This window comes from Podarcis tiliguerta, assembly GCF_965153285.1.
Source record: "Podarcis tiliguerta genome assembly, chromosome: 4".
Taxonomy (NCBI): Eukaryota; Metazoa; Chordata; class Lepidosauria; order Squamata; family Lacertidae; genus Podarcis; species Podarcis tiliguerta.
The window spans coordinates 67,669,151-67,741,239 of record NC_139537.1 but is presented as its reverse complement, the minus strand read 5'-3'; positions in this window follow the sequence as shown (position 1 = coordinate 67,741,239).

The window sequence follows — 72,089 nt, the reverse complement described above, 5'->3', positions numbered from 1 at the left end:
ACTGCTTCTGGTAAAACACCATGAAGCCCTTTTAGAATAAGGACACCAGTGATTAGAAATAATTAAGATCAATTCCATATATACAAACAATTTCAAATACAGCATAGAAAAACACTGGGATACAGATCTGCACTTAAAAAGCTGGTAGAAAAAGGGAGATCTTCAATAGGTGCCCAAAAGACAAGAGAGACAATGCCTCTCTGATGTTCTGCAGCTTCAGTTCTAGACAGGTAGTTTGTATTCTTTGTGTGTTTGAAAATAATAAAGGAAAAAAGCTACCCAATTTTGAAACTGACCCTCTTATAGATTTATTTTTAAAAAATTATCATATTTGTAGTGTTTAGCCTATCTACTGGGCTTGGTAATGTCATCTCAAAGTGAAGCGGCATTACTCTGATTTTTATATATTACAAATGACATCAGCCTGAAAACTGGAAGAGAAACTTCGCCAAATATCTGAAGGCACTCTCAGGGATGGGGAAAAATCTGTCAATTTCAGTTTCTTGTTGACATGCCCTGCTTGCCCTTTCAAGTGAATGTGGAAATAGTGAGGCTTTCAAGTGAGTTTGTGAAACATCATCATAGAAGAATGAGTTTAAAAAGCAGAGGCTGGATACTTCTCTCCTTTTTTTTTATGTGGTTCCTACTTTAAACGGTAACACTGCTTTGTAAGTTGATCTGCACTTCTAATTAAAAGCACTTCTGCTGACTGAAGATCATTGGTTGAATCTGAATGTGTTTTATAAGTTAAACCTATCCAGTCAGAAGCACTAAGTTTAATAGAGCTCACACACACGAAGCTAGGCATAGTGTGGCCTGTTCCAATCAACTGGGAATTGTGCTATGTACTGTTTATCAGGGCCGGATTTAGGTTTGATGAGGCCCTAAGCTACTGAAGGTAATGGAGCCCTTTATATGTCCAGCTCTCCTTTGTCAACAACAAATTGTCACTGTTTTTTGTGTTGAATATATGCAATATGGTAATTTATGGACCTAATAGGTATCTAAAGCCATTTGCCATGCAACTAGTCCATTCAGAATGTAGGTGTCCTATATATATAGAAATGAGCAAACCAGTGATATTTTAGGGAGCAGGCTAGCAGGCAGGGCCCATTATTTACAGCATACGAACCTACACAACACAAAACACTGCTGCTGTATGTAGGTTTTATTTTATTTGGTTTTAATCTTATATTTTGGAAATGTACATCCAGTTTTTTTTCCTTTAATTTTTTGGGTGCCCCCAAGAGAGTGGGGCCCTAAGCTATAGCTCATTTAGCTTATAGTTAAATCCAGCACTGGTGTCTATGTCTGTGTTTAAGTACAGATCAATGTAGCTTCATGCATTTTTGGATACTCTTTGGCGGTGTAGCCTGTGATGATAACTTCAAAGTTTGCCACATCACTGCAGGCAGGTACACACAGAGCAGAGCACTGCTCTGAATCCCTGGGAAACATTCTAAATGCCCAGACATTAAGATGAGGGGATATCGCTCCTCCTCACAATAAAAGTGAGAATGTTTTGGTGGTATTCATCATGTCAGAGTAAGGAGTAATACAATGAAGCATTGCCTTTTGGGAGACTGGCGACTCCATGGAAAGGAGGCAAGAGTGATAGATCTGCATAAAGTGAACAATAGCTTGTCTATGGAAATTTGCATTCTCTTCCATCATTTCAAGGATAAAATCTGTCATGTGCCAAACACCCCCCACCCGTGAGGAATGATGTGCTGTTTCTTTTGGAAACATGCATGCATGCCTGTACTTATCGAGCTGAATTAGATGCTTGATAAAGGAGACAAAGTGATAGAATTATATGGTTCCCTCCCTGATTTTGACCTACATATGTGTCTTAGCAACTTACCCTTAAAGAAGAACTTTGATTTTGTTAGTTTCAAATATATGGGAAATCGGTAGAACGTTCTCTGGGAAAGTTTCATTGTGCCTGGCGCATACATCAGGGCTTCTGAGAGTCTTCCTTCCTCTTCAGGGTATAACCCTCCAGCTGTGGGGAAAAGAAGTTCTGAATCTCAGGAGCACTTGCAGTACTCATTTCTGACACTGTGGTGAGGAACCCAGGCTTAGTTTGTTTATTTAAAAGTATTTATAAGCTACCAGATTTTATTCTTTGTAGAAAATCTCTAAGCACTGTATAACATAAAAACAACAAATCAATCAAATATATAATGGAAAATGAGTAAAACTTTATACCTATGTCCCTTATCCCCTCATGAGTGAATTTCTTCTTGGTTACTAAGCTTAGCCAGAAATGTTTGGTGTGGGACTTTGCCAAAACCATTCAGAAGTTCAGAAACATGAAAGTTGCCCAGATTGTACCTGTCTCCTTGTTCCTTGACACTCAGAGAATTTTAAAACGCTGGTGAAATAATATTTCTCTTAAACTGGTGAGTCAGTGGACAGGACCAGAAAGCATAATCATGCTGTGTTTAGAGAAGCTGATTCCCACCAATACTACTCCTCAACACAGCAAAGAACTCAGATGCAAGTAATAATATAATTTATTGGTACCCTGCCCATCTGGCTGGGTTTCTGCCGCCACTCTGGGTGGCTCTCAACAGAATATTAAAAACACAATAAAATATCAAACATTTAAAACTTCAGATGTCTTTGAACAGTCAGGTAGTTGTTTATTTCCTTGACATCTGATGGGAAGGTGTGTGCCACAGGGCGGGTGCCACCACGAGAAGGCCCTCTGCCTGGTTCCCTGTAACTTTGCTTCTTGCAGTGAGGGAACCAGCAGTAGACTCTCAGAGCTAGACCTCAATGTCCAGGCTGAACGATGGGGATGGAGCCCCTCCTTCAGGTATGCTGAACGAGTGTCTCTGTGCTAGGGAGATGCTGAATCAAACTATGTTTAGTCTTGATGAGGACACTGGAATGAGATAGCTATTAATTAGATTTGTTGTTGTTAGAGTTGTTATGAGAACTACATTTCTGTAGCTCCCAATAGCTGAAGCCTTTTGGTTATAAACTTGTATTGATTTCATTTCAATTCTCTGTTTATTTACTGGGAAGTAAATCTCACTAAGTTCATGGAGGCTAACGCCCTAGTACAAGTGCATATGATTTCCACTTTTGTCATTACTAACTTTGGCTGGAGATATTTTTCACATCCTAGAGCTGAATAAAGAAGGAAAATTAATGGAAAGAGCAGTAAGCTAAGGCATCGCATGATTGATCAGCTGATATGCTCTGGGGTCATGAAAATTTGTTTGTCTCTTTTTCTACCATATTTTGCTGGGTGAGATTTATGTCGCACATGCCTCTTCTTCAGCCTGAACCTTTGGAAATGAGCTATAAATGGCTGAACTGTATTAAGTTTTCATTGATAAAAGCTATTTTATGTTCAGGAGAATTGCCTTGTAGTATAAAATGCAACTAAATGGAGCATTATACCAAACTTATAATTTATATCCTTGCCATTTATAATCATTAAGGTACAAGGTTTTAAAGAATTATCACTCTGGCTGGAGGTTGCCAAAAGCAAAGAGTCCTGATTATAGGAGTTGATTTGCCCTTTGCCAGCATTGCAGCCTAGTGACATCATAGAAAACAAAATGGCGCTGCGTGTCAATGGCAATGTCATGTGGAAGGACCATATCACAATGAAGAGCACCTACTTTGGATGCAGAAAGTTCCAAGTTCAATCTTTAGACTCTACTCATTAGATCAGATGGAATGTGATATGAAAGGCCCATGGAGAGCAGCTCAAAGAGCAGAGCAGACAATACTAGTCTAAATAGAAAAATAGTCTGATATGGTATAATGATGCACAAGGATGGGCAATATTTAATAAATATTATGGTGTTTTGGAGGGGACATATGCCCCTGAAAATGGAGTAAATGTAGCAGACATTGGAATTGCAACTGTCTCACACAGAGAGACCTGGCATTCTTGTTTATTTTAAACACAATTTCAACGTGTGTTACATTCAATCAATTCAAAACCTTTCTAAACCACCTAATATTTAAAAAAAATCTCTGAGGCTACATGCACACCATACACTTAAAGCACATTCTTTAGAAATTCTGGGCACTGTTGTTTGCAAAGAGTTGCATAGAAACTACAATGCCCATAATCATTTGGGAGTATTTTAAATATATATATGTATGCAGTCTAAGACTTCCTCAACAGCTTCCACATATTTGACTAAATGCTGACATAGACCCAAAGGCCTACTGACCATTGACTGGAAAAGACAGCTTCAGGACATTACTGGGAGCAGAAAGTCATAAATATGTTCTTCAGCCACTGGAGCTATTGGAACATATGCTGCTTAGATTTTAGTTGTTCTTTATGTTTGGAAGAAATTGGATTTTAAAGTGTTTCAGATTGGATATATCATGCTAATATGTGATTGTGGTATACTTTAGAAGGGGTGAATATAAATCACACAGATAAACATATTAACACAATGTAGCTCAGAAAGATGGCTGTCTGGTGTGAAGTTTTATGACCCCAAAGCTTGCTGCCAGGAATTTATTCCTTACAGATTGTGAAGAAGTGCATTTTTGGGTTAGAGTGTTACATACTTGCCATTTCCAGAATCCCATTCATTGGAATGGCATTGAAATTATTATAACACTCTGTGTAGTAATAATAATAATAATAATAATAATAATATCACGTAAACATAGAAGTTCACTTTTTGTTTTCTTCAACCCAATTTCAATTTATTCTAGAAATAGAATTTGTTTGTGTAACTGATTAACCAGGATCAAATTAGGTCAGCCTGTGTTGACACAGTATGGAACTGTAATTGGTTTCTTTAATTGGTAACTGTAAACTTGAATGTAATCAGCTCAGAGGAAGTACAGTCTGTACCAGAAAAGTTGCATATCTCCCGGGGAAAACTTTGTTAATTGTAAACTGCACAAGTGATTAAAACTCTATATCAGTTATTGTATGGCCAAGAAGTGCCTTCTGTAGAGTCAGCTATACAGAAGAGATCCCACCCACCCCAATCCTTATAGTAGTTTCTCAGCATGAAAACAAACAAGACATTTCAGAAATAAATAAACTTTGCTTCTGCTTGGGGGTTGTTAGCGATTTATATGACCCAAAAAATCTCATGGTTGGCATGTTCCCACTAAATATGAATTCATTTGGCAACATTAATGATTATTTGGTGTATTTGGTAAAAATATGAATATATTTTATGCCACCCATTCTTTTTTATGATTATTTTATTGTATTGTAATTTTATTATTACTGCTTTTATGAAAAGGTAAGTGGACTTTCAGAGAGATATTTGAAGTCTATAGCCTACCAACATATCTTGGAAAAAGATACTAGTGGTGAGAGATTCAGGAGAGACAAAAGGAATTAGTATTTCATGCAGCTTATTGTTAAACTGTAGAAGATAAGGCTATTGATTCTCGGAAGATAAGGCTCTCTATGACACAAGTCATGTTGGCTTGTATACTACCTGCAGGATAAGAGGCAACAGACCTTTGTATACAAGTTACTCAGGAAAATGGGTAGGGTGCTGGAGTACGGCATGTTCTTTTAGGGAGTGAAAATTAATTTCTGCAAATTTCTTCATTGAGGGCTTTTAAAAATATGTTTTTGGGTGTGAAGAATTCAAATCTGCTATTTTGTGTTTGTGGTTGGTTGGTTTGCAAAACTGGGCAACATTCGGTAGGTATGTTTAGTAAAGAAGCGCATAAATGGCTTTCGGAAAACCAAAGAATTTTAATTTTACCTTCTGAAAATGTCTAGTAATCCTAAATAATAATAACAACAACATAACTGCAAGTACTTAGCAATAATTTTTATTGATACCTCTGCAGTTTTACAAACATTTTACTTACCAAGGGAAACTAAATTAAATTATATTAATTCAACAAAAATACCTTTTGAATTCCAAAGTCATGTTACAACTTTTTAGCACTCCTCATTTTTGGAACATTGACATTTGAACTGATCCAGCAGGTGTCTTCTTATGTTCGAGACTGTGAATTCAGGCCCCATGATGTGCCCAATGAAAGAGTTTCATTCCCTTTCCCCAAATAAATTTTGAAGCCAGTGCATATACATATAACACAAGAAATGAGTTAAAAATGACCATGCTTGAAGAAGATTGAACTCCGGTAGAAAATGCCCAGATTTCCTAAGAAATATTATTCTTTCTAGTATGATAAACTCACAAAATGACCATGAGATCCATCTCAACATCCTGTTTCATAGCTTTTACATCAGAGATAGGTACTAGGCAATCCACCAGCTGAAGAAATACATTGGCTTCAGATGAAGGACAAATCTTAATGGAAGCAACCTGCTTCAGAAATTCTCAGTCTGCTTCCGAATATGACGTGGCATGGATCTGAAGCAGTCCAACATGAAATGACCAGGCCCCAAACCTTCGGAACAACTGAAGGGTGTTATAACATTTTACTCGTGAATTGAATGCATTCTTGAAACTGCAAATAATGAATGGAATATGCCTGGAGGGTGGGAGGGTGGTACAGGATGAGGATGCAGTTCTGTGGTAGACAGTTCTACCTTCTAGTTCTTTCAAGTGTTTTTGATTTGTTTGTTTAATCTTGCGTGCTAGTTGTATTCTTGATACTACACAGGAAAACGTTTGAGAGGAACGATGAAATAAAGCATTATAAATGTGAAAATAATCTTGAATAATATCAGTGTAAGTGGTTTGCAATTTGCCATAAGCCCATGCTTATGTACCTTTTTATCTTCAGTATAGACAGAAAAGGAATGCACTTATATTTCTCCTTGTCTTTCATAGAGAAACTCTTGACAAATATTCAAGAGCACTACAGCAAAGACCTTAAGCCCTGCAAAAGATACATTTATGTGGAACAACAAAACATCATTATGCAATGATGTTTAGAAAGCACATTACCAATTTTAAGAGTTTAGTTTTCTCCTCCTTCTTCTCAGCAGCACTTATTTCAGTTGACTGTGTTATTCCTTTACAAATGCAGCAGCCTAAATTAAGTCTTTACTTTTTAACTGGAGAGACCAAAAAGTAAGGTCTGCAATCCTATACACACTTCCTTAGTAATAAGTCCCATTGAACTTAATGCTGCTTACTTTTGAATGCACATGTAGAAGATTGCAGTGCAGTCACTTTGTCAGATATATAGTGCATCAAAAGTGATAGGGCCTGATCCACCCTGTGGTTCAGATCTGTGAGCCCAAGATCAGGGAAATTTGCCCTGTACCACTCTGGGAGCTGCCCACCCTGGATCTGTCATTGAAACAATTCAAAGACAAGGCTAAGGTTGGTTTTTTTAAAATGCTTTCTAAACCCTTAAAATGGTTAGGGTGCATGGCAGTGTACAGGATCAGATCCTGAGGGGTGTGGGTGCTGCTTTCTTTCCTGAAAGCAACACCCTAACATGATTGGATTGTTCTGTGACAGAGAGCAATCTCATCCTGTGCAGTGCTGGTTGCTGCTCACGCTGTTGAGTGGAGGGATTGATCCTTTTCTCACAGGAAAACGCAGCTGTTGGCTAGGGAGGTTTATGACTTTTACACATGGTGCCTGCCTCTTCTTCTTGCCTGATGCTTCACGCCCCTGACTGCCACAAGTGACTCTAGGCCAGGCATCCCCAACCTTCGGCCCACCAGATGTTTTGGACTACAATTCCCATCATCCCTGACCACTGGTCCTGTTAGCTAGGGATCATGGGAGTTGTAGGCCAACAAATCTGGAGGGCCGCAGGTTGGGGATGCCTGCTCTATGCCAACCAACCTGATTGGTTGTGATCTGTGGCTGTGCGCACCCAACTCTTTTGAGACCTGTGGCGATCACACAGGGTCCCCGGATGTTTCACCGTCTATTGATCCCTGTGCCACCACTTCATTTCTCCCTGCCACCATCCAGGCCCTACCTGGTACAATACTGAGTCCAGTCAAGGTGAAATTGGAACATAAACTTCTGTTTATTTATTGCAGTTTAACAAGCATGTGGTTTCATAAACGGTATCAGTCAATTACAATCATGGGGTGCCTATCCAGACCTATAACTTCCGCTACCTGCTCTCACTCACTAAACCACCTCTCAGATATTTACTTATCTTCCTAGCTCCTAACTGTTCCTGACTCAGCTTATTTCTCTACCCACAGACTCTATCCCAATTCGCTCCCACTCCAACCACCCACCCAACAAACTCCTCCTTTGCCCCTCCCAGAGCTGGTTTTATAGTCCCTTGACTCCACCCCCTGGGTTCTGATTGGGTAACCTGTTTAACTATTTCACCTCCAGCACTCTCATACGTTAATGTCCCAAGACCCAAGCCAACACCCTCCAAATATGCTTGATTTGGACCTCAGCCGAATCTGGTGTACAGTCCTAGAAAGAGCCAGACACTGTAGAGCCCTGTCAGGAGTAAGCATATACCAATGGTATCAAATAGTATGGGAAACAGCCTTATTAGAAAAACTGACCAACAAACTGAAACTGACATGGCGACAAATAGAAGAAGACATCTTCATCCCGGTATGGTTACGCTTTATCACATATACAGCCTAACAAAGCAACAAGAAGAACCCACCAACAGCATACAAATCAATCTGGCTAACCTGATCCAAACACACACACACACACACACACACACACACACCACTCACACATGAAAACAAATTTCACTACAGCCAACCAAAGACAACCAACCACATCCTAGACCTTCCCCAACCTCTCTCACCACCAAAGAAATATAAGCAAATAGTAAAGAGAACCCACACAAGTGATGCTGACACAAAACCCCACACATACACTAAGTAGAATAGAAGCATTGCCACCCGACCCCACTCACCGCTCCCCCTCCCCCTCTTTCCCCTTTTCTTCCTAATGTAACGCTAATGTCTCACAACAAATGAAACTGATCTGTAGAAAACGTAACGTGGGGTAGCACAATAAGCGTAAGAGTTTCCACTGGACTATTCATGCCTGACAGCATCTTAAAAAGCAGAGACATCACCTTGCCAACAAAGGTCTGTATAGTTAAAGCTATGGTTTTCCCAGTAGTGATGTATGGAAGGGAGAGCTGGACCATAAAGAAGGCTGATTGCTGAAGAATTGATGCCTTTGGATTATGGTGCTGGAGGAGACTCTTGAGAGTCCCGTGGACTGCAAGAAGATCAAACCTATCCATTCTTAAGGAAATCAGCCCTGAGTGCTCACCTGAAGGACAGATCCTGAAGCTAAGACTCCAATACTTTGGCCACCTCATGAGAAGAGAAGACTTCCTGGAAAAGACCCTGATGTTGGGAAAGATGGAGGGCACAAGGAGAAGGGGACGACAGAGGATGAGATGGTTGGACAGTGTTCTTGAATTTACCAGCATGAGTTTGACCGAACTGCAGGAGGCAGTGGAAGACAGGAGTGCCTGGCATGCGCTGGTCCATGGGGTCATGAAGAGTCGGACACAACTAAACAACTAAACAACAACAACATTCATGCCTGTCTCTTGCAGAAAGAGTATTGTGGCACTTAATGACTAAGAAATTTACTGTGGCATCTGTGTTCATGAATTGCGGTCCACTTCATAAGATACATGAATGGATATCCTGTGTTGCAGGTATGTATAAAAGTTGTATTCGGGTAAGATGTGGCTAAGGGCTTTTTAAAGTCTTTTGCTACATCTCACCCATTGTGCAGCTGCAACATTTCCTGGCCCATGGGAAGACATTCTCCATGAGCAAGCAGATTCAGATTATATTATTGGTACCTAACCATGATGGGATCATTACAAAACAAAGGTTTATCAGAATGAAAGAAAGTTTAACTCAGACTGAGACAAACTCCAGCATAAACAAATTTAAAATCTTGAATTTCCCTGGCAGATCACTGCATGCCTCTTTAAAAGGAAGAATTTTAAAAGGAAGAAAAGTTCCTCTTTTAACAAATATTGAAACAAAATAAAATGGGATGGAATAAAATGAATGTATGCAATTCTTAATGAAATTATGCAAAGCCTAATTGAATAAAAGCTTAAAACAAAATTTAAAATTCTGAATCGCCCTGGCACGACACAGCATTCTCTCTTATTGATTGTCTGCAGACAGAAAATATTCAGTTTTCACAGTTGCATCTTGTCCTCCCAGTAGATAAAATACAAATTCATGGCCAGACCTATCTCCATCTCTCACAAAAATTTGCCCCAAGTATTGTTCTCTCAATGCATTATAAATACATATGTTTTTAATATATATATTTGAATTATAAAAGACAATATAAAATCTGTACAATATCTCCAATGCTGTTTAAACCACAATTACAGTTATGTTTGTCCCATAAAAGACAAGAGGCTGCAGAATTACTTGTGATGTGGCAGGCGGCATGAACCAGGTTTTTTTTAAAAGGGTGAAAGGATTACGAATTTACTTTTTAAAAAATCCATGGCCACCTCTTACTATATAGGGAAAGCACCAAACTCCATACCCTCAACTTCTTAGAAATTTCTCTCACCTCCTACACCAGTTTCAAGACAATTTAGTTTCATACAAATACCAAGATTTATATACTGCTTAATCAAAAAATGGTTTTTTTGAATGTTTTATATGCAGAAGTGAAATGAATGGTTTATATGCAGAAATCATTGTGACATATAAGTGATAAACCAATCAACCAATAATTAAAAAGAAACAGTAAAAACAGGCTTATAAAAACAGCAGGCAATAATGTTATCAAAATATAGATAAAATCAACTGCTTTAAAAGCAATAATACATAATACATAATAAAATTGCATGTCTGGGTAGGTTTTCCTAACAAAAAGGTGTTTAAGCAAAGATGATATAATGAAGGTTTCTGCCTAATATTAAGAGACAGAGAATAGGCGCTGCTGTCCCACCCAAAGATTGATTTCTTGATTTGTCAGCGATTGAGTGCACACACACACAGAGAGAGAGAGAGAGAGAGAGAGAGAGAGAGACAGAGAGAGAGAGAGAGAGAGAGAGAGAGAGCGCCAGGCTGCTCTCCTGGCTTCCCAACACCATGTCACTGCCAGTTCCTGGGCAGAGGATGGGGAGAAGCAACACAACATGCAGCTTCGTAGGTCTGACACTCCTGCTGCTTCACCCACCCTGTGCAAAGCTGCCCTTAGCTTACTACTCTCCGGCTCCTGGTAAGCAGCAGCAGTGTGTGGTGTTGGGAAGCCAGGAGAGCAAGGCAGGCTGCTACTGCCTCTATAGGTAGGTAGGCTTCCAAGAGCTATCGTCTTGTGATAATGCCTATGCTGACTGCATCTTCTAGGACAAGCTCTCCATTTCAGTGCGTCGGTGGATTTGTTTTATTTGGCCACCCGGTACCTCAAAATCCCTACCCCTCCACCCCTTGCTTTCTGCAGGTTACAAATGCATACATGTGAGCCATTTACTTCTTGCTCAGTGAGAAAACCAAACATTAACCTTCTTTTTATCTTCCTCCTCTGACACTAAACTGTTTGATATTAACAATGAATCAAGAAGAAAGGACTGTGAAATATTAATCATGCCTTTAAGGATTCACCATCTCACACTCAAGCGTACATGAGCAGAGTTTAAAGTGCTGAATATTCATCTTGAATATTCATCCCTGCTGTTGCTGCTGCTGTGTTTGCCACCTTGCTGATTTCTCCTGGTTCAATACGTACACATACCACTCTTATTATTTTATTTGTTTGCTTTGATTGTCCTTCCATAGGACCCTTTGTGAACTGATGGAGTTAACAGCAAACTGGAGTCAAAGCTCAGGCAAATTAGACAGTCCATTGTGAACAGAAGCACAGACTAAGGATGGCTCAAAGGATTACTCTGTCCAGCAGCAAAGCCACTAAATTTGTAATGCTGTTCACATTTAGTTCCTAAGGGCAAAGACCAGGCCTTTGTATGGTTGGGGCTCCGGCAGGAACTGTTGCTGACGGCAACAGCAGGATCCCCTGTGAGAGCAACTGCTACTTCGGTACCAACTACCACCGCAGCTCAGGGTTGCCTCTATTGTTTTGCTGCATTTTTAAAAGCATAATATTTTCAGTCCTTCCCAAAATTCCCTAAGGCACATATGCAGGTGGACAGCCTCACCCCTGCCTAGTAAAATCCTCTTTACTGTTAAGGGTGACCTTTGTGCACTTCTGGCTTGTAGCGGACTTCGAGAAATAGAAGGATTTCAAAGATTATCTGAAGCAACATGTTTCAGACTGTTAATGGTATGCTCTCCTGTTTGCGGTTGTTCTAATTAAAAATCTGTCTGATGTTGCAAATAAAATGATCACACCTCTTGCGCACAAGAGCAATGTGTGTAGGGGCTTGGAGCATGTGAGTCGAGTGTGCTTACACCACCATTTTCACAACTGAGCCTTAACAGTGAAATCCTATGATTACTCAGGTGAACGTCCTACTGAGTTACTCCTAGATAAATATGCCTAGGATTACAGCCTAAGACAAATTATTGGAGTGTCCCCCATCCCGCTTTACCTTACTGAAGACTCTTTTCTGCCTGTTTTGTGGCAAATCCATTTACAGTGCAATATTGTGTCTAAAAAGTATTATTGTTTCAGGGCTGTTTCAGCAATGTTTGTTTAGCTGGGGAGGGTCAGCTAATTAAGAGGGTACAAATAAAGAGGGTAATAAAGGGGTACAAATTTATGTGTAGTGTGCGAAGAGTAAAAAGGTAGTAGTTTTTCTTCCTCTCTCATAATATTTAGAACTCAGAGTCATACATTGGAGCTAAACGTTGGCAGATCCTGGATAGACAAATGAAAGGATTTTGGCACACAGCACATAGTTAAATTATGACATTTACTGCTACAAGTTACAGTGGTGACCACCAACTTAAATGGGCTTTAAAACGGAGATAGACAAATTAATGGAAGACCAATAATATAGTGGCTACTAGCTATGATGACTGTATGTACTAGCTCTGGTGTAGGAGACAGTATTGAATACCAGTTGTATAGCAGTGGAACAGTGCTGATTGCTCATTTTGATGGGATAGCTCAGTTGGTAGAGCATGAGACTCTTAATCATGGGTTTGAGCTCCATGTTAGGCAAAATAAATTCCTGCACTGGAGGTGGTTGAACTAGATTACCCTCGTTGTCCCTTCCAACTCTACAACTCTACAATTCTATGATTCTATTATTTTCTGCTTGTGGGCGGTCTGCTGGGCTAGATAGATCCAGCTAATCTCTTCTTCTTAAATATATACTGGATATACTAGAACAAAACAGAATCACCCTATAATATATAATAAACATTTTAAAATGGACATCAAAAGCTGAAGACTGAAAAATGTCAGGTTTACTCTCTAAAGTCCCATTGAAAAATGCACAATAACATTATTTTTGTAATGGAATTCCACCCCCACATCTAATCTAAGTATAACACAAGGGCAAAATACAGGCTGTGATTTACCCGGCCAGGATATCTGAAAATAGTGGGAAGCTGGAATAAACACTCTGTTCAAAAGCAAGCATGGAAATTAGAAGGAAGGTCATAGTTCATCAAAATATTAATGGATGCTAGAGAATTCTGGTTACCATTCCAATTTATAATATTACTGGATGAACTGAAACACTAGCCAAACATGTCAACAGCATTATCTTGCCGTTAATGTTGCAGACATATCTGTGGGTGGCTCACAATGCAGTTCTGTACATTTCCAGAAGTAAGCCTCATTGAGTTCCCATTAAGCCCCATTTAAAATATGAATGTGTATATAACAGCCTTAATCAGGTGTACATAAAGATTGATGGATATAGATACCACAGATAAAGCAAAAATTCTGATTTGTTCGTTTGTTTTGCCATTTAAGGGGAAAATGAAAAGTATGAGAAGGAACAAAGTCTATTACAAACTCACTTTTAAAATATATGTATATATTCTGCTTTAAAAGAGTGGCTCAGTCTCCTTAGTGTAACATAAGTATTTCCATGGAGTCAAAATAATCACTGTAATATAAAAATGATGCAAGGAGAAATACTCCTGAATTTGAAGGCTGCTGCTGAGAAGATGTCTCTAGAACTTTCTGTGGAATTTTGAACAATTGATAGGGTTAATTATTTCCCCATATGCTGCTATCTATATTGCCATCAGCTTTCACGTAAAGTGACATTTGAAGTGCATTTGCCTTTGGAAACATCCAGAAACCTTTCTGAGAAACAAATTCTGGTAACTGGTAAAATTGCTAAGAAAATTGCTAAGAATGTGGGGGAGTTATGTCTCTTTGTCTGAGAAAGCTCATTAGAGTAGGAGAATCTCAGGGTCGTATGTTTCAGCCCTGCATTGGGCGAAAAGATCGCTGCATTTCAGGGGATTGACTAGGGGACCCTCATAATCCCTTCCAACTCTACAATTCTATGACTAAGGGCATCATTTCCTTCCAGTGCATCCTGGCCTACACATGCATACACCCTTTCCTCCTCCTCACCATGTACTGTTTGAATCAGCCCAGGTGCAATATACCTGGCGGTTAACTTCCATGGCTTCTCTTGCCATAGCTTTGCCCAGCCTCCCAGGGTCCCATGTCAAGCTTCTCACAGATGAAGGCTGAATCATATCGACACAGCATTTCAGCCCAAATCAGTTAGAGTTTGTGGTAGTTCTGAGAAAACCTTCAGTCAGATGTTATCAGCAGGGATTGTATAAATGTTTGAGGAGAGAAAAAGGGATGACAGGTATGGGAGGAGGTGACAGAGAAATATATAATTGTAAACCCTTCTCTTTTTTAAATTATTATTATTATTATTATTATTATTATTATTATTATTAAAAAAAAACACAACCCAGTCGGTTAGGTGGGACATTGATCCTGTTCTTTACTAAGGATGTGGAGTAAAATCTAGCAGTTTTCTCATCACAATTAATTACAGTTCCTTGAATTTCCTCTTAAATCAAGGAACATAAGTTAATTTCCAGAGAAGATCCAGTGCCCAAGCCTGTTTTTTCTGTAATTCCTGTTCCACAATCCCAACCTGATACCCTTGTAGGGCACTATGCACAATGAGGGGAAAGCAATTGTTCATGCTGAGACTCTTACCCCCTTTTTTGTTACTTCATGTACTTCACAATGTAGTTAGTTGTGCTATTGAAACCTGATCCCAGGGGTGAGCTGCCATGTTTAAGTCTTGCCTTTTGCAAGGGCACATGCTACACATTCCATCTCAAGCGCACCTTTGCACTCAAAGGGAATGTAAAAATTTGCTATCACAGAAAAATTTCTGCAGGACACAAAGGTTAACATCTCTAATCTCCCAACGTTCCACAGCAGGTTCTACCTCTGAGTTTAATTTAGCAACTTCTCTACCTGAAAATGAGATCAAGATAAGGGGAAATTCATATTTATCTCTGAGCAGGTACAGACAAGAAAATGTGCTACTTCTGTTATTGGATTCTGGATGCATAACATTTGCATGGAGAGAGAGAGAGAGAGCCAACAATATATTCCTTGCAAATAATATATCTTCAGATTTGTAGTGGGGTTTTGGTAAGGCTAATTGCATGCTGATACAGGTTCCGAATACTTGTTTATTTTTATGAGAAAATGTGGAAGCTAAGGAAGGAGCAATTATTGGTGACTGTTCTTTGAGCCTCCTCTCACATGCTGTGATCCAGAGACGTCTGACTAGAGGAGATATGCTGAATTGTATATTGAATTGTATTCTTCTAATTTCCTATTCTTCCTCTGTATCTGATTACTCAGGGTCTCTCTCCACTTTTATCCTATTAGTAATTGTGAAATGATCTCATGCATAAAAGGAAATGAGCATTGTCACTGAGAGTGAAAGAGATTGTTTAACCAGTTTTTGTATTGTTACCTGGCCTGATAGTAATCATAGCTAAGGGTGGTGTGGTGGTGGTATACATCTTTTAAATAATGATATGAAAAACACCACTACAGTTGTTTTAATTAACTGAGAGAATATGCTTAACTTTCCCTTCAAAATCCATGGGTGGTTAGCATAATATAGAAGGTGATGTATGTGCAGTGCAAGCTCTGGGTTTTGTGTAATCCTTGGGCAAGATTCGCGCAGTGGGGCCACCCACCTCCTTGTGTCAACCTACCTCCTTGCCACAATCACCACTGCCCATTCACACACACGCACACACTGTGCTCTGTCCATGGCATGGCCCACCAAGGCCAATAGAGGTTCTTCCTTCTCTTTCCTATTGTTACAGCTTGCCCAGGGCAAATGAATATGCAGCAAGAACAAGGAAGAAGAGCAGGACCACAGGACTCTGTAGCAGCAGAAGCCTAGGTTTTAGTAGATACTGGCAACACTGACCTGCTGACCTCTGATGGCAGCCTTGTGTGGACTGCAGGTAAAACAGCACAGACATAGTTCTCATATTACCTCAGAATGTGAGGTAATTCCTTTTCTCCATTCAAATTAATTCACCACAATAATCAAAACAAAATGATGAATAGTACACTGTACAAAAAAGATCAGATTTGATAGTCTATTTAGATATCTAGCAAACAGTTCCCAATTCTGAAAACAATTCGGGTTTTTTCTTCTGGGGACAACTACTTTTGTTAGTTGAGCCACAGCCCATATATTTAGGTAATTGATAATTCCTGTATTTGTTTGCCAGCTGTATTCAGGTAATGGCGAGGAAGGTCTCTATTTTAAATCAAATACTGCAACATCATGTCAACAAAATTCATTGGTGAGAAACAGCACATTATAGCTATGACCAGTGTTCACCTTTTCCCCCAGAGACTGTTTTCTGACCAAACCATGACCAATGGTAATAACTGACATTTGGTGTTCCACTTCTCAATAGTAATAATAGTAACAGTAATAGTAGTACAGTAGTAGTACCTGAGTTCATATCATTTCACCTCAACATTTTTGCTAAATGCCCTTTAAGCAAAATCAAATGGTTTATATATTTATCCAGTGGTGTGCTCAGCTTATGTTAAGGCTTCCATCAGTGGAATGAGACAGAAAGCATTTTTTCATTGTTCCTCTATCACCTGATGCCCCTCCATCCTCTCCACTGAACTATACTACATCATGCTGTGGATGGGTGGGTCCTCTGAATCAAATTTAGAGATACATTGGCTGCAGAGGGATTGGCTCCATTGCCATTGATAGAAGTCTCACTGTCAGCTTAACAACACCACTGGATATAACCCAATGGATTTCCACCATGTTTGTAGCTATTGTACATAGTTAATTCAAGGACTGTGGTTTTGCGTAAGAGATTTCATTAAGCTTATGAAATCACCATGAGCCCATTTCAAGAAGTGGCTGTGTTTTAAGATATTGGTAGGGGACTGAAAAGATGCAACAAACGTGGATTTTATTTTATTTTTTCCATGCATGCATTTTCTTCTGAGGATAACATTTTTACAACTTCGACAAGCATTTAGAAATCACACCATGTAAAAGCATTAAGCTGTAGTTGCTTGTTGTGATTGCAATGACTGTCATTTGGCAACCAGTTTCTTCAGCTAGAAACTGTCAGATTGAAGGAGCGGTATGCTGCACAAAATGGCTCCTGTAGAAACTTGTGATTAAGTTCTTGGATCATTAAAATTCTGCGAACTGTTCCTTCTAAATCAGTTGTAATGAACACAAACACCACCTTTCAGAATCTCCAAGAAGAACTCTGACAGGTCATTTGGTGCAGTGCTATTTGATATTGGGCTTTGACGGGCTGTCTGAATGCCTAAAGATGGTGTTTGGCTGATACTAGGCATTCAGTTCTTGGAAATAAGACACTGGAAAAAGGCCACCCATTACCCAGGAACGAGATGATTGAAGGGAATAATATGTAAAACTCTATGCAAGTAAAATCTGAAGTTAGTGATTATTTTGATGCTGGAATCGGTATATCCTTGAAGTTCAGGGTCCTCTGTGTGTGTGTATGTGTTTAGGCCTGCTATTTTCTAACTTCCAAAATCAACTAGAATTGGAGGAATATTTTTTTTTAATGTTTACCTTTCTACTCATGTTTCACTTTAAAGATAAAAGGATAAATGTTGACCAATAAAAGTTTATTTATCGATTTTACAATTAAATATGCTCCATATAATTGTCACTAAAATCCACTCAAAACATAATTTGGTGGCACTCACAGTGAACTTACACAGAGGGATAATTGTCATATACCTTAATAGTGTAGGTTGTGAAATTTTTGTAGGAACCAAAGAATGTTCGGTTACAAGCTAAGTTTCTCAATGGATTCTTACTTACCAACATAGCTGTACCAATTCATTTTATGATTTCTCTCTGATTAAAGCCTGGCTCGGGATGTTTATACTATAGATTCAACACTATGGCTACACTTTGGATAGCAGCAAAATCACTTGTCTTTTCATTTTGCATGTTATATAATAATACAGGGCCAGGATCACACCAAACTTTCTCAGTGCAACAGTTGTATTTCTGAATGGCTTATCTCACCTACAATTATTTTCTATTGGATTACAGGATTACGATTAGCTTTTATTATTGCTGTAATCAAGTACTCAAATGACAATTTTTAAAAATCAAATGTCGGTTTGCCAGACTAAACACATAAACCCTATTTCAAATTTTGGAGAAATTGTTCAGCTGTCTTCAAACGTATTGTACACCTTCAAATGCATATACCTCTCTTTTGTTTAATTTCACAAACACACATGTCCTGTTGTCATCCCTTCCTAGTCTTCTTTTAAGCCTCACAAAACAATTTTTATTAAAAAAACAACCATACAGTGCAGATACATTCGCAAAGCAATTTGAATACCAAATATCCCCACAAAATATCTATTCAACCATGGTTAAGTGTGTACTTAAGGAACCACATCACGGAACAGTTTAGCTCTTCTGTCTGAGCACCCATCTTAAGTTTGCAAAGAGAATACATACTAAAAACATTTCCTCTATCCCTGCTCCCCCTGCCCAAGATACACTCCCAAGCACTATGCAGTGTTTTTGTTCTTCAGTCCTTTATCAACTACAATAGCTGAAATATTTGCCAGATAGCTTTACACTTCCAGCAGTAACTTATGCATGAATAGACAGCATTTCATTGTAGTCCCTTGAAAAACTGTGGATAGTTACAAGATGCTTCCTGTATATCCCAATTTAGCAAGCTTCTCTGACAGGTTTTCCTTAGTTTTTTGGGGGGAATATGCAGCAGCACAAGTGGGAAATGGCCATCACATTGTGCAAGGGATCCATTTTCTGAAGCAATGCACAACAAGAAAGAGTGTTTGATGGACAGACACCACACACATTCAATTTTGTTTTCATGTCCCTTTGATGCTCTTGCAGTGCTCATATCAACCTCTTCAATTTTTCACAAATTGCACTGAGCATTGCCATGATTACTTTTTAACCATGGAGGGAGGTGCGCATCACGTGGGAGACTCGAAGGACATTGACAAAGCCATAAATCTCTCCATGGAAAGGTCTTTTTGATGCAATTTTTGCTGCAATTATCTGTTGCACATGGAATTGTTTTAATTTTATCAATTTACTGTGCAATCCTGAGAGCTGTGGGTGGAGGGTTGGGTGCAGTTCAGCCACTTTATCCAAAGCCCTGAAATGCTGCAGTAAAGTTAACTAAGCATATAAAGCAGTGTTCGTAGCTGCTGTTGTTAGCATTTATATACCACTTATATTTCAAGAAGAAATTAACAAGGTGGTTAACAAATAAACAAAAAGTCAACAACAAAATACTAAGCATAAAATGCATGATAAAAGCACTACCCATAATTAAAATACAATGTCAAACTACATCAAAGTATCAAAGCATGCATAATTAACATATCAAATTACGGATCTAATTGTTTGATATGTTAATTATGCATGCTTTAATACTTTGATGGAGGTTCAAGTCCAGAAATCAGGAAAATGCTGGGCTAAACCGATGTGTTTTCAAGATCCAGTAGCATGCCAATACTGATGGGCCTTTTGTATTTCGACAGGGAGAACATTTCACAACACAGGTGCCAGCAATGAAGAAGCCCACCTCCAATAATCATCAGGCCATGGCAAAACTAACCAGATTCTTTTTGTTGATCTTAATGCCTTTACCAAGCAATGGAGAGGAAGGTTAACAGGTCCAGAGTTGTCTTGGGCTTTGTATATAGCCAATGAGTTCATAAAACTGGTCCACATCTTAGCACTGGTATGATCCCACCCTGATGAGAGCACTACTCAGGATCTGGGCCGTAGCATTCTGCACCAACTGCAGCCTCCAGACTAGCCATAATGAAAGCCTTACATAAAGGCAGGGCTTTTTTTTTTTTTTAATAATTTTTATTAACAGACCAAGCATATCAAATCAAATCACATAAATTCCGAATTACAGAGCCTAATTTTAAATTTTGTTGGGGGTACCCATATTTCAAGTTCCGAAAGGGATCCAATCCTCTTATTGCTACTGCTTTAAAAGTCCACAAATCTGTCCAAATAATGTTCAAAATTCTGTACAATCCTTTCTTGCTGTTTTCCACATCTCTTCTAGTTGTTTTCATATATTTTTCCTCTCTCTTTGTCTTTGTGGCCTCTGATTGTCTCCATAAGCGGGTTCAAACAAATTTGTATTCCTGTGTGGGTTTTTCCGTTCGTCCAAGAGTCGTATTTCAGACAGCCGCCATACTTCATCGCTTCCATAAAGAAAAGTATTCTTGCTGTCTACTTATTCACTTTTCACAGGTCTGTCCCTCTTTCTCAGTCCTCTAGGAGGTTCTACCAGGAATCCAATATGAAAACAAAGCTTCCTCCTCCCGATAAATCTTTTGACAAGACCTGTCAAAATGGCGACTCCCTTTTTGTTGCTGCGCCATCAAAAGCCCTTGTTCTTTTTCTCGATCTCACATGCCAAGCTTTTGGTAGTAAATTATTTCCACACAGTTTTTAATCATCCTGCTTAGGTCGGTTATGCGACGGTGCCATTGCCATTCCACAAGAAAGAGAGAGGCATTCATGGTGAATTCTGGAACCTTTTTTTCTAGAAAAATAGCACTGTTTAGAGCCCATTAAGGTAAAGGGTAAAGGTACCCCTGCCCGTACGGGCCAGTCATGTCCGACTCTAGGGTTGTACGCCCATCTCACTTAAGAGGCCGGGAGCCAGCGCTGTCCGGAGACACTTTCGTGTCACGTGGCCAGCGTGACGAAGATGCTCTGGCAAGCCAGCACCAGCGCAGCACACAGAAACGCCGTTTACCTTCCCGCTATAAAGCGGTACCTATTTATCTACTTGCACTTAGGGGTGCTTTCGAACTGCTAGGTGGGCAGGAGCTGGGATCAAAAGACAGGAGCTCACCCCGCCACGGGGATTCGAACCGCCGACCATACGATTGGCAAGTCCTAGGCACTGAGGTTTTACCCACAGCGCCACCTGCGTCCCTTTAGAGCCCATTACAATAGTCTAAATGTGAAGTTATGGATACATATGTCATAGCAGCCAAATTATCTTTATCCAAGAAAGGACACAGATAATGCAGCAGTTTAAACGAGTGAGTAAGCACTTTTTGCCATAGGGGGAAAGGTAAGTTCCATACCCAACACACCTTCCATGAAGACTAGAGTTAATTGCATCACCAGTAGAAAGGAGCTTAGTCAAAAAAAATTATGTCACAGATACCTCATATACTCTTTAACTGTGTAATACTATACATGCATTCTCACACATTGAGTTATCTAATGAGGATGACTAATTCACAGCCCATATATATATGCATCCTCTCACAAAGAGGTTTTTGTGACCCCAAAGACTCCCAAAATTTGTCATAGGGAGCTCAATTTCATTTCATTTATTAATTTTTTATGGCTGCTCTTACAGGGACTCCACTATGATGCCATGAGGCAAAAAGTTCTTTTGTGGCTGCCCAAAGCCTGCTCCCTCTCCTGGCTTCGTCTATAACTGCCCCACTGTGATGCTGTGGTGTCCAATATTTTGTGCTCTCCCCAGAAAAACCCTGCCCTTTTTTTTCAAAGAAAGATAGATTTGTTTTTAAAATATGCTTCTTTTTAAACATTTCACACTCACTTTTACACTTCAGGTGTGTGAACTCTGACTTGCAGCCCCCTGATGGTTAATTATGGATCAATGTATCCCTTCCATCAGAAAATGTTACCCACTCCAGATTCCAGCCCAAATTGCATTCTGCATTCAAGTCTCAATCTTAAAAATAAGCAAACAAATATAAACAAGAAATTTACTTCTGAGACTTACAAAGAATCTGCCTTTGTTGCCTTCAGCATTAACATGCCATCATGCTGTAAATAACATTTGCTTTGGTGGTAAATTGCCTCCGCAGTGCATATTGTTAATAACCCCATAGAATGTATACGGTTCTATGAATAGGTACTTTTCCGCTGAAAAAGAGATCAGAGATGGCAGAGTAATAGCACAGCACTGAAAAAGTCAAGAAGAAACTGCTCTTGTAAATCTCGGAGAAAAGCTATTTAGTGTTTGGCTTTTTCCTGAACATTGGCCCACATTTGCCTGATGTGGCCCATAAGAAGCTGGTAATAGACATCAGCTACTGGGTCAGAAGCCAAGGTGCACTAGAATCCAGTTTTGCAAGGATTGGCTTGAGCCGCAATGTTCTCCCCGGTAAATTGGCATGTTCTGGTACCCACGGAATGTTTACTGATATTTCTCTGGATTACATTTTAGAACCGCTGAAAATACCATATGTCTCTTTTAAAGGGAATACCAAGCTGTTCAAATGCAACCAGCGGTGTGAGATGCTCCGTTAAAACCTAATGCCAGATTGTCATAGTTTAATGTTTAAATTCTACAGAAAATTAATCAATTGGCAACAATTAAGGTTGCTGTTGTTTGCCAAGCATATATTAGAGGAGATGATACATCTTTTTTCACTGGCAAATCATACTTGCTATGAATCCTAACTGATTTTAGAATGGCGAGGTGAATGCTAAATGAAATTGGAAGTCAGATTCAGAGGAGGGCTGGTTCTGCAATTGCCATCTGTCTTCAGTGGGCTCTATAGATGCACATTTGTGGCCTCTGCTACAGAAGGAAGTCACATACGTTGACCACACCAACTACCAGAATAGATCTTTGTTTGTGACAGCAGAAAACATACAGTATATCCTTACAGTGGACACATTATATGATACACACTATTTACACAAACATAAAAATCAGAGTTGCTTTTGAATTATGGTGCTGGAGGAAACTCTTGAGAGTCCCACGGAGTGCAAGAAGATCAAACCTATCCATTCTTAAGGAAATCAGCCCTGAGTGCTCATTGGAAGGACAGATTGTGAAGCTGAGGCTCCAATAGTTTGGCCACCTCATGAGAAGAGAAGACTCCCTGGAAAAGACCCTGATGTTGGGAAAGATGGAGGGCACAAGGAGAAGGGGATGACAGAGGACGAGATGGTTGGATAGTGTTCTCGAAGCTACCAGCATGAGTTTGACCAAACTGCGGGAGACAGTGGAAGACAGAAGTGCCTGGCGTGCTCTGGTCCATGAGGTCATGAAGAGTCGGACATGACTAAACGACTAAAGAACAACAACAAGAATCAGAGTAGAAGTTTTTGACAGTGTTTCTCACTTCATCTTACAATAAGGCAGGTTTCAAATTCCTAATAGGTTCCTCGTAACTGCTCAGAAGCTATTCTTAAACTTTTAAGAGAGTTTTTGAATGGAGTGTCACCAAACTTGTTGCTATATTGGACCTGCAGAAAGATGATCACCCTCTATTCTTTTTCTCCCCGCCCCCTTTTTGTAAGGCACTTTTAGGTTTTTGGACAATCAAGCAGTGTTTACATTTTATGAAAGAAAAATAAATATTGATAGTCAACCATTTATTTAAATAGAAAGAGTAGAGTTGTGAACTGGTTCTGCTCTGTTGCAATTTCTTGAGCCATGTATATAGTGGTAGAGCAGGTGCTTTGCTTGCAACAGATACCTAGTTCAATCCCTAGTATGGAACTTTCCAAATTTTCCATGTTGCTGACACACTTTTTAGACATGCATCATTTCGCAACACAGTAATTCAGTTTCACTAGCAAGCTGAAGGTTAAACTAACCCCTTTCCAGCCCCAGGAGGAGTGTGGGGAGCATTTGTGTGACACACCTACACACTGTAGCCGACACACTAATGCAGTCATCCCCAAACTCAGCCCTCCAGATGTTTTGGGACTACAATTCCCATCATCTCTGACCACAGGGATGATGGGAGTTGTAGTCCCAAAACATGTGGAGGGCTGAGTTTGCGGATGCCTGCACTAACGTGTCATGACATACAGTTTGGAAAGCTCTGCTCTAGTATGTCCAACTCTGAAGTCTCTGTCTGAACCCCTGATTAGACCTTGCCTCTCAGTGTAGACAATATTGAGTTTAATAGTCTGGTTCAGTATATTGCAGTCGTTTGTCCATATGTATTCTGTGTATTTTTTAAAAAATATATTCTTTTTTGAAAGATTATGTATGTGTGTGTGTGTGTAAGAAATAACATTCATATACAATAAAAAACAGAATTTACAAACATTACAAGACTGTTTTTGTAGTTAACCCACATTTAACCTAATGCAGTGTTTAAAAATTTGAATTCCATTTTGTGTGTGTGTCCATGGCAAGTCTACATCTATACGTGATTTGTTCCTGTGTTGTGACTTTGTACTAATCTTCTACCCATTCGAAGAAGGGAGATGCATTTTTATTTTTTCCAGTTTATTTATTTTTTTATTGAATTTATATACCGCCCCAAATCCGGAGGTTCATCAATACCTGTCTATTTGCCCTAGTAAGGATGTGGAGAATCCATTCATATTGTCACTTTGTTAAGTTCCAAGTACTGGATATCTGATTCGGAAGGATATTTTCTTCAGCAAGTTTAAGATTATTCCGTACGGTTGGGTTGATCACCACTATTATCCTCTGCCAAAAATTTACCAATATAGGACATTGTAAAAACACATGTTTTAAAGAAGTGTCCCTGTTACAGCTAGATATCTTAGATAGCCCTTTCATAAATAAGTGTACTGTATCCTGTGTATGGGTAACATTGGATATCACCTTTTCTGTTGAAATGATTTCTCTTCAGTTAAAATGTATGATGTCGTTTTGTTTGCCGTTGTTGGACTCCAGATCTTTAGTGCTGCAATGCCTTCTATAATGTACGTTATGTGCTATTACACAGTAAAAGAAAGAAAAATGAAGTGTTGTGCCAAGGCATGGCAAAGTTATATCACTGCTGTGTCCTGAGCAAGGACAGTGAATGAAGAAACATGGCAGTGCCGTCTCCAGTTACACGGGTATGAACTTATGTCAGTTGATCTCTCACAGAGTCATTGCTGAATTGCAGGCATGGATAACAAATTAGAAAATATTTTCTTTGCTTTTTTCTAATATTTTTATTGGGTTTTCTGCAAGTGTAGCAAACATCACAAATAAAGAACAACAAACTAAAAAATAAAAAAGAGGGGGAATTGCATCAAAACAGTAACATATGCATAAAATGGGATTATCCTAATCCCGTGACTTCCCTCCCCTCACCTTGGTTCCTTAAAGTTCTTTTTTAAAAAAACTGCATATCATTTCTACTCCAAATTTCTATTTTAACCTCAAATTTCCTGTACCACCTCTAAAATTACAGGTGCTTCTAAAATCCTGTCAATGTATTAAGAAGTTTACAATATTTTTGTAAATATATAATAAACACTTCCCATTCTTTTTTAAATTCCTGATCGTCTTTCCAGTTAATTTTGCCATTTCAGCATAGTCCATTAACTTGGTTTGCCAATCTTCTTTGGTCGGGACTGCTTCCTCTTTCCATCTTTGGGCTAGCAATAGCCGAACAGCCGTCATAGCATACATAAACAATTTATTCTGTTCTTTTGGAACTTCCTCTCAGACATACTATGGGGGGAGCTGAAAAGGATTTTTCACACTCATGAAAAATGAACATGAAAATGAGTGAGTAGTTTGAGCTCCGACCTAATTCTAAACCAGCGGGAGATTTTATAAAAAGTAACTGCTCTAAATTTGACAAAAGTCTCAAAAACCTTTCAAAGTTCAGTGTCTTCCTTGTATTGCAGAGGACAGCTGCTTCCACTTCAAGACGTCACATAGATAAAGCAATTGCTGCAATGGTTTTTTCTTCTTCTTCAAGTGCTTCATCTTTCTTTGAGAATAGGTTTTCAGCACAATAGTGCATCTATTGAGAACTATTTGATTAGAGGCTCTCAGCGGTAGGTTTTGTCCTTGGAATAAGAAAGTCAAGTAGAACACTGAGGATGTGGAAGCATATCACTTTCAAATGATACTTAGGCAAGGCCAAAGAAAAGAATGTGGGAAATGTTCCGCTTCTTAGTAGAATAGAACTTTCATGTCAGCTTGCACACAAAATGTCATCTTTCCCATGTACTCAGTCTGGCTCAATCTTTACCTCCCCTCCCCCACATTTTTTATTATTATTACAAATCAAACCAAATTACTTTAATTTATTGCAATTTCTTTACATCAGGTTTTCCGATCCTGTTGCAACATATTCCCCCCATCACTGCTTCATTTCTGATTTAGTCTCTAGTTGACATCCTTCACTTGCCATTTAGCCATTCCTCCAGCTGTCCGCTTCTTCACCCTACAAACAGCAACCTCAATTTCATCTTTTATTTATATATATATACATCCATGGTGGGGCCACACTCCTAGATGACTCCCGTTCTGCCTTGCAAGTTGGCAGACATGGGATTGTACAATATTGCTGGATGCAGTGAGCTTCCCAGATTCCAGTGGAAAGCGCTGGGAGGATTTTTGCCTCCTTTCTTCCCTTGCCCCTGCCCGAACTTCTTCTCAGCCCCTGGAGGGCTACAAAGAACATCCTCCATTGACTCATAGGCGTGGCTGGAAACCTGGCTCAATCTTTTCCCTCTTGGTGATCAGGTGGGGAAACAGAAGTATAAACGAGATGCAATTTTATAATTTCTGTAATTATGAGAATATTTATATCCATTTCACTTCACATTTTGTTGCCTGGGGGGGGGGGGGTGTTATTGGTTTGTGGTTCCTCCCTTCATTTTATTAAGTATTTTGTGTTTTTATGTTGTATTTTTATGTTGTGTACTTCCCTAAGATTAATAAATGAAGGGCGGTATACTACTACAGTGGCACCTCGGGTTACATATGCTTCAGGTTACATACGCTTCAGGTTACAAACTCTGGTAACCCAGAAATAGTACCTCAGGTTAAGAACTTTGCTTCAGGATGAGAACAGAAATCGTGCTCCTGCGGCGTGGCAGCAGCTGGAGGCCCCATTAGCTAAAGTGGGGCTTCAGGTTAAGAACAGTTTCAGGTTAAGAACGGACCTCCGGAATGAATTAAGTACGTAACCAGAGGTACCACTGCACTGCTACTACTACTACCACCACCACCACTACTATTAGGGAGTAGATAAACAGATAATAGTTGAACATAACTTGAAACACACACAAACTTGATGATGATCTCATAGAGAAGATAGTGGGTTATGTGGCCCTCCTCAATAGTGATAGTTGACAGTGACCATGAGCATGGTCAATGGTTAGGTATGTTGGAGTTGAAGTCCAACCAGCTCCCTACCCCAAGTTTAGGTCTTCATAACTTAGGCACCTTGGGGTTATATTTGGCTGACAAATATACAATCTTTATCGCCTGTGCCAACCTTCTCCAATGTGTTTAGCTCCTCCATTCCATACCCCCAGCTCCCAAAGTCGTCATGTCTTCTGGTGGCCCTTTCTCTTTAGCTTAGAATAAATGATTGGGCTTACCATATTTAGGGACACACAACTTAACCTCACTTCAGCAATATCAGTAGATTCAAAGCAACAGTGTGGGATGGGAGGACTGTTTGGTTTAGGACTGTAACTGTTAAGATATGCAAATCTGTTTGTATCATAATGTAGTGTAATTAAACAACAACAACAACTAAAGGGCAATGCCAATCAGGGAAGGAAACAATTATTGAAAATTGGTTTTTAAATCCCCTGCAGGCATTTTGACTGACTGCATTCTCCCTCAGGGGAAACTCACTTTCAAGGGATCCAAGGACGTAATATTTTTGACAGGGTAATTTGAGACTTCTTTCTGTTAATAATTTGGCTTGATATAAAATAATGTGGCTTGATATAAAAGAAGAAGAAGAAAATGCATTAGAATAATTAACTTTTGATATCAGCCCACTATCAAATGTCAGTTTTCAATCATAACTTCCACGTTTCCATTACACACATGCACACAAATTAAAATATATATAAATACGAGGGGTTGCACCCCTGCTTCCTCCCATTTCAACCCTGCCTACCCACCAACAATCCCCTTCTCCATCCCTTTACACTTCAACAAATCTCCTCCCCATCACTTTACACCTCAGCAATCTCCTCCATCCCTTTACATCCCAATGCTCACTTACCATACTGCCATGGCTTGCCTGGACTATTCACCTGAGCCGGCCACCTGGGTGGAATTTACATACATATAAAAACTGTTCTGAAAGTGCTTTTTTAAGAGAGAGAGAGAGAGATTCTTTAAAAATACATTGAATTTTCCATAAGGTTCACCATGACCATCTAGTGTCACATTGTATATTGCACTTAAAACATTTTATTTGCTGCTGTATAGCTGAGTCCCTGCTCACCTGTCCACATTTACTTACTCCAAATCCCTCCTCCTCAAATCTTCCAAGTTCACACATACACATCTATGGAACATGTTCCTGCTCTCATGTTTTAACTTCCTGATTTATTTTGAATCTGATTTAACTGGTATCAAATCTTCTTAACTAACCTCAACACATAGCATACGAACAGCCTTCTGGATCAGGCCAGTGGCCCACATAGCCCAATATATTGCCTCAGATAGTGGAGATAGAGCAGAACTAGTAGTCACTGATAGACTTGCCATGAATTTGCTCAGTCCTCTTTTAAAGCCATCCAAATTGGTAGCCATAACTTCCTCATGCTGTGTGAATAAGTACTTTCTCTTGTCTTTCTGGAATCTTCCAACATTCAGCTTGAAAGCCCCAGGAGCAACCTTTCCTGACAGGGGAGTTGCTGCACTGCCTTAATCATTTTGGTTGCTCTTTTCTATATCATTTCCAATTCTGCATTATCCTTTTTGAGGTGAGGCATCCAGAACTGTATACAGTACTCCGAATGCAGTTGCCCCCAGAGACACCAGCTTCTCCAGAGGATTGGGGGGTCCCGATGTAACGTTGTGCGACACCCTGACATCATGCCTGCAGTGTCCTAGGAATATTGAGGGTACCTGGTCCCCTCCCCCAAAAATATTTGGGGTGGGGGGCAAAACTGCCTCAGTCCCCAGGAGTCAGTGCCTTTGGTCGCACCATTGATTTGTATGATGGCACTATGGTGTGAGCAGTTTTATATTCAGTTCTTTTCCTAATGATCACTAACATGGAATCCACCCTTCCCCCCACAGCTGCTGAACGCTGGGTCAACATCTTCAACGAGCTGTCCACTATGGCCTCAAGATCTTATTCCTGGTCAGAAACTGGCAGTTGAGACCCCATGAAGTTAGATGTGAAATTAAGACTTTTTTTGTGCTGACATATATCACCCCACGTTTCCTTACATTGAATTGCATTTGCCCAGTCACACCTTTTGGCTCTTTGGCAATTTAACGACAGATCACCTGTAATGATGAACTACATACCTCAAACAAAAACAAGAATTGATAGCCTCTTTAGGATTTTGCAAAGAGAAAATATATTCATTTCATTTATATAACTTTTATTTATTGCACTGATGAATATTTAACACACTGGCATGATTATTTACCATGGCATAAAGTATCTGACAACAGTATTCACATTACCAGACATTAAAGGAACATTTCCATCTTTCCTACTTTATTATGCACAAGTCACTGAGCATTTCCATGTAGGGCTATCAAATTAAATAGAGAACAGTGCTTCTGTTCCTTTCTTATTGCATAGGGAATTATAGCAAGTTACGGCCTTCCATGTAAAGGTGAGGAGAAGCTGCGTCTCCTGACGCTGTCTCTTCCACATACCTCCAAAGGGAACAGAAGCTCCATCCTTTATGTGTGACAGAACACCAATTTGACTGATAAATTGCTTAGAAGATCATAAAGCTATTTTCCTTAATACCAAATAAAGGAGCTCTGATTCACAAAACAGAGATGATATCAACAGGATATGTTGAAGATTAAAGACTTAGTTAAGAATTAAGATTGATGCAGTTTAAAAAAATGGCAAAGAGAGTCTGGGCTTCTATAGCTACGCCATATCAGATTATTTGTCTATCCAGCCCAATGTTGTCTGTTCACTGTGACCCCACTGGGAACTAAAGTGGCAAGACACAAAGATAACGGGCGCATATTGATTTATTGAACCAAATTCTGATCTGCATAGGTGAATGAAGGTGTGGGATACTCAGGTTCTATAAACTGGTGATGCCAGGGATTGAATCTGTCATGGAATCCTACTCATTATTGATCCAGAGTAGATACCAATGCAAAGTTAGCAGAGTAAAACTTAAACATGTTGCAAGATTCCCCCAAAATAGACCAGAGGCAATTTTATTTCATCCAGCAGAGCTTTACTGCTACTGATGGCAAATGAGCATAATGGTCACAAATCTAAAACATTCAGGATTGGCACTGTCCATAAGAAATCCAGTTGCAGCAGACTTAAAGTAAACTTGCAATAACTTAGGTAAAGGTAAAGGGACCCCTGACCATTAGGTGCAGTCGTGGCCAACTCTGGTGTTGCGGCACTCATCTCGCTTTATTGGCCGAGGGAACCGGAGTACAGCTTCCAGGTCATGTGGCCAGCATGACTAAGCCGCTTCTGGCGAACCAAAGCAACACACGGAAACGCCGTTTACCTTCCCGCCGGAGCGGTACCTATTTATCTACTTGCACTTTGACGTGCTTTTGAACTGCTAGTGGGCAGGAGCAGGGACCAAGCAACGGGAGCTCACCCCGTCGCGGGGATTCGAACCGCCAACCTTCTGATCGGCAAGTTCTAGGCTCTGTGGTTTAACCCACAGCACCAACCACGTCCTTGCAATAACTTATAATAAGTCTAAAGCTTAACACTAAGCATACTATGTAGAGAACACCACACCAGAGGGGAAAGAGATAGAAAGTAAAAGTGAAACCCAGGCTCCTTCTGGCCTTACTTTTATAGTCAGCATAACTCAGAAAGAAAGAGTTGAATTAAGTAGAATAGGAAAGATCTCTACACATCAGATCAATACTTTCTGCACTAAGAAATGCAAACTGACAGAATCCAGGGCCTCTCGTGTACAAAGCCTTTGCTCTGTTGTGGTGACCAATGTGCATTGAAACTGGGACTGCAGAAGACATGGGAGGCCAATGCTAAATGGAGTCAGAGGCAATGACCTGCAGAACCAACTCATTCTAGTTTTGTCCCAATCCTCTTTCTTCCTGAGTTCTTCAAGGACAATACTGATACTACGGTGATGGAAGCTCACAAGCATATATTAATTTATTGATCCCCCCCCCCCGCACACTCTCCTTTAATGTTTCTTTTCGTTGAAGAACTTCCTTGTAAGATTTGGAGAAGTGCAACTTTTGATGGATAGCTGCATTTCATATATTGTTTTGGGAAGAGCAAATTGGGTAGTTTCACAATGAAATGCAAAGTGCATCTAATTTCTCCACGTTCTTTCTTTATCAGCCATGTCACAATTTGCATCATAGGCCCTTCCTCTGCCGGGGGTGGTATGCTGAGTACATTCTTATATTGAGCAGTGGACTGGGAATCTATGGGGTAGAAAATCTCAAAGCTTTCGGAAGATTTAAAATGTAGAACAAAGACAACAGACGTGAATTTTACTTTAAAAAGGGAATCCCTATTGAAAATATAATTTGCAGGGAAACTGTTTATTATGATTTCCCTCTTTTGACAAGATAAAAGCTCTGTTGGTACTTTCAGGCTTGCATTTCCAGAGCCTGAACACTAGCAGTATCCATTACTGCTCTGGATGATATACAGGAGATAATGAAACAGAATCCTAGCAGTAAATTCTGACTGATTGGAGAGATGGATTGGATGGAATAATCAAAAGAAAAATGTATGTTGCTGCAAAATAAAAACAGCATTAGTCCCCCTATTCTACATTGACTTGAGGGACTGTTCTAATATGTCATTTGCAATGGCATGCTTAATTGCACTTATTAATACGCTGGAGTGCTTCCAGCTGGTGGCAATTTGAACATCAGGAAGCCAGAGATGTTTGGTCAATCATGGAACTTTCACTATGTCAGCCTGTTGCTATGATTGGGATATGGCAGAGCCAAAAATTATTTGTGCCTTGTGTCTGTGATCTTTTCAAAGATGAGACTACATCATTTCTAGTGGTGGCCTTAATTCATTCCAAGTAGAAGGGCCCATTGGATAGTATGAGTACATAGATACATAGATATTTGCATCACTCACTAGCCTTTGCAAATTATGTAAAAAAAGGACAATCCTAAGCACAACAGAAAAATTATAAAACTAAATTAAAAAGCAGCATTAATTTAAAATAAAAATTCAGCAGGATCTCACCGGACCTCAGTTTTGGCACCTCTCAGGTAGGTGCCATTGCCATTCTAAGAGAACAATTTCTGGTAATGTGAATACTGTTGGCAGATATTCATGCATACCCTCCAACATTTCTCCAATGAAAACAGGGATGTCCCGTTCCATGAATTTTACTATTTATGCCCCACACATTTTACTGGGTTGCCCCAGCCACTATGTGCAGCTTCCAACACATATAAAAACATAATAAAACATTTAAAAAAAATCCCAATGCAGGATTGCCTTCAGATGGCTTGGGGGTTGGATAACTCCATACCCTCCAACATTTCTCTAATGAAAATAGGGACATCCTAAGGAATGTCCTAAGGGGCATTCCAGGATCAAATCAGAAAATAGGGACACTTTGAGGGTCTGGTTCATGGTGAGTTCCGCCATGTCTTTTTCTAGAAAATAGCACTGGTGTAAACACAATGGAGTACGCAAACTGGTAAACTATTCAGAGAATCCATGGCACTGCCAGTGTAAGGATATCTCCTTGTGCAATGCTACATTACCCTCTCTCCCTACTTCTTCTGTTCTAAGTGCTCTCCCAAGCCCAGGGAACAAATTTGGGGAGGTCAGGAGGCAAGCATAGGGTGAGGATGGCAAATCCTGTTGCACAAGAGGAAATCCTTGTGCTGATGGGACAGTTGGATGCCAACTTATCCATTCTAAAACTCAAACAGCACAGGTGTGACTCTTATTTTAATGTCTGTTGCTAGAACTTATTCCATCTTCGCTGTCACCAGCTGACCTTGATCAGCTGAATGCCTTGGCTGAGAGTGATCAACTTTTTACATTAGTCTCTGTAAACAACAACAACAACAACCTCAAAAAGACAATACATGGGCCAATGTTTCAGCATTACTATCTCTACATTGTTTGTTGTTTAGTCGTTTAGACCCTTTGTGACTCCATGGTCCAGAGCACGCCAGGCACTCCTGTCTTCCACTGCCACCCGCAGTTTGGTCAGATTCATGTTTGTAGCTTCGAGAACACTGTCCAACTGTCCTGTCCTCTGTCGTCCCCTTCTCCTTGTGTCCTCCATCTTTCCCAACATCAGGGTCTTTTCCAGGGAGTCTTCTCTTCTCTTCTCATGAGGTGGCCAAAGTATTGGAGCCTCAGCTTCACGATCTGTCCTTCCAGTGAGCACAGTGAGCATGATATCAAGAGAATTGTGGAAATTCCTATTTAGGAAATCTTTACATTTTCCAATAGCTAAAAAAAACAAAAAAAACCCTATAAGGAGAACAAGATTAAAATGGCCTTGCATCCCTTGGAAAACCAAAATAGAAATAATGGAGCATGAAAAGTGTTAGGTATGTCATGAAGAAAGAGGGCTTTTTCACATGGTGTAGAAAGGCCAAATTCTATTGGTAAATGATACTAACAATTACCAAGGAAATGTTCCAGGCTCAGATAAATGTGGAGCCGCTATTACGCCCAAAGTGAATATAAGAATGTATCAAACATAGATTTTGTATCTTTGGTCTCTTACAGGAATATTGTTTGCTAAAACATGGAAACACAGTTAAGCACCAGAAAATCATGACTTAATTAGGAAAACATGGGAACAGCCAGACATTATAAATTTAGTGGCAATGTTGTGCCCATTAAAATAGGAAGGGAATGAATAAATGGAACAATTTCATGCATAGAAAAGAACTGGGCATAATAGATTTAAGGAGGGGCTGCTTGCCCTTTTAAAAGAAAATATTATACTTTAAGTGATTTGGGATATACAGATGTTAGAAAATATATTAGATGGTCCTGCTAAGATATATATTTAAACATTTAAGTTTTATTTGGGAACACTTTTTAGAATATAAATGAAATGTCAGCAGTTCCTATTTTTCTTTAGGAGATTGAATGAAATGTTGAAATATTTATGATAAAGTTAACTAAGATGTGTTTTATACAGCAATATTTAAACTGACTGTTGCATTATACCAGCGGCTTTTGCACAATATATGTAAATGCTATTTAATTGTTATAAAATAACATCTAAATAATTCATACTGGGGACATCGTTTTCTCACTGCAAACAGATTGTTCAGCTGTTCAATACCACACAGGCATTGCCTCAATAGTTCTTTTGCTTTACTGAGACCTAAGCTTGGTAAGTGTTGCGCTGAAAAGCCAAAAAAGCATTACCTTAAATTCATGGCTTTCATCCAGCTGCTTTTGTGCAAATCGAGCAGAACTAAAGGAAGGAAGCCTGTAGGGGCTAAATTCAACTGGAGCCAATAGTTTTAAATCCTGATTCAGGCATGTGTGAAAATAGAGGGGGCACCAGCTTGGAATTTCAGAGCAGCCTTCAAAACATAGCTTGGTACACAAAAGGCTTCTCGAAGCAACCCATATCTGAACTCCATAAAATAGCCAGGCTAAAGGTTTGGACTTAAAATCTTCAAGCAGAGGAAGTACAAAGTTATGAGCTTTGACTCAGAAGAAATACAGGCAACAATCTTTTTGCATGAAGGTTGTGTTCCTCACCCCCGTGCATGTTGGTGGAGCACCTGTAAGCCCGCCTCAGCCCATTCTTCCCCTTTTTCTTGCCACTTCCTGGGTCAGCACAATTCGTGTGTGCATGGTTACATGTCAGTTGGATGTGCCTAAAATGATAATTGCCTGTACATTGATATTTTAATACTTCCTGTAGCTTTTTCTACCACACGTTCTTGTTGAGCTGACCATGTTCCAGGGGATTAGAAAGCTATGCCCAAATACAAAAAACAAAACAAAACCACTTGCATGTCCAACAAACTGTTTATCCATATGTCATTGGGTGGGTGGGTGTCTATACCTTTTCCAACCTGCCTAAACTCAGTGCTCCATGAACAGCTACAATTCCAAGCAACAAATGGCCAATAAAAGTAATTCCAGCAGTGTAAAGTAGGTGGGGGTAAAACGAGGGAGCCAAAGGACAATAAAGGAATCCATGACCTCAAACAATCCTACTTAACCTCTTCAGCAGGTAACTAGCCAAAGCCCATACTGCATAGAGGAAGGGTGAAGCAAAAAGGCTCAGAAGAGGAGTAGGCTTATGAAACCAGGCTCCTAATCCCTTTCTGATTGGCCATCAGGTCCACTGTGATCCACCTCAACCCTTGACACAGTTGGGTCCCACCCTTTGGGAGCCAATCTCTCCTTGAGGAAAGGGGTAAGGGCAAATGTGGCCCTCTGAAGAGAGGGAACAATATTTTCTGAGAACAATGCCGTATTGCATTTAATGATGATGATGATGATAGAATTTATATATTTTCTTACGATAATGCGATATGGAAGAAAGGAAGTCTAAGACAAGTTACACTTCCTGCTGATATATTTTTAAAAGACACCTTCTTCAGATGCATTTTCTTGGATTCCACTGTAAGATAAAAATAGTCTAGCCATATCAATGATGGGCTCTGATCAAAAGAGGTGACTTGAATCCAGCTGTGAAGGGCCAGCTACTTTTAAGCCCGCCACTAGCAGAAATTTGTATCTATCATGGTACAGACAGTATGTGTTGGTAATATATATATACAGTGGTACCTCGGGTTGCAAACACTTCGGGTTACAGACTCCACTAACCCAGAAGTAGTACCTCAGGTTAAGAGCTTTACCTCAGGATGAGAACAGAAATCACGCGTTGACGGCACGGTGGCAGCAGGAGGCCCCATTAGCTAAAGTGGTGCTTCAGGTTAAGAACAGTTTCAGGTTAAGAACGGACCTCCTGACATATATACATATATATGTTTTCCATTTGGAATATGGATATCCCCATGTCATAGCTTGTGTTAGAAAGCAGTTAATGTGACTTTCATAAAAGACGTTTCTATGCAGGATCTTGGAATGTGCTCTGCACTCTTGAAATCTGCATATTTGTAGCAATGTGCCACAGTGTAGCCACTGGGTGTTTTAGAATGCAAAGCACATCCTTGGAAGCATTGTGAAAAGGATCTAATGGGCCAGGAAGCTCATTATTTTCTCTCTCATACCCCAACCCCGGCCACCTTCAGTATACATTTTCGGCCCCAGTTCAAATGGCATCGTTTCCCAACTATAGTTGCAAATATAAGGAATCTCTGGCACCTCTCCATTAATGAACTTATTGTTAACACTATTAACTTGTGCAAAGATTCTGTATCCTCACTGCTGCATCTTTGCCATGTATCACTTCTCCTATTGTAAAAAGAAAAAAAGCTGAGCTAGCAAAAACAGTTCAACGAGTGAGGCAGAGTCGTTTCACAAGCTTCCCTGCAGGTAGGCTGCTGTTGCTTGCAGGGAGGTAGAGAGGCAGTATGTCAGTGTAGCACCCTGCTTGTGGTTAACGCTTAGCTGGAATGAAATATTCAACGCAGCAATAGAGAAATTAAAATAATAATTTATTTGTCAGACAAATAAATGATAGGCACAGTGGTGTATGGTTACCAAAGCTCTGCACACTCCAGCCCTGATGGCCAGCACTTATATTTCCTCAGCCCAGCCCCCTTGCTCCTCCTTTGGCTGCCTCTGTCCAATCAGCCTGGTTGAAATTCCTATTGGCTGTTTGCCAATCATAAAAGAGACACCCATTTCCTATTACCTTTTATGGGAGACAAAGAGCTATATTTCCTTCTATTCATAAATGGCAGACAAGTAGCCATATATCTTACATTTGCCTGACAAGGCACCTTAATTACCAGATCACCTTTTGCCCCTGCTGCCCTTTTGCCCTTTTGCCCCTGGCAACCGGGGCAAATGGCTAAAACAGATGGCTCATGGTTTTAAATTTTATCTTAAACAGAGATCTTGAGTTCACCTTCTCACACACCATCAATGAAATAAGAATCTAACATAAGAATCTAACATTTCTTACTTTCTAGATCCTTTGCATAATTACATTAAGCCAATATATTTCATACATAACATAGATAGATTTTTAGAAGAAAAGGAACTTAGTAAAAACAGTTTCAAAAGCAACCTCTTCAATTTACAACCCCCTTTCCCAGCCAGCTGCTGTTCCTATTAGCTCTTGCCCTTTAACCTTAGGGAAATGTGGCTCGAGTCTGATGGGAGGCACATGGTATTATTTTCTGTTAAACAATAAATCTTACTATTTACCAACTCTTAATTAGTGTTTTTGCAGCTTGATTGTATTCTGTAATATGTATGGTCAGTATGACCTTTGCTCTCAGCCTGTAATTCCCTTTTATAACTTTGAGAAACTTGCCTCCTGCTGGTGCTATATATCAATGGGGCCCTTGTGCAGGAAGATAAACAACTGCCAGAGTACTCAGCCCCTGCTTTATGTCTGGCATGAAACATACAAACATTTGCAAATATATTTTTAAGCTCATTTTAAAATACAGACCTTGATCAGATGCCTCATCAGAAGATCGAAGCGCTGCACCATGTTGGTCTTCCTGCTCCTAGTTGTATCACCAGAATCAGAAACCAACATAGAAACTTAACCCCATCCTGCAGCCAAAACCCAGTGGGCCAGTGAGGCGCTGCCCACTAAGGAGGCCTCTGATTGGCCCAATTAACTTTAACTGGCCCAGCCAGCCAAGGAAATTCCCCAAATGCCAGTCCAACGTGTGATCAGGTTGCTGGGAATGGCAGCTGAATGTGAGGGGCCGCAACTGCCGGCCAAACAGGAAGGAGGTAAGCTGCCATTGGTTCTCTGAAACTGCAGTACCAAACTTTATAATACTGGAGTGGCTGCAGTGGTAGTATAGTTTTTTAGAAAATAAAATAAAAATCAGATGCTTTAAATAAATAAATAAATAAATAAATAAATAAATAAATAAATGCCAGTGTACTTTTATATATTCTTTTAGGTTGGAGACTAATGGTAGGACAATAAAAACAGACTTTATGAACCCCTGAGTTAGCTGAGAGACTGATACATTGAGCTTCAAAGGATGAATATTGTCCATCTATTATGTAATGGTTTAAAGACCTCAGTGACCTTACCATTGGAATGTACTTTATATCAACACCAACTTCATTTGGATACTTTTTGGACAAGGGCATATAACGATCTAAAATAATAATAATAATAATAATAATAATAATAATAATAATAATGTATTTATGTTTATTGCATTGTGAATATGAAGTGATTATTTTATTTTCTTCTCTTCTTTTTTCTCCCCCCTTATTGTGTTGTGTTTCTCCCCTTTTCCTTTAATAAATTTGCAAAAGACTAAATATGATTTTATTGTTTTATCTTCATGCAAAGAGCTCTGAGGTCTTTTAAAAATCAATCAGTGTATAAATTTTATGAAATAAATAAAAATAAAATACAGTTACTTCACATAACATACAAGTACACTTTAACACCAACAGAAACCTCTCCCTCATGAGGGATTATGGAGTGGGGGAACCTTGGTGCTTTCTCTCTGAAATTTGACAACTTTATGCCTTTCCAGAAAGCCTTCTCTCTATGTAAAATTCATTCACTTTGGCCCAAAGGGCGAAAGGCTATAGCTTTTTTCAGATTCCTCACTATACTGAATAGTGATCAGAAAATTTGCTTCATACAGAGCCACTCAGAACCCAAATCATAGGCTGGAATGAGCAAAGACTCAGAAACAAATCAGATTTTATTTTTTTTAATGTAGATGCACATGAATTAACTAGAGCTAAACCAAACAGAACTCTGCCCCAAGACTTTGCCATGTCATCAAACATGCAAGTATAAACAACTGTTTGCAATAGCATTCATGTATTTTAGCCTATGGCACCTTTATCACATCGGAGGCAGGCCTATCTTGTACATTTCTGGGAAAGATGCATTAAGGTTTGTTTTCCTCCCATTTTTCTAGTATTGACCGTGTTTGCCATATCTCTTCTTACCACCAGCCTAATTTCACATTCACATCCCATAGCAACTCCCCTATGAATCACACTGAGTCATTTATCTTCATTCTCTGGTCGAAATCTAATGCGACTCCCTTGTCTCTGTTCTCTAATGCAGCTTGACCAAGCTGGCTGCAAGTTAACTAGTAGATCAAATGAGGAAGCCTTGAAGTTTCATTAAAAGAGCTTTACATTGTTCTGGGAATGGAAATAAAGGGAAAAGTCTTTGAGGAGAGGGGAAAAAACAGCAGCTCATCTCCCCTATAAATATTCACAAACTGAAGATCTGAGAGTAAGTGTTGCCTAAAGGGCAGGCTTGAATATGAAGAATAGGAACTATGAACCTAAGCAACATGGCTGACATGCAATTGTGGTGTCTTATATGCTTGACAGACTTCTACTTGGCCAAATGGGACTTGGCTTTCCTTGTTTTCCCCCTCCCATCCCAAATGTGCTCCAGAGAGTTGAGCAAATGTGGAATAAACATTAGGTGGCATTTATAAAAGGGCCAGTACTAGAGAGGTCGAGTAAGCATATATGACATAAAACCATCATTTAAATAAAGTAGTTCAAAACTATTTAGTCCATCTAATTCTTCAAGTTTGAAGTACAGTGGTACCTTGGATTAAGTACTTAATTCATTCTGGAGGTCCATTCTTAACCTGAAACTGTTCTTAACCTGAAATACCACTTTAGCTAATGAGGCCTCCAGCTTCCGCCGCACCGCTGAAGCACGATTTCTGTTCTCATCCTGAAGCAAAGTTCTTAAGCCGAGGTACTATTTCTGGGTTAGTGGAGTCTGTAACCTGAAGTGTATGTAACCTGAGGTACCACTGTAAAATGCATTACCTTGGTCCACTATCTTCCTTGGTCCACTAAGCACACTAACACAACCACAAAAATGCTGTGGTGGCTTGCTTGAATTTGATCAACCCAGACTTCCATGGATGATACCCAACACTGTAGGTCTTTGCTTACAAAAGGGGTATCCCCTTCCTTTTGCCCCCTATGGATTCCTGCCCCCCCCAAATCTTCTATTGAGGGTGTCCCAACTGTGCAGCCCTCTACTCCTCTCCAAATCCCTTGGAAGGGTCCACAGGAGCTAGAGGGAGAAGGAGAGTCAGTAGAAGCCAATTCTGTTGGTGGTAAAATGCAACTGGATGTCACACCATTATCTTTTTAGCACTACACTGTTTCCTTTAAGCACTTTTAGTTCTCTCATCATTTTTAAGCTGCGTAATTAATTTTTAAAGTGGTTCCAATAGCATTAATGCTAACATGCATTATGGGCTCCTTAAATGGTCTATAATGACTTTTAAAACTAATTAATACCTTTTTTCCTAGTGCCTGTTTATATCCCCAACTCCCCCTCTTTAGAATTACATGTCTTTGTTTTAATACTGTCTACTCAGCCCAATATTGTACCCAAAACAATTAGAGCATTTTTAGAGTATTCTATTATTCGCCATACTCCATTATTATCCTTAAAAGGCTGGTTAATTATGTATAACTAAAAATTAATTTATATGGTAAATATAAAAATGCGGACAAATAAATAATGTGCATAACATTAATCCAGTATTATGTTAAGCAAAAAAGAAAGAAAGAAAAAAGAATGGGTTATCCCAATGTTTCTTGCGATAACATTACCAGAGCTCCTTTATCAATGAATCTGTGAAGTCATTTCCCCACCCCCATCCCATATTTCAGAATGCACATGATTGTCTCTCAGGACCACATTTTCCTGAGAATTATGAAGCAGTAAAAATAATGCGCATAAAATACACTGTTATCCTTCCGGAATGTATTTATTTCTCCGCATTTTTACCCAGTACTGCTGTGCTTCTGACTCCAGTTTCTGTGCTAATGTGTTTGCCTGAACATGTGAAGGGTTACACCAAGCAGGGCACATGTGCTCAGCATTTGCTCTGCTGACTGCTTTGAGATCTTTGTGATAATAGCATGAGGGTCTGAAGAGACCTTTTCAGCCTGTTCAACTGAGCCTACTTAGAAATCTCCCTGTGAGAACACTGGCTCACCAGAATTTCGAATGGCAGGGAGAGTTTCGGAGTGCATTTGGTTGAACACGCTGGCCTTCTGACCTTCCGGCTATTTGCACAAAGGTCTCCAGAGCACCTGAAAACATCGGGATGGAGTCTTGCGTGGCTGTCCCTTCCGCCTTCCCTGGTTTAAAGCTCTGAATTCAGGTGAATGCGTGAAAATGGCAAGTGGGACCTTTGCATTGCAGGCTTCACATAGAAGAGGGCTGGGCTTAAGCAAGCTTTGTTGGAGTCCAAGCTGAGTTAAGAAGAAATTAAATCAACTTTAGTGTAGCTATTCTGAACTCAGAGCCAGGAAGTTCACCCATCGCTAACTATGTCACTGAAGTTGGGTTGCCATATTTCAAAAAGTGAAAATCCAGACACAAAAGTTGTTGAGTTTTTTTTTTTCTTTTTTTATGATGGACAAAGGGACTGATTGGCTGACATGTGTCCTTTTTGTTCATTTGAGGCTCTAGGAATTCCACCCCCTTCCACTTCCTTTCCTTGTCTTTTTAGTTGCAAAAGAAAAAGCAGCAGCAGATACTGTAGCAGCAGGTCCTTGGCATACGCAGCTGAAAAGGAGAGTGAGGCAACTTAAAAATTTCACTGGCAAATGGGTGAACTGCCATGTAACATATTGTAATGCAGTGCAATGCAATGCATGTCTTCTGTCATATCCACACCATGTATTTAATGTAGATTTATACCACTTTAACATGCATTGCTTCCTGCAAAGAATCCTGGGACCTGTAGTTTGCCCAATGCAGAACTATTCATTTTTATGCAATTATGTTATGTATCTTTGATTTAAGCCTGCTAATTGTATTTATATTTTTTATGTCAATTTGTTTTTGACGTTTTAAAAATCTTTTATTAAGATGCACCAGAATTCAGTTAACTTAAAAAAATTGAAAATAATACAAATAGAAAGAAAAGGAAGGTGGGAAGCAGATATAGATACAAATCAATTTGTTGTAAAACCAGAGAAAATGCAATAGCATTCCATTTGATGAAGGTGTTCAAAAGGAGCCAGTATTTTTAATGAATATTTTGTTTTAAGTAAACATCATGCTGATTCTTATTCTTATTATTATTATTATAAATCTGGCTGAACATTGTGTAACAAACAGCAAAAATCTCTGCAACTTCTTAAGAAATACATTGAGAGAATATAATTCAGGGCGTGGGGACAGAATTTAGAAGGCAAGAGATGAAGGTGACAGGTGTATACCATTCAGAGGAAAATAAGATTAAGAGGATGCAGAACAGGCCTTAAGGAAGACAAAGAATAGTTGTCCTCCTTTGGCACACAGCAGACTTCAGGAGTCACAAGAACAGATTTAGATTAAGTGTTACAGGGGGAAATACTGTCTTCAGTGAAAGTAAAGAAGCTCCATGTGCTGTGCTGTGTTGGCAGCATTCTGTATAAAAAGCAGAGAAATGTCCCAGTACAGTAAACTGGATTGCCTGTGTCTTAGAGCAAATTTGAAGTTAGGCCTCTGCATGTGTGACATGGTGGGGGGCCACTGTGGTGCAATTATCAGAGTGCTGAATTTGGACTGGGGAGGGACGAAGATCTGCATTCAAATTCCTGCTAGGCCATAAATGTGCAATCGGTGGCTTGGGTCAGTCACTAGTTTTCAGAATAAGCCACATTATGTGGCTGCTGAAAGGATAAAATGGAAAGGTGAAGATCCGTAAATGCTTTCTTGAGTTCCTTGGAGGAAAGGCGGGATACAAAAGCAATAAATAACCATCATAGACGTCCATTCCATACACAGAACTACAAGAAGATCATGGGAGTGGATTTCTAACAGTTGAAGTAACTCTAGCCAAGGTTTTGCTTGGGTCCATTTTTTCTCTTTTACCCACCCCTTAAGCTAGTTCTGCTGAGGCAGCCATGAAATATAATGGTTGGCTTGTTTCTATTACATACCGACTACCGCTGCATTGCTTGATAAGGTCATTTGGATCAAAAAATGGAGTCATATTAGTCTTGCCATGGGCTGATGATTATCCGCTTGTGGGAACACAGAGGTGGGTTTTTGCACTGGTGTTATGAAATGTGCCCCCTGCCTAAATATGAGAGACCCAACCTATATTGGGTTCTGGTTCCTCTTGGCAGAGAGGTGAAAGGGAACGAAATTGAGATTTTTCTCCCATTACTGCTGCCAATGGTACAGGAAGAGAAATACGTAAGCCAGCTTGGTGACCACTGTAGGCATCTTTGGGAGTGATTGACAGCTCCCAAGGCCTGCCACTCAAGGGTTTAGGGCCTGGGAGCAGGATACAGGACAACTTTGGGGACAATTTGTCTCACCCCTCAGAATTTTAGGGCCCTGATGGGTGGCGATGCATTTAGGGTTGGAGGTAGGAGGCATTGCTTCCTCTTATCCTAGATGGGGCTGGTCACTCTACAGCTGCAGGTGTTCCCCTGGACTTTGGTTATTCAACCTATGGCTTTCCCTCTGCAGTCTCTGTTTATGATTGAATTGAAATGATGACACATAGTTCAACCCAGCCATTGGTGTCAGTGCTTTTATTTGCCACAAATAAGTCCCCACTGAGTTGATTGGGGCTCAATTCTAGGTAAGTGACTACAGGACTTCAACCCAAACCACATACATACTGTTTAGCCGAAGGCAGAGCTGAGCTGCTAGGGTCAAGCTCTGAAAACATAACAGTGAGATTCAGAATCTCATTTGTGTATAGAGCAGCTACTGCTAAACTTAGTTGAATATTCATGATAGAATTACTTAATGAGCATGCTAACAAGTTAACGATAACTGAAGTGTGACCATTTTTTAATCTCATACTAATAATAATAATAAAAAAGTTAAGTGGCAATTTTAGAATCCTGTTCAGCTCCTTAATAGCATTTTAATTTAAATGACAATTTCCAATAATGTCCTGTCAAGACCTTTAAACAGGAATTATCACACATGCATATAATCACAGCTAGTTGATCAATGACAGTCAACTCAATTACATACTAAGGATTCTGCCCTGTTACACAAAAGTGTCATTTGAGGGGACTGGCATAAGTACATGCATTCTTCATTGCTAATTGCAATGTCTGTGTAGCTGCTTCCTGCTCTGGGTTATCTCTGCTCCCCCACAGCTGCATGAACTCGGCATAGGTGAGAACTAAATGTTGTACTAACCTTTGTTTTAGATTGCATATGTGTCCATACTAAGGGTGCAGAAAAACTGGCCATGAAACTTACTACCAGGCTTCCTCAACCTCAGCCCTCCAGATGTTTTTGGCCTACAACTCCCATGATTCCTAGCTAGCAGGATCAGTGGTCAGGGATGATGGGAATTGTAGTCTCAAAACATCTGGAGGACCAAGGTTGAGGAAGCCTGCTTAATATACAATACCAAAAAATGAGAGGGGAAATGAATGTGTGTGTGTGTGTGAGAGAGAGAGAGAGAGAGAGAGAGGAGGGGATGCACAGTGATAGCCATGCTCAGTGTCGTCCCATTGAAGTAAATAGAATTGATTCCATGGATTTCACTAAACACAGTCAGCATGACATTATAACATAGATTACATCTAATAAACAGGTAAGAGTATCATCATGCTTCAGTTCACTTGGCCACCAACAGGAGGCACTGTCAACAGTGTGATGAAAGGTAGTGGGTGGGCAGCCCAGGTGATCCGAACCTCCAGGCTGGCCGGCACTACTTCTGGCTGCCTTCCTTTTCCACAGCCAGCCTCTGAATCTGTTGTTGTCTTTGATTACCATGAACAGAGACAGGAGGAGCAGTTTGAGATGAGGAAGTCACACAGAAGGGCAAGCTGACTGGCCTTGGGCTATGCAGCGATGGCATGAGGTGGAAAGGGGAAGCAGTAATCTTCCCCTCACTGATCCTGTCATCCTCCAGCGTCTGAGGTTGAAAGGGTCCACACACGGTCAGATCTGCAAGCCTTCCAACACTCCCCCTGCAACCAATACCAATGATGGCCGGGTGGGGGAGACAATGGGAAGAAAGTCTTTCTCCCTTCCATTCCACCCTGACTCCTGCTGCCGCCACCACTGCAAGAGAAGCAAGGCGAAAAAGCCTGTGCACAGAGACAGAGAGAGGGACACAAAAGAGGCTTTGCCCCCTGCTTGTTCCACTTGCCAAAACCTCTGTTCCACCTCCACAACAACCCCTAAAACATTCTCCTTCCCACTCCATGCAACTACTAATGCCCCCTAAGCTGCATTTTAAACTGTATTCGAACTTATATTTTAATCAACTGTTTTTGTTGGGGAGGGCGGGGAATAAATGAAAAATTATTATTAATTATTATTATTATTATTATTATTATTATTATTATTATTATTATTACAGCTGCTTGAGCCCCAGCCAATATGGCCAATGATGGGATTTGTAGTCCGGCAACATATGGAGGACCAAAGGTTAGCCTTTTGCATCATCTACCCACCTGCATTACAAAATTCTCCTTTCTGCTAATGAGTTTTATTTAGTCCAGGCCATTAGTCAATGCAAGAGTTACTTAGAACAGGATCAGTGCTTTGAACAGAGCATCTCAGAGGAGCCATAGTGGTTGTATGGCCCTCAACAACTTACCATTCACCTGGCAATCTATGGATCAGTCACAGTCCAATTACAGGCACCCTAGCCCTACATAATAAATGGTATGTTAGCTCACAAGCAGAAGATGCTGCCCTGAGGAGGTTACTGTCTAATATGCAACAAAGATGGGGTTGTTACAAAGGACTTCTGAAGGAACTGGACAAATAATGTATTTGCTGTTGTGTTAACACGGATTTATTGGTTTTAATGGCATGGTTTTAAAAAGTTTATGCTTGGCTGATTTATTGTATTTTTAATGTGAACCACCTTGAACGCCTTATTGGTTAGAAGGGCTGCATATAAATTTAATAAAGTCAATCAAAAAATCAATCCACTTAACCTTTGTGTTTGATTTTCCTTTTAGCATGCTATTAAACCTTTGTTAACTATGGCCTTGCTAATATTAAGTAGAGAATATTCAAACAGCAAAGACTCAAAAGCAAAGCAAATTTCTAAATCTGAACTTTGGTAGCTGCCTAAGATAAATGTTATATGTAAGGACCTGATCTAGAACTCACTGAAGTCAATGGGTGATATGCAATGCTAGCCATCCCCAGAGTATGTCCATTGAAATCAATAAGCATATAAGCATAAATTACTTTAGTCTATTGATTCCAGTGTTCTTGAGTATGACATAGGTAGCTTTGCCTGCAAAATATGGTTAGTGTCCAGGTTTTTAGTGTGCATTGGTGGAAAAATATGACCAGCATGGATTCCCCGGCCCCAATTTATTGATTTTATCACTTTGTCCTTTATTGATTTTATTGTTTCTGATAGTTACTGAGCTTTTAGGCATAATCATATATTATTGGGAAATATTTAAGGTGAATATGTGGCATAAAAATTGCTGCCAAATTAATTTTACAAGGTTGTTCAAGAGTTCTTAACCAAAAAGTCTCCAGTCTGAAAGTCCTCCAATCGTATTCAAATCCTTCCCCACTGAGCATTTTAACAGCTAACATCCTTTTCTAGCAAAGAATAACTTTACCAAGCTCCATCTTTCCAGTTCAACATTTCTCCTCCTCCTCCTCCTCCTCTTCTTCTTCTTCTTCTTCTTCTTCTTCTTCTTCTTCTTCTTCTTCTATGTGATAATTCAATCATTTGAGTTATTTGCTAGCATTTGAAAAACAAATACCTAAATATTTTACTGTTTTAGATCCAGATTTTTTTGTTTTCTTTCAATATTTTGATTGCCCCTCTAATAAATGAAAAGTCAATTATTATTTTATTTACTAACGTATTTTATAACTCAAGACCTTGCTAAACTTTCATAATTCCAGGAATGAATTTTCAGGCTTGATACGTATTAAAGCCACCTCATCTGCATTGCTGCAAAGTTTACCTTTATGTTTGCCCATCTTTTGCCCTTTTACTGTAGAGTTATCCTTTCTCTTGCTCAAAAAAAGTTTCCAAATACATTTTGAACAGATATATTTTGTTGCCTGGCACTTCTCTGTAGATTAAATTTAAATGATTATTCACTATTCACAAATATCGCATATCCAGTTTCCCAACCATACTTGTAAATCCTAACAAATTTACACCTTTATAAACTGTCTTGCTATACTGTATATCCAACAAGATATGCCTAGCATTCAGGTGCATAGCCCCTCCTCAAACTGAACACTGAACACATCCCAAGTCTAGCATCAACCACAAAATATATCACGACTACCCACACTTTATTATAGGCAATCTAACTCTATCATGTCCTCCTTTCCTGGGGGTTGCAGGTTAGTTGAGGTTGCTTCTGTTGTTGCCACAATTCTCATTGCTACAGTCAGAGACACTAAGCTAAAATATTTCTCCATGACACCCTAGCTTTCCACGTGCATGGCACTTCTCATTTTACAAAATGGAACCCTCTCTTCAGCAATAAATGGTGTAGCCCCAAAAAGGCTGTTCCATGCCCATTTTGTGTGCGTTTGAATCTAAAATGAAACTGCGTGTGTTTCTGCCTTGCATGTATACTTTCGTTTAAGTCCTACTTTAGAAAAAAAAAATCTCCAGAGTCAGTTAAAATGATCCCCGCTAAATCACTGGTTTAATAGTACACTGAAAAGTTTCATGGGCTTCGTGGAAGCATTCAAAACAAAACATTTATGTAAACAGAAAATACAAATAATCCAAGATCCAAGTAGAAAATAAGCGCTACCCTATACTTAACAGTTCAAAAGGCTTGAAAAGAATTCCTGTTTCTAGCAGTAATTGGAAGAAAGCTTCTCAAATAATAGAGACCGTTATGCATTTCTTTAAAAAAAAAAAGTATGATAATAGATTTGTTTTTAAAAGCTTGTGCTTCTTGTTGATTTTTTATGGTTTCCTGCCTGGCTGCCACAAACAAGCAACCACTTTATTTACACAGTGAAACAATGACTTTGTCAGATCCTTTTGTTCTTCAGTTTTGTTATATAGAAATGATTATTGAAAAAGATATTCTCTAATCACGTTTATATACAGAGATTTTTCTAATCTCCATCTTGCTCCTGGATCTCAATGAGATGCTAGTTACTCTCATTCTTTCCAGTCTCAAAGTGACCTCCCCTTCAGCATTCTCTACTAATTCATATTTAACAGGCTGTCCTCTTTTTGGCGCCAGATTCTCCTTTCAACAAGACTTTATTCCAGTCTTGTCTCTGTACAGTGGTACCTCGGGTTAAGAACTTACCGGTAATTTGTTCTGAAGGTCTGTTCTTAACCCGAAACCGTTCTTAACCCGAGGCTCGCTTTTGCTAATGGGGCCTCCCGTTCTCATCCTGGGTCAAAATTCTCAACCCAAGGTACTTCTTCTGGGTTAGCAGAGTTTGTAACCCGAAATGTTTGTAACCTGAAGTGTTTGTAACCTGAGGTACCACTGTACTAGAAATATTTGTAACCATTTTGATACATGCACTTGTTTTAAAAGGTTTGCCTTTATTGTTTTCTATATGGAACAGTTTCAAACTGCATTTGATAATTGTGTGTTTTAATGTTTTGATTCATCCCGAGACCTTGCGGTAAAGGGCAGATAAGAAATCTAATAAATAGTTAGGCCAACACAGGCCTGAGAAGATACACTTCCTTTGGCTTAACTACAATCCTGAAAATTTGAGAAACTATACAAGGTTTTTAAAGGAGGAACTATGCAAATTAGTTCCAGAGCTGTCTTTGGCTGGATGCACAAATCCTTGCACATACTGTTTAGAGGGGATTAGAAGTATTTTTCACAAAATCAAGGATTTCTATATGAAACTGCAAAAGGAAGCAAAAGGGAGATTGAAATATACACAATCTCCCTCCTCTCTTCATTCCTTCACTCTGAATGAATATTTCAGCTGTACAGATGAAACTAATGGGTTTTCAATGCCTTATCAATTTCCCATCTACAGTGAAGAGATTGACAAATATTCCTCCCACTTTCAGCATTGCTCTTGGAAGCTCTGGTACACAGGTACCAGGGTCCAAGCTGCTGAGTCAAATGTAATGTCAATTTTCATCCCTATGAAGAGGCTTCTTTGGCCTCTGAGGGCAAAACCTGCAGCTTGCCAGTTTCCAGTGGTGTAGCGTGGGTTGTCAGCACCCGGGGCAAGGCAAGTAATTTGCGCCCCCTAACCCGTGGAGCCAGGTAGGGGCAGAGAGCTGCGAGCGCCCCCCCCCAGATGTTGCGCCCGGTGCGGCCGGCCCCCCCTGCACCCCCCACGCTACGCCACTGCCAGTTTCACCTCTCTACAGCCTTTGTATAGGACTAAATAGTACCGTGTGCTATTAGTGCTGAACTTTCCAAGACTAGCAGCTGGATGTGCAAAGTGCTACTCAAGCAAATAGGGAGACAATCAGCAACAGTTTGAGGAGGTGTAAACATCCATTGGCACGGTTCAGAGTTTCTGTGGACAACTAATCCCACGAGACAAATCATGAAGGGTCTTCAGAAATAAAAGCAACATGTGCCTCACAATATGAGCAAAGAGCTAGAAGGCTGAAATGGAAATTATATAGCACACGGGTATTTCTTTTCTTGTAAACGTTGAAGCAAAATATAAGGCGTCCCCAAGCACTGCAAATACTCCATTATAAGGGTACACGTCCTGAAAAAAGCCTTTGTTTTAATATTAAAAGCGTATGGTCTCTAGAAAAATAACCCATGCTTCTTTTTTCTCTTTTATTTGAACACCTTTGGCAAATGTATTTTGGCATTGTTGATGAGAGCATATTGTATGAATTGCTATTAAAACATGAATTACTGCTGGGCTCAATATGAATCTGCATGTGTCTTGAGCTTGCTAAAAGGAGATTTGCTTGGATGAAGGTATCTGATGAATTGAAAATGAAGCCTTTTGATTACAAGCCCAATTGTTTGTGATTAGCTTATACACCCAGTGGAAATACACTTTTTATTTACTCCACAGCAGAGTGATATGATGAAAATTTCTGCCTTTGACATTTTATTTCAAGTCGTTTTGCTCAAGTTTCTCTAGGAGAAAGAAAGAGGGACTACTTTTACTCTTTTCTCTGAAGTATTCATGAGTCTTTGGCAAGGAAACTCACTTGCTCATTCCCATGCAGTTCTAGAATGTTGATGGCTGTGGATTTGAAATCTTGTGGTGTCTCTATTGTCACCTGGGAAATCAAGGTCTATGTCAGGCGTATTGAAACCTGCATGTTTGATCAGAGTTGGTGATTGGATGTGGCTGAGCTTGTAGAGCAGGGAGCTTTTCAACTAAATCATTAGGGTGTTTGTAAGATGCTCATCTGACACTGCAGGATTTGGTCGGGGATGAAATCTGTGCTATGCAATTGCAATTCTGCAAAAGATAAACCAAAGGCTATAAACTGGGTCTTATTTTTAAATCACCTCAAAAAACAACAACATTCCAACCCACAGTTTACAAGCTGTGTGAAATTGTTTACATTGCAAGATTTTTAATGAGACATGCAGTGTTATCCAGACAGTCTCATTTTCAAACTGCAAAATCATTAAAATAAATAAATGAAACCTTCACTTTGCTTCTGTCTCTTGGGTTTGACTTATAGGTCAGACAAGTCAAATGTGAAAACTATATACCATGAGGCTACATTAAGGTGAAATCTGTATTTTCTTAATATAACCAATATAATTCAGTAAAGGACAGGATAGGATTTACAGTATCTCAACTCTTTAACATCTGATTATGTTTAAAATCAAATATGCTTAGGCTTACCAAATTTCATCTATGAGTTCTTAAAGAGTCAGAAGGGAGCAGTAGCTCAATGGTAAAGCAATATGTTGCACATATATATCATTGAGGCCCCAAGATCAATTCTACATATATCTCCGATTAAAGGATCTCAGATATAAATCCAGGTGTAAAAAGTTACCTCCCCTTAATATTTAACCACAGATGATTCACCTTCCACCATTATCGCTAAATATTTGTATTTTACTGGTGGTGGCTCCCCATTTGAGGATTGCTCTCCCTTGTGAGGTGTGTCAGTCTCCCTCACTGTTAACATTTATGGAAAAATCTAAACACCTGTTTCCCCAAGCATTTGATGGTTGAAAGTCAGGTCTCCGGCAACCCTGACACCATTAGTTTGAGGGTAAGTGACTGCATTTTTTCTAAACTGTTTTTAGAAGGGTTAATTGTTTTGTTTTGGTAGTGACATTTTTGCTGCCTTGGCCTCCTTGGAGGAAGGCAAGGATATGAGTGGGTGTGGCCAAGTAACATAAGAGTTCCATATAATTAACTTAGATTGTGTGACCCTTTTCCACCCCCATAGGGAAATCAGAGAAAATGCAGGGGAAATGGGTAGACACAAGAGACCTTTCAAGGTCTTTTCCTAGTCATTGTTTTGGCTTCACATCAACACCATTCATTACATTTTGTCATGATCCTGGGGCGAAAACTGAAAAAGGGCTTTTGGGGGGTTTTTTTGGTCTTTTTTAAAGGTTTACTCTACTAGCACCTTTTGAATGAAAACACTTCGAAGTGCCTGCAGCTTGATAAAGAGACTCTTGAAAGTTTCAGGATCTGCGCTCACCAGCTGATGCATTTCATAGAGAAAAATCAATCCTCTACATTTCCTTGATGTTTACAAACCACTGTAACCAGAGGCTAATCAATAACTCTGAGCAGTTGGGAAGTACTGTATTAGAAACAGCAACATGAAATTTATCTTAAATTTCTGCAGATTCCACCCCCCCCCCATCTATAAATATGTGCTACTCTGCAGTGAAAAGGATTCATCGCATCCAAAAGCAATTGCTGCATTACAGTGAACAGTGGTGCCTCGGTTTACGAACTTCTGGAAGTACGTTCTGGAAGTCCGTTCTTAAACCAAAACTGTTCTTAAACCGAGGTGTGCTTTCCCTAACGAGGCCTCCTGCCGCCGGTGCCCTTCCACCATTCGGATTCCATTCTTAGACTGAGGTAAAGTTCTCAAACCAAGACACAATTTCTGGTTTTGCGGAGTTTGTAAACCAAATTGTTCTTAAACTGGACTGTTCTTCAACTGAGGTAACACTGTAATCCTATAACAGGTATTCAGAAATAAGTGCTATTGAGTTCCATGATGCTTAATGCCGTGAGTGAGTATAGAACCTTAAAAACTAAAAATAAAAAATGCAAAAAAAAAAATCCCACTGTAGTATATCCTTTCATATAGGCAACTATCTATTTAATTAGATGCATGAAATTTATTAATGTGTCCCAGCCATGCATTGGGGGATGCAGGCTGTTACCTATGTAACCTACCATATACTGCAAGATGAATGTGTTAGTCTTTAATACCTCAAAAAAATATTTGTTAAAAAAGGTAATGCCTGTTGAAGATTCATTCCCTGTGCTTGCAGTCATAGGATTGTTGTTTATCACATGATGGTGTGTTTTCATTCCACGGAGTGGGAAGTGATGGGGACATGATGTTTGTGTTACTGTGTTCCATGAAGTGGGACTATTGTCCTTTGTTCTTTCTCTTTGCTAATGAGAAAGAGGAAGGAGCTAAGTCAGAATGCTCCGAGTGTTTATATGTAAATAAAAGTAGATTAGCCAAATGCTGAGCTACTGAGTTCTGTTACGCAAGCTGTGAAGACTCTGAGGATCCCTAAGTGTGCTGATGTCTGTTGGCATCAGTCACTGTGATGTCCGGGTTGAAGAAAGCTTTTGAAGCGCCCAAATGATCAACCAGGAGGGAGAGAACATGCCAGTCGGGCATGTATCTCTGTCAGGGTCCTACTCACGAGTAGGATGGCTCCTGACAATGCCAGCATCTTTTATTTGTTAAGTCCATGCACCATATATCGTGTAGGGCTAGGATGCCTGTAATTGGGCAGTGTCTGATCCATAGATTGCCAGGTTAATGGTAAGTTCTTGAGGGCCAAACATATGGCTCCGCTAATATGCTCCATCCAAAACACTGATGCTGTTCTCTTTCATTGACTAATGTCCTGGACTGAATAAAACCCATGAACAGGAAGAAGAACTTTGTAATGCTAAATTTGTGGCCAGAAAGATGTGCCCATTAGACTGCTTATATTTGTGGAACTGGCCATTTTAAAAGTGCCATATGGAATCATAGAATTTGAAGGGACCACAAGGGTCATTTGGTCCAAGTGTTTACTCCATATTTGGAACAACTTGATCATTTAGTCTGGCAGCACCTATAGTTCAGAACTCCTTGCCCATTGATAGTAGGCAGGTCCTTCACTGTATTGTGTTTGGCGCCTGCTAAGTACCTTTTTTTTCCAGCAAGCCTAGCGAGGAATGCAATTTTTGATCGATTTTATTTCATATTTTTTCATGTTGATTTTATTTTTATTGATATTTTAATGAATATTATGTATAGTGTGTTGTAAAGTGCTTATAGCTCTTTTGCTTTCTACAGTAAGCCCACAAACTGTGTGCATTTAAATTCTGCACATTCAGCTTTACACATGGCAAAAAATAGAATAAAAAAATAAAAAATAAAAAAATGGAAATGGAGTGGGATTCCAGGAAAAATGACTTTGGCAATCCCAACCACCATTGAACCAAATGGGTTTTGACTATACAGTGGTACCTCAGGTTAAGAACTTAATTCCTTCTGGAGGTCCGTTCTTAACCTGACACTGTTCTTAACCTGAAGCACCTCTTTAGCTAATGGGGCCTCCTGCTGCCGCCGCACCGCCGGAGCACGATTTCTGTTCTCATCCTGAAGCAAAGTTCTTAACCTGAAGCACTATTTCTGGGTTAGCAGAGTCTGTAACCTGAAGCGTATGTAACCTGAAGCGTCTGTAACCCGAGGTACCACTGTACACAGTTTTGAATTTAGGCATGATCCCCGGAAGATAACCCCCACATACGTTACAGGGCTATTGTATATAACGTTTGCATATTTTTATTTTATAAATTGAGGCCGTCCCATTATGTGAAGATACGCGAAAAGAAAATGATGGTTTTTAAAAGATGCCGTCTCTTACGTTTATCATCAAAACCACACTGAATAAAAGTGATCCTTTGGATGGCTACACTTGAAATGGCAAGGAACACTCTGAATAGGGTTAACTACTGAATGACTGATGTCTTTTAGAATCTGTCACTGTATGGAGAGGTTTGTTGGCATCCATCATCTTCCCTTGGGCAGCAAGAAAAAATGAACTCTGTTGCTACAGTGCATAAACCTGTCATGCACAGTCATATTACAACACAACCTGCATCTAAGTTTGACATTAGAGTGACTTTGAAATTTATAAGCCAATAAGGAACAGATGTATCCATTAAATTAAACAGGTACAGCACCGTAGCAGTGTGAAAACCACCCACAAGCGACTGTCAATAGTCCCTTGAAACTTTTCCAATTTATCACTTACATGCTGGTGTCCTGCAGAAATACATTAAGCAAAAGTCTTTGCAGCAGGGCAGGATTACAGTTTAGCTGCACAGGCATTCTGGTGTTTAAAAATAAATGGTATTTTATTCATAATTTATTTACTAGTGGGGGAGAGGGTCCTTTTTCCCCCTTTTTGTACAACAGTGTGAATCTACAGCGAAGCAAGGAAAGAAAATAATAGAAAGAAAGGGAAAGAGGGAAGAGAAGGATGAAAGCAGGTGAGGCAAGAAAAATATCTCTGATGGCCACAGGATGAGCATGTATGTGTGTGTATGCGATTAATAACTGACAATTTTCCTAGAATCATACAAAGTATATTAAATAGACATATTACTCCTCCTTTTCATTTGTTCATTGTTCTTTCACATTAGGAGATCAGATCTTTATTTAAGAGGCAAGACACATGATATGGGATAAGATGAGGTCACTTGACGGAATGCAACTTATGAGCATTAGAACATGTGGAAAATGAGACTCTGGGGGGCAAATTTTGCACATACACCTCCTAAGTGACCAAAAGCCAACCAACCTAATTGTCCAGCTCCCACAAGTAGCTTCTCCAAATCTGGAGTACAATGTGGAGTAGGCCAAAAATAAAATCCCTTTGACCAGGATAATTTTGAAGAGAAGCTTCCCCCACACCATATAAATAACATGAGATCAATGCAACATTTCTTAGAGGAAATAGTTTGAAGAGGCAGGAAGCCATTGGAATGTAGAAGGGTTAGGAAAGTATTTGTCTTTCCCAAAGCGCTTTGATGTTCTCAAACTGTTAATTGGTTGGTGTTGTTTTAAAGTGTGGCACTACTTCAGTTCTGTTTTTCTGGCCTTATGATGCCGCTCAATATAAGGCAAAGGGCTTTCTCGGTAGTGGCACCTACCCTGTGGAACGGCCTCCCATCAGATATCAAGGAAATAAGCAACTATCTCACTTTTAAAAGACATCTGAAGGCTTTAGGGGAGTTTTTAATGTTTAATGCTATATTGTGTTTTTAATATTCAGTTGGGAGCCACCCAGAGTGGCTGGGGAAACCCAGCCAGATGGGTGGGGTATTATTATTATTATTATTATTATTATTATTATGTTCATTTTATGCCTTGTTGTTGGGGGGGGTTGCATGTGATTTTATTACTTCTTACATATTTATTGTATAATTTGGGCTAGCATTTATAAACAAGCAAACATCTTCATAGGTATTTTTTTCCCTTCGTATTTCACTATTTTATCCCAAATGTATTCATTACTTTTATAATTGCTGCTTCGTCATGCATACATCTCAACTTGTTGTGGTTGATTTGTTCCTTTCTGTCTTAGAAGAGGATCAGTAACCTACTCAAGGCTATGTTGTGGTGTGCCAATTTTGGACTCCTTGTTTCTTTTTAATTTTACTTCCAGTGAAACAGAAATAGCTATGAAAGGGAACAGCCCATCCACTTTTAATATACATCTTTAAAGTGCTGGAAAAAAGTAGTCACAGGTCTGGTGCTTTTCCTCTAAAAATGAAAGAGATTCACTATGAAATGTTACTCACTACTCTAAAGGAGTAGAGAAAGCAGAAAATGTGTTTTCCATAAGATGATGATACTCAGCAAATGAAAGAGTGTGGTTTTAATCAGTCCCCTTGTTCTCAATTAGATTGCTTACAGATACTGAAAGCTACCTAGTAGCTAATTACAGACCGCAGACTGGATACATACATCTTCTACATTCTGTAAATCCATTTAAAGAATTTGCCTCAATTACTCTAAAATTCATAGACATTTTAGGAAGAAGCCCATCATGGGTTATTGTTGTGCCTCCATTGGTTCATCCATCTGAAACCTATTATGTAAAAAAAGAAAAAAGAAAGAAAGAAAAAGAAATCAATCAATTAGCAATGTGTCCTGATACTTATTATGCCACTGCCAAAATGTCTTTTAAAGTAAGCTGAAACACTTTCAAAGAATTCACATATATTTATGAATCACACTCCTGCTTGCTGTTATTTATTTTTCTGAAATACGGTAGATTTGGGAAACATGGGGGTAATGAAACCCTGTTCTATGGATTTTATTGGTACTGATTTTAGACATTGTGTGTTTTGATAACATGTGGGAATGGTGTTTGTGTGTGTGTGTGTAGCAAAAGTTTTATGAGGGTCAAACTGGCAGGTGAAGGATTTTCAATGTATTCCTCCAACATCCCTAAAGCATGCCATATCTATAGGTAGAAGCTTCAGCTTCACCTTCCCACATTGAGAGGGACAATGTGAAGGAGGATTATAAGCACAGACAGCTCAACTTAATTAAAGGCTATCCTATAATTGGAAATCCTGGTTCCTGATCACACAGACAACTGCAACCCTGTTTAGCTGAGCTCAACTAAACCCTATAGACCTTTAAGTTCAGTGTGGGAAGGTTTGTTGGGGAGGACAGGGACAGTGTGCCTAGCCTCGTCAGCAACCAATTAAGAACATGAGTAGAGCTAAAATACAATATAATATCTCAATTTCCCAAAAGTATTTCATGGGAGGGGGTTCATCATGAAAAATCAAATAGGGTTTAATACCACTTGCTTCTACCTTTGTGTAATGATGGGTTGAGAGGCTTACCCTTTGCTACTATCACTTACAGTGCAATCCTACCCACATTCTCCTGAGAGTAAGTCTCTCTGATATTGGACTGGTGGTGCGGACGTACACAAGAATCTTCTGACTTGCATTAAATAATGGAAGTCTTGCATCCATGCCACATATTTCATTGGCCATAGCCAATATCCCCTGTTGTATATATTACCATGCTTTGTGTGGCTTGAGTTTTGTTTGTTTTTCATAGCACAAGACTAGGAGCTGTCTAGGATGCTCATCAAGCGTGATAGTGATAGGCTTGTGTGTATTTTGATGGAGTCTTTGTGCCTTAATCTCAGAAGAAAAGCCTGAGATCCTTTAGTCTTAAGCATTCTAATTCTATGTATCTAATCTAAAGTCTTAGACTTCTGTTGCACATCATTTTCTTACCAAAAGATTAAATACATCAGCTACATATACAAGATCAAAATGCAGAGATTGCATGTGAAAACATAACTCAAAATAAGGATACTTCAGACATTTGGGAGCACTGATGGGTAGAGAAAGGATTTGTGTATTAGATTTTCCCAGGAGAGGAAAACATTTTTATTCATCTCCAGCGTGGAAGTTAATGGCACTGCTGTGAAACCACCCAAAGGGCATAAGAACTACAGCAATACAGATTATAGCACCAGCAATTTTCCAGAGCACTTGTCTATGACATGCTACCTTTATTCTGGCAATGTTGATAAGTTACAGCTCAGGTCTGGCCTCCAATCAGCATAATGAAAGAGTAAAGCTAAACAGAACATGTGGTCTATGATAACTGTTGTACTAGCAGTTTAAATGTTGATTGCTACTGCTGAGTGCTAACTAAATAGCCCAGACAAACACATCTGGTGCTTGGTAATAAAAGCCAGTTCTTATTTACATGCAGTTATCTACAGCACTGTACTTGAACGAAGTAAAGTGACATATTTATAAATGGTTAATATTGTATCTCTTGACATATCTAGAGGCACAAGGAAGCATGGCGCCATTCACACATCACACTCTGCCAAACCATTGCTTAATGCAAATGAACTTCACTCCTTTTGGTTTGTTGTGCTGCTGTGTCATGCTGAGCTAAGTAATAGTTTGGCTTTGCAACCCAAGCTTGTAGTTTAGCACTCTCTCCAGACTAACGAGGAGTCACAAAAAATAAACAACAACAACACTGGAACTGATATAGGGTGCATTTTTTAGAATCACTTGACACTGGGTATTTGAGGTGTTTTTCCCCTGTTTGCAAACAATTTAGATCTACTGTATACTTTTTGCTGCTGAGAATCTGGTCTCATTCCACAATTGAGAACCCATGCTGATTGGTTTCCTTAGTGTCCAATCGAAAACAGGAGGAAATGTAGGAGGTACCAGCAATGGGAAGTGTATCCACACCCGCCCAATGACATTGTGTGGGTGCATAGCAAGATTGCAATCACCACTTCATTCACTTGGAGCATGGGACAAAAGGGCAATGATGAACTAATCAAGGAGTGTTTTGAAACGCACATCATGTATGTACCCACCCTTGTGGACAGCAGGATGAAGCTGGGTTGAAAACAGCATGCTGAGGGTAACTGGCTCTTTCCTAGATTGATTAAAAAAAACCTGCATTTTTGTGCTATAAATGGGTTGTTGTGTATGCAGCATTACTTGTTTTTTTTTATTTAAATATTTTAATTGCTTTTAGTTATACATTTCAACCCCTGCTGGCGCTCCCAAACACCCCCCCCCCAATTACAGAGGGAGAAATCTGGCAAAATACATCAGGATGACATTAAGAACTTCAGGGTAATAACAGTCTGTGCTCTGAAACAATTAAACCTTATAATAACTGCTACCATATAAAGTGGAATGCAGCAGGAACCAGCCTGCCATTAAAATCTTTGTTTCATATATTGGAGAAGCAACCAGCGGTCAGTGGCAAGTTTCTCTTTTTTGACCTCTAGTTACTTGCAAACTTTGTGTGAATTTTTCAAGAAGTGTAGTCTCCAGAACCACATTGTTCCAACTGCTTCGAGTTAATACTTTAGCATCTTTCCATCCCCTTGGAATCAACATTGTTGCAACTACCACAAGATGCCTGATTTGGTCTTTGTATACGAAGCTTGAATTTTCTCCTTCAGAAATAATGAAAAGCCACGTTTGGAAGTTTTAACAGAATTGTAACACCGTTTAATATGTTTAAACACGGTTAAAATATATCTAGGAAAATAGATTCCCCCAAATTTGCCACCTTCACATATTTCCGGCATCTCCTACAACAAGCAGGTGAGGACCATTTATGAATAAATTTAATGGTCACTTTGATAAATCTTGCTGAAATGGCTTTATAAGGGAATTTACCCCATAAGAGTTCCGTCTGTCTTTATCTACTATGATTTTGAAGTTTATTTCCCATATTTGTCGGAGTGTTTTTGGTTCTCATATCCATATGTGGATGAAAATCACACATAGTTTAGATATCAAATTTTTTATCTTCTGAATCTAAAATAAAATACAGAAATAAAACTTTCAGATTGATTTCTAGTTGCATGAGCCTGAAAATGCTTTTGCCATATAAATGTAGCTGGTACCATAGTAACCAGAAGATGTTGGGGAATTGTAAGTGCTTTTATCAGGTACCATTGGGAATGGGCTGGAAGTTTTTTTACTTAATTTTCTTTCTAGTGTAAATTTGGCCCTAAATTTCCAGAAGCTTTTTTCTTCCAAAAAACTTCTGTATGAAGTCCAGTTGCCCCACTTTAGGGATGTATATTGAAGCCAGGGAGATTTTCCTGTTATTATCCTACAAACTCTCTTTAAAAAATACATTTCCATTGTCTTTTAAAATCTTACTCGGGTCTAAGTTTACTTCTGAATATCCATTTGAACCGCCACACTTTTCCTGTTTTATTCAATGTTGGACCAAAGAATTTATTGCCCCACATTGTGCTGTTCAAAAATCCATCAGATTCTTTTGTCTTATGTGTTTCTTGCAATAATATTATTTTTGGTTTTAACTCCTTTATCAGTTTAAACAATCTTGGCCACTTTATCACATTGCTCATGACTTTTATGGTCAAAGTGATTATTTTCATATTGTCAATCATACTTACAATTTGTTTCCTTGTAGTTTTTAACCCCCTTTCCTGCATGCTTTTCTTTAGTTCCTCGGCTCCCCTTCCCATCTCCCTTACTCCACCCATTCCCAGTCCTAACCAGATTCCCCTGTGAAAACCTGCAGCCTCATTACCTCTTTCACATGCTTCTCTCATGGGCACATTACTCTTTTTCTTCAAAGTATCTATGAATATCCAAAATAGAAAAGGAAAAGGATCTATCCACTAGCCAGTGGTGAAGAGACTATACCTAAGCTCCTATCAGTTGTGTACTTAGATAAAAATATTGCTTCAGTCACATCAAATTAATTATACAAATATATTTTTACTGTATCAAAAGGAAATGGATAAAGAGAAAGAAAGCAACAGGAGTAGTCAAATTTATTGTGCCCTAAGTTGACTGCATGGGGCCACTGACGCTACCAGCCCTTATTTCAAAAAGAGGAAATTCTACCCCTTAATGGAATTAGTTACCGCAACTTAATTTGTTCAATTCCTTATTCAGGAGTACAGTTCTATCAAACAGCAATTTCTCTTTGCTAAGACTCCCTTCTTCTAAGCTTTCCCACCCCATTATTCCATACTGTGAAGGGCTCTCAGCAATCTGTTTCAATGTGTTTCCAGTGATTTATAACAGAATAAAACAATATAATAAAAAATTAGTAATACAGCTATAGCAAACATGAATTGCTAAGAACAAGTACTATAACATCAGGAGGCTAGGAATGCCTGGGCTTATATGCAGTCTGTCAGTAATCTGTGAAATGACAAAATAGTTAGTGGCTGCCATATTTCCAAGGGACAACCTGGATGCCACCATAGAAAAGTCCTCCTCATAGTGGTTGCAAGATGGATTTCCACAGGACAAGATACAACCAGAGGGGCTTCCTCTGATGATTGAAGTGGGGTGGGTAGTCAATATGGGATGTAGATTGATGAGTGGGAGAAGGAAGCCAGTGTGGGCTTCCTGTCAGACTGAAATAAAGCTGTTCATGGTTGAGTTTACCTGAAGTGCCTGGAGTTTCTTTCTAAGATGGCTGGCTCTGCTGGGCAACAACACAGAATGTTCCGGTGAGCAAGGATAAATATTGAGTAATAATGTAAAATAACACCTTGCAATGAGCAACAGATAATAAGTTTCTTGCTAACCTAACTTTACTGTGAGAAGTTCTACCCACCAAATTTGATTTCTAATTGAGGTCTTTCTCTTTTGTTAACAGACCCTGTTTGAGTAAAATGTATCTTTGGAGCTGGTTCCAAAATTAATTCTGACTTGACATATTTCTCAGGGCAGGGAGAAGGACACTAGGAAGTATATCCATTGACAGGTTTAATCAATATCTAATTACCAGCAGCATATTACAGCAATTCAGCATAGATGAGAACCCGCAGCATTGTTTCTAAGGAAACTCCAAGGGTAAATTCAATAGCAGCACGAAGATTACTTTTTCCTGCCATTTGCATGATAGCTTTAAAGAGATCCCCCTTTTGCTAACTTGTAAAGCCATAGGCACTTATTGAGGAGCCAGTTGGTTTTTCTAATATAAAGAGCTTTTATTTATGTGCAGTGTTGTTGTTTCCTTCCTTTGCCTGCTTTCAAAAAAGCTCTCTGAAATGGAAATGATTGAAAAATATACTTTGATACTTTTTATTTCCTCTCCTTATCTTCAGTTTGGGACTAGAGTTCTTAAAGTTTTGAGGAGCCCATAAACAAATATGGCGCCATTATAGATTGCCCCAGTCTTTTAACAAGCCCACCCATATCTCCCACTTTCTCTACCTGCTCTGTGCTCTCCCTTTGCTTCCAACTGGTCTGGTAGGTGAAGAAGATGGCAGCACAGCAAAAGAAGGCACTGACAGACCCTCCAAGTGTTCCTATTTTCCAGGGATGTCCCTGATTTAGAGACCCCATCCCGGTTTCTGATTTGATCCCGGAATGACCCACTTTTTCTTAGGATGTCCCTATTTTCATTGGAGAAATGTTGGAAGGTATGGAGTTATACAACCTCCGAGCCATCTGAAGACAATCCTGTATGGGGAAGGTTATTTTTTTAAAAAAATGTTTAATGCTTTATTATGTTTTTATATATGTTGGAAGTGGGCCAATAGTATATTCATATGTGCAGAAGGGAGACCTTGTTTTTGGATCTGCCCCTGTGCCTCTAACCATCTTAATCAGGTGTTTTCCCCCGCATAAGTAATTGACCTAGATCAAACTTTTGCAACCTGATGCTCTCCTATGAGTGCTGGAGGTTCAGAGTGTGCCACATGGTATTCTGGGTAGCTTGGGATTTTCCTGGCCTATGTTAGAGTTCAGCCTTGCATATTCTGAGCTAGGTGCACCTGGGGAGTTCTGAACAATATTGGAAAGAACTATAGAATCCAGTCTACCTTCTGCAGTCCACTCCAGAGTTGGCCAAGGAGAAGGGATCCTTTCAGTACAAATACTTTTACAGAGCAAATGCACCTCTTTTGCATCTCTTATCCCTAATTAATGGACACTTCTACTGTTTAAATGACAATGCAGAAAATTCATCTCTTAAGGCTTTTGTAGAGGGTGAATTCCATTTAATTATTATTTATTTATCAATTTTATTTATCTTATTTATTTATTTATTTATTTAAGTTGTATACTGCCATTCATCTGCAGATCTTGAGGTGGTTAAAATATTAAAATACAAGATAAAAAAACACAAAAAGCAAAATACAAGCTTTGTTTCAGAACAGAACAATCTGATTCACACATTGGGCTCTTTCGTCTGACTTTCTGACTTTTAGTCTTATCAAAAGTGTCAGAGAACAAAAAATAAATGCATCAACCAATAACCCCCTCCCACAAACACATTTAAAAGGGGTATAAGACGTTAAAAGGGCCTGGTTGAAGAGGAATGTGTTCACCTGGCACTTAAAGGTATATAATAAAGGTGCCATGCAAAGGGGTATAATGAGCTTTGGTAGTTGGTGGCTATAAGCTGGTGGACATAAACCACCTGTAAAGTGGAACAAAACCGTTGAAAGTAGCTCTTAGGCTAAAAGAGTTTATCGCTGTGAACTGATGCTTGGGGAAACTGATAGTGCTTTAACTACTGGCACTGTTTATTACTGCCGCCAATGCTTCATGCTAAACCTGTAAATATTAGACAGCTATTAGACGGGGAAAAAGCACTGGGAGTTTCCAGTGCTCTCTCTTTATAAGGAATGTAGCCTTGCAAAAGGTTGCTCTGGGTTGTATTGTTGTTTTGGGATGTGGAAAGTGACAATAATTGTCGATGCCAGTCCAGCCATCTGACTGAAAGCATATTTAGAGATGGAACTTCAAGATGCATTAGGGTTCAGGCGTTAATTAATGTATGACTGCTAAAACAGATTAGGAGCGGAATTGCATAAGAATTTGCTTGCGTGCATTGCAACATAAATGCTGTTTAAAAAGGAAACAATTCATATCACATGACTGCTTTAGCAAGGGGATATGTGTGTTAATTAATTATTTCATATGTTTCATTGTGTAGAACAATTTCGTGTGTAGTCTTACACTTGTCTCTAGTTTCTTTCCTTTTCCTCTCTTTTCCTCTTTTCCACCCTCTTTCAAAACCAGAAAGTCTCTTTTACATTCAGCTTGGATGTTTAGCTATAATGCTCTTCTAGATCACAACAATTTATGGGGAATTGAAAAAGCAATTTTCTTGGGATAGCTAGCTATTCTCCCTAATTTTCACCTGCCAGACTCACTGGTATGAATGTTGACTCAATCAGATAAAATGCAGGCTTTAAAGATGTTTGATTAGCTGCCTGGCTTACATTTAGCTATCCACTTTGCATGTAAACAGCCTATATATGCACTTCTCTTCCCATTTCACTGACAAACTATAGTAGACATAGTAAGTTAAATCCTACCCTTCTGTTACAGCATTCCTGCAGAACGGCACAGAGAAATGTGACATATTCCGCATCTATAAACACTTTTCTTTTATGAGTTTCAGATGGTTTAATTCTGTTGTATTAGCAGAAATAAATGGATACTGGCAATATAAAGAACTCAATCGGGGGTGGGGGGGGAATGTTTCCAGAAACTTAGGAACTGATTATTTTACTTTTATCTGACAGGCTATTTCCTTACAAGGGATGAGTTTAGAGAACTAGGCTAACATGTGCGAAAGCTGGCTCTGGGCTGATTTTCCTGAGCCAGAATGCAACCCTGGGGACACATTTGCCGTAGCTAAGATGAAGGCTAGGAAGCTGGATGGAAATAGGGTCAAGGGACAAGGAGCTTGAATGTCATGAGTATGAGGACAAAGGGGAGCTTCGGGGAAGGGTAGCAAGACAGTCAGCTGAAATACAGAAGCGCAATTGGGAGCCTATGAAAGAAGAAGAAGAGTTTGGATTTGATATCCCGCTTTATCACTACCCGAAGGAGTCTCAAAGCGGCTAACATTCTCCTTTCCCTTCCTCCCCCACAACAAGCACTCTGTGAGGTGAGTGGGGCTGAGAGACTTCAGAGAAGTGTGACTGGCCCAAGGTCACCCAGCAGCTGCATGTGGAGGAGCGGAGACGCGAACCCGGTTCCCCAGATTACGAGTCTACCGCTCTTAACCACTACACCACAAAAGGAGAAGACAATGGAAAGAGGAGTGGTGGAGGAATGGCTTGAACAAAGTAAGGAAGGGATGGGAAAGCTTTTTAATCTCAAGAGCCACATTACTTCATGTGTAACTTTATATGGGGGCACATGGTAGTTGAAGGTGTTGTCATGAATGCAATTCTTACCTTTGTACAATAAGGCAGCTACACAAAAGTTTACAGCTTCTACACAAACACATGCTCTCTGTCTGGAAAAGCAAGAGCCATTATTACAGTTCAAGGACATTCTAGCCATCCAAAATGAAAGACAGAGATTGCTTTGAAGTCCCGTCCCCATCAAACAGTATTGAATGTAGATGAAATAAATAAATAAGGGCCAGATCCGGTCACAAGATGGTGGCAGAGGGAGGCAGATATTGGCATTAGGTAAAGGTAAAGGTACCCCTGACCATTAGGTCCAGTCGTGGCGCTCATCTTGCTCTATGGGCCGAGGGAGCCGGCGTTTGTCTGCAGACAGCTTCCGGGTCATGTGGCCGGCATGACTAAGCCACTTCTGGCAAACCAGAGCAGCACACGGAAATGCTGTTTACCTTCCCGCCGGAGCGGTACCGATTTATCTACTTGCACTTTGACGTGCTTTTGAACTGCTAGGTTGGCAGGAGCAGGGACCGAGCAACGGGAGCTCACCCTGTCGTGGGGATTCGGACCGCTGACCTTCTGATCAGCAAGTCCTAGGCTCTGTGGTTTAACCCACAACGCCACCCCCATCCCTAGATATTGGCATTATCAGCTGGCAATTACTGACATCACTTTCTGCTGGTATCTAATCCATCTATAGAAATAGCTTAATTCCTTGTCCCAGCATTTTCCTTGTGGCAATGGCTTTCTTCAAGCTGATTTGGACATATCTGGAGATATTTTGACTCAGCATGCCCATCTTAGGCAAAATTTGCTTATTCAGAGGCTGTAAACAGAGGCGGCTTTTTCTTTTCTATTTTTCCCTTCCCATCTCCGCATGCCCCTAAAGTATTTTTTTTACACATCACTCACAATTTCCTTTCCCATTGTCAACTTGTCCTTATCCCCACTTCCCATATTATTTTATCACTAACTTCTCTGTCTCCTGGGCAAAGGTTGCTGGTGTTGCCTTTGATCGAATCAAGAGTCTTTGGCCCAGGCAGGAGAAGGGTTGGCAAGTAAGGAGGTAGTGGGAACACTGTGTCACAGGGAACCATCTCAAAGCAGAACAAGGCCCACTGGTGGATTTTCAGAAACACTGAACTAATTGATTAAATCTACATCTGAGAAACATATTTCTAAAATGGAGGGAGCCACACTTTGGGTTGGACTCAGATTTGCTGTTCAGGATAGGACTCAAATCCCGCAGAGGCTCTTGCTTGAGGAAGGCTGAGGGTGTCAATCACTGGTTAATTCTTTTCCTCACATAGTTCCCAGTGCCACTTCCCATGTGTTTCTGGAGGGCCCTCCACCTTTCATTGCTAGCTTTATATGACCCATCCGTGTGTCATCACAGTAAGCATGGCCATACAGAAGAGGCATGTTCTCTTACACAGCACGTCAATTTCCATTGGCAATTTTTATAGATACTTGCATTAAAAAGCCTTAGAAACTCAAATAGGGATACATTTTCAGTCAATTCAGTTTTTAAAAGAAAACAAAACAACCTAATGGATTAATCATCTAAACATTGGAGCCATAATTAGAATAAACCTGCCCACACAGCTCTCTGGACTTTCACTATTTAGGAACTCATATTTAGTCCTTCCAGGCTGAATATATGAATTATGCATCATTACATTTCTATGAGGCTTTTAAGTCATTGCTAGGATTAAAAGGAGAAAAGCATAATTAGAAATAAAGTTCAATTACTGGTGCTGATGATATTCATTCAGCAATGCCGTACACCTGGTGGCTTAAAAAAAAATATCCTTGATGTACATCCTTATTTTGTGCATACCCTGCTGAAAAAACACAGCCTGAAGAACTTGAGACTCTTAAGACACAAGACACATCTCTTCATACTCTAGGGTAATTTTTCAGTTTGATGTGCAGGAATTTAACCTCACAAACCCTCATTAATGTTAATTGGAGTCAGTGAACTAAATCCCCATGAACTGTGTTGAATATTTACCCTCCCGTCTAATAAACAGAAAATGGCTGCTGTGATACTGGCATTAATGTGCCTTCTTGTAAAAGGATAGACAGGTTTTTGAAATGCTTAACACTTACCTTGTAAGCCGCGCACTGGAGAAAAGCTAACTGCAGTAAAATTGTCATTCAGAAATCCTGAACACTGAGCAGCATATAAAATGTGGTGAGGCAAAAACTAAAGTAGCAGCAGTTGCTCAAGAAAGGTCAAAGGGGGAAATCCAGTGCACTGAAATATATATATTTTTACAAGAGAGTTATGGTAGTGGTGGTGATGAGATTTCCGTTCCCTATCTCAGGGCAGTAAAGTATATGCTTAACCTGTGTGTGTGTGTGTGTGTGTGTGTGTGTGTCTAACATCCAGACTGGTTGCTCCTTGTACATGGGACAAAAAGCATATAATTTAATGTTTACATGTATCTCAGTTCATTAATTATATGTTTATAAGCTGCTGTCTCTGCTCAGTGGCACATGAGATAGTACACAACATACCATTTTACGTTCAAAAAGTTTAAAAATCAGACAAAGTTGTTGTTGTTTTTGTACATACATACAGTGGGATTGATCCAAATGTTGCTTAAGCAAAAAGGTTGCACAAGGAGGAGGCTACTTGCACAAGCATTTTTACAGTCTTCCTTGCTCTCTGATAGGTGAGAAATTCAGTTCACATTTTAATGCAACCTACCTATTCTGCACTTCCAGAAACAATACACAAAATGAAATGCACCCATCCTTCGAAAATTGCAATTCTACAAATCTTGCAGTGCAGTTCTCAACTGAATATTGTATATGGCAGTGTATATTAAGGGCTGTGTGTGTGTATGCATGTATATACATACATACATACATACATACATAAACATATACCAGTGAAAATAGCATACAATGTGCATTATTGGATATTAGGCAGTTGCATAAAAATGTATATATTAGAAGAGAATATATTAGAAATGCTGATGAATTTTCTCGAGGACTTTTTATTTTAATCACAAACTGAAGCAGGGATGTAGAGAACCAGAAAACAAAGGGGAAGGGGTGGAGAGAGAAACTGAGAAAAACTGAAATTGACAGATTTGTCTACTGATCCCAGTGGCCCATAAAAGGGATTTTCAGAAAGTCAGAGGACCTCTTGAGCCAGGTGAGGTGTGTCATTGGGCTGAGTGAAGTGGAACAGGGATTGCAAAAAAAAAAAAAAAGATAGGTAAAAATTCAGAAGAGAACTTTGGAAGAAATCCTATATAAGAGATCTATTTTCAATGGAAAATTGGCAGCAGGTAAGCATAGTCCAATCCCTAAAATGGTCGTTCCTACACTGTTAGATACATGAATAAGACATTGCTTGTTATTCACTTCTGTCTCTTTCTCAGAAAAGCTCGCATAACATTTCCCAGGCTATAAACTCACCTTGCAGGTTTACAGTGCTAAAACATGCAAAGGTTCATCAGAAAGACTGTGTTGTGGGTTCAGAGAATAATTTGAAAGCTCATCTCAAGTACTTGAGAGCCAGTGTGGTGTAGTGGTTAAGAGCGGTGGAATCGTAATCTGGTGAACTGGGTTCGCGTCCCCGCTCCTCCACATGCAGCTGCTGGGTGACCTTGGGCTAGTCACACTTCTTTGAAGTCTCTCAGCCCCACTCACCTCGCAGAGTGTTTGTTGTGGGGGAGGAAGGGAAAGGAGAATGTTAGCCGCTTTGAGACTCCTTCGGGTAGTGATAAAGCGGGATATCAAATCCAAACTCCTCCTCCTCCTCTTCTTCTTCTTCTTCTTCTTCTACTTCTTCTTCTTCTTCTTCTTCTCTTTTTGTCGACCCATTTCTGATCTTTAAGATGCCTGGAATTTTTTTCTGTTGGCAATTCACAAGCAACAGACTGCTGATACTCATGGAGGAAACAACTTCCAGAGGTTTTTCTTTTTAAAAAAAGTATTTAGGGCCATTTTACAGTTGTTAGATAGCTCAACTGGTAGATTATGAGACTCTTTATCTCAGGGTTGCTAGGTTGAACCCCACCTTGGGCAAAATATGCCTCTATTGCAGGGGGTTGAACTAGATGGCCCTTGCAGTCCCTTCTAACTCTATAATTCTATGTGTCTATGATAGTGACATATTTTCTAGCAAAATCTTATCTCTGTGCCACTATCACTGAGGCTGGAGTCCTTGAATCAAGCATCACACAGTGGTTCAAGTAGAAGAGAGAAGTGTCAACCTTTGGGGGAATATGGATGTATAATATTCAAGAAAAGGATTTTATACCGATTGCTTTTAAAGCAGCCATGCTCAGAGTGAGTGTAATAAGCTACAGCTAGAGGACTTCCTTCCTCTCTTTTCTCCTTGCTTATTTGTTTATTTCAGAAGGTGGAGAGGTAAGATTTATGCCTTACTGATAGGCATAAAATTGCTATGTAATTGCTATGTAAACAAACATATTATCAGTATGCTCTTAGTGTGAAGGTGAAAATAAAGCGACCTTTATATCACTGCAAAGGCCAGTACCATAGTTACCAATTTAGTGAATGGCACATGCAGTAAATAAACATTTTTTTTTAAAAAAATAGACCCCCACTAAGTACATTATCTCAATCATACCTGTCCATCACCGTCCTCCTTATTAAAGCATAACAGTCCAGCTCACTTTGCCAATTAAGATGACTGGCAGCTGTTTAGTCTGATCTACATCTACATAAGCATTATGGATGCTTGATCATTTCTACTATCTTTGATTTATCAGTTAACGTGTCTTAAGCATATTTAAAAAAAAAACAAACCAAGAAGGCTCCCTCCCTGAATCCCCCCCCCCCCTCCATTAAAGGAATAGATCAAAAGCTATTTTTGGAAAATGGATGAAAGCAACCTTTCTGTTCCCATCAACCAAAAATGAAGAAACAGAAAACAGCACAAATAAATTCCATTTCTCAACCTGTCAGCCACATGAAAAGAACCTATTAAAGCATGGCATGAGGTGCCCAAAGAACTTCTGAGCAGACAAAATCAGATTACAAATATTTAAAGGGACACAGGTATATTCGTTAAAATGGACAAATAAATCCACGAAAGACACACCAGAACAATCAAATCCACTTTCCCAGTCAAATTTCACAAGCAGCATTCAGTTAGCACCAAAAGACTGGCAGCTGCTTCAAGAAGCCAGAAACACAGTTTGTTCATTCATTTTTGTTTTTGAAAATCTTTCTGTGCTCTCTGTATGGAATCTCAAACACAGTAGGCCAGTCTCTGGAGCTGGATGAATGATTAGTTGCAAAACCATTTGTTGCTTTTCTTTCAGTCCCTCAGTTTCTCTCTGCAGAAACCACCTCCCTTTTTCCATTAATGACATTGTTTACAGTTGACTGAATATATTCTGCAGATAATTACAGAGGCCAAATCATTCGCCTCTAATAGAAACATTCAAAAGTTCCCCTGTTCAATATAAAATGAGATTCTTGTGTTCAAGGTTAGATTAAGGTGGTTGGGGACCCTGGTACAGTTCCCCATTCCCCAAAAAATGAATGAATTCAAATAGGTACCAGAAAACACATATTGCCCTTTAGCCTGTGCAGTTTCATATTTTAAAATCAATGTTCATTGTTTATAAAATATAAATAAATCAATTTTGTGCTCACTTCCTCACTTGGATCAGTCACCAACTCTAACTTTAAATCTACTTCACATGGCTATTGAAAAGATACAGAAGAAGAGACAATGACTATGAAAGAGGGCTTAGTGTGGAATTCAGTTTCTCACTAATACAGATGGTGTAGCATATATTACTTAAAAACATATATACAGAAACATAAACCTATAGCTGAAACCATCAGAGACACAAGTACCAAGAATAAAAAGCTCTATTTTACATCAAGGGTGGGGGGAATCAACCAATTATATGTTACTTATCTGAAAGAGTTTGCACTGTTGAAGAGGCAAGCTGTTTTTCTATTCCAATTGTAACATTTATGCAGAAAAGTGGCTGTACCTCTTCAACATGTACAGTGGTACCTCTGGTTGCAAACGGAATCCGTTCTGGAGGCCCATTCGCAACATGAAAAGCCCACAACCTGACAGTGGTGTAGCGTGGGGGGTGCAGGGGGGGCCGGCCGCACCGGGCGCAACATCTGGGGGTGCACTCACACTCGCAGCTCTCTGCCCCTACCTGGGTTAGGGGGCACAAATTACTTGCCTTGCCCCGGGTGCTGACAACCCACGCTACGCCACTGCAACCTGAAGCGCCATATCTGCACAGGTGTGAGACGCGATTTGGCGGTTGTGTGCATGTGCAAGTGGCGAAACCCAGAAGTAACCCTTTCCGGTACTTCCGGGTCGCTGTAGGAAGCAACTTGAAAAAACGTAACATGAGGTATGACTGTAGTGGAAATGTCAAACAAATACCTGATTCCTCAGCATTGTCTTCTGTTAATTTATACTATAGTTTTGGAGACCAGGTGTAACGACCATTGATGGTTCCCAAACTCCAGTGTGAGAGCCATCTTAGTCATCCAACTTCAAGAAAACAATGCAGAGACTTGACACAGGTCTTCATACCATAACATCTTAAGGATGTTTACTTAACCTCAATCTAGTAAGTCAACCATGATCTTAAGATGCATTTTAAAAGAAGATAAACGTCATCCCTTTTCACTTCTGCAAATCTAATGATGTAATTCGTTGATAACTTCAACATAAGGTTAAGCAAATTTGCTTCTGACTACTAAATGTCATCTTTCATATCTTGATCTTACTCATATTGATTTTCATCTAATTTATTTGCCTAGGGAACTCATATTTCATTTTGCAGCCTTAGCTTATAAGGAGGGAGGGTGTTCCAAATATTAGGAGAGTATAAATTCTGTATGTCAAATCAAATTGCTGATAAT